At 43.4% G+C, this 67473-nt stretch overlaps 3 protein-coding genes across 7 annotated transcripts; 2 read left to right on the top strand and 1 right to left on the bottom strand.

Moving 5' to 3' along the window:
* Positions 1 to 5277: 5277 nt before the first annotated feature.
* On the top strand, positions 5278 to 29369 carry cnnm4 (cyclin and CBS domain divalent metal cation transport mediator 4). 2 transcript variants are annotated; one of them, NM_001097203.1, is given in 8 exon segments: positions 5423 to 6484; positions 9541 to 9904; positions 11341 to 11484; positions 14666 to 14803; positions 14900 to 15069; positions 22042 to 22141; positions 24729 to 24904; positions 26715 to 29369. In NM_001097203.1, coding segments are annotated over 8 exon segments (2310 nt in total). In that variant the 5' UTR covers positions 5423 to 5455; the 3' UTR covers positions 26904 to 29369.
* A 1175-nt stretch (positions 29370 to 30544) lies between these two features.
* On the top strand, positions 30545 to 42668 carry cnnm3 (cyclin and CBS domain divalent metal cation transport mediator 3). Of its 4 annotated transcripts, XM_004912577.3 has the most exons (9): positions 30545 to 32646; positions 33017 to 33160; positions 33368 to 33520; positions 33915 to 34084; positions 34167 to 34263; positions 34398 to 34495; positions 35808 to 35943; positions 39637 to 39711; positions 41578 to 41665. In XM_004912577.3, the coding sequence occupies exons 1-8, from the start codon at positions 31140 to 31142 to the stop codon at positions 39684 to 39686; spliced, it is 2355 nt and encodes a 784-aa protein (XP_004912634.1). In that variant the 5' UTR covers positions 30545 to 31139; the 3' UTR covers positions 39687 to 39711; positions 41578 to 41665. The 4 variants fall into 4 exon arrangements, with proteins under 4 accessions (XP_004912634.1, XP_002932583.2, XP_012814897.1 ...); XM_002932537.5 differs by lacking the exon at positions 39637 to 39711 and having other exon boundaries at positions 41578 to 42668; XM_012959443.3 differs by lacking the exons at positions 39637 to 39711; positions 41578 to 41665 and adding an exon at positions 35378 to 35423 and having other exon boundaries at positions 35808 to 35902.
* ankrd39 (ankyrin repeat domain 39) lies at positions 41503 to 55142 on the bottom strand. Its single transcript, XM_004912578.4, has 5 exons — positions 54935 to 55142; positions 53202 to 53305; positions 52835 to 53038; positions 43241 to 43385; positions 41503 to 41969 (listed from the first exon to the last, which is right to left on the bottom strand). Exons 1-4 carry the CDS (start codon positions 55041 to 55043, stop codon positions 43248 to 43250), a joined length of 555 nt encoding a protein of 184 aa, XP_004912635.1. The 5' UTR covers positions 55044 to 55142; the 3' UTR covers positions 41503 to 41969; positions 43241 to 43247.
* Positions 55143 to 67473: the final 12331 nt, after the last annotated feature.

Below are 67473 nucleotides of genomic sequence, written 5' to 3' on the forward strand. Positions count from 1 at the left end.
CAGCTGTCTCTTCGTGACTAATCTGAAAGGCTCTCATGTAAACACATCCCTAGGCCAGCAGGCATTTTATCTGACCTTGTAAAAATACATCTCTAGGGAATACTCAGGTCTTCTGTAGTTTATATAAGTCTCAAAGCCCCTTATGGCCTTCAATGGAAATAAATGAAAGAACATTAATGGCCTTTGTTAAAATACCATTTTATGTATTTGTTTTAAATATGTTTTAACATTATCTTTATGATTTCAGTATATTCAACTGCAACACTACAGCACACTGAAATATGTCTTGAAATTAATTAACATTAACATTTTTTTGCTCATAACAATGAAATTCAATGTTTCAGGTTATTCTTAGGGGCAGATTTATCAATACACGAACGCTGGGAGCGTTCATCCGAACGCTCCGAGCGCATCTTCGCCGATTTTTTCGGGCCCGCGCGACTTTTCCGAATGACCCGCACGACATTTTCGGACTCCCTCACGATGCTTTCACGAAGGATTCGGAGAGGCTCTGCCGCTGTTTGCAGTTGTTCGGTGCGAAAGTTTCGGCACTTTCGGATCGCCAATGCGATATTGTCGTGACTGGTACGATTTTTTCGTGGGCATTTTCGTGATGTTTGCGATCTTTAGAGGTTTTCGTTTCCGGTCCGAGTTTTTCCCATTCGGGATTCGAACTCGTGTATTGATAAATCTGCCCCTTAGTGTTTTGGATGCAATTATTTATATATATTTTAGCCCTAAGCAGCCTTCTGCAGGCACCTGCAACACAAGTAGGTTTGTTATACAGTTATGCAAGACAGTCTTGAGTGTAAATTAAAGTTCTTTGTCATTTGCGGAATGATATTCCCTAATGTTTCTAGAATATATGGTCAGTGCCTGGTGCCAGTGGAACCTTTCTGAGCAATAATAAACTGCAATAATAAACTACTGTAATAATACTAACAAAATGTTTTTTCCTTTAATAGATGCCGGTGCCACAAAATCTAAATTCTGTGATCCCAGTGGGACCTATTTGGAAAAAGTAAATTCATATCTGTGTCAGTACAAGGCAAAGATTTTAGTAGAATATGTGTGAGTAACCTAAACTGACAACAAATGAATATATGAGTATATACAGTGGGGCAGTTTATTTGAACCATTGCCAAAACATGGCTAGTGATTACCATTATAACACCATTGTCATTGCTCAACCCAGAACAGAAGTGCACAATTACCTCTCTCTTTCCATAGTTTAATATATTTTGTTCTAAATTTTAACAGTTTTAAATTTAGCGGTGAGCTCAATGTTCCCTTTTTGCTACAGTTTATACAAGAGCAGTGGAAAGCTGGTGATTCCAGTGGTGGCCAACAAAAGGGCAACCATTTGGGGGTTAGATAATAATTCTAAAAACATAGCAAAATTTAAAAATTTAGACCAAATGAAAAGTTGTTCTCAACAGGTTCATTTTTAACATGCAAAAAAAAAACTAAGATAAGTTGCTGCCACCTCATGGAGTGTTCATTAATTGCCTGACACACTTACAGAAGCAATCACTTCTAGACCAGATATTTCATAATTGATATTATGAAAAATATGTTAATAAATTCTTATTTTGGTTAAGAACTCCTGGTGCCCAGTAATCCTGTTGTGAGCTCAGAGGTACAGATCTGCAACACCTCTCCCTTCGTCCACACATGTAAGTGAGGGTCCAGCTGAGACTAGGGGGCTGATTTACTAAGACACGATTTCGAATCCGAATTGGAAAAATTCCGATTGGAAACGAACATTTTGCAACTTTTTCATATTTTTTGTGATTTTTTCGGCGTCTTTACGATTTTTGCGTAAAAACGCGAGTTTTTCGGCGTCTTTACGATTTTTGCGTAAAAACGCGAGTTTTTCGGCGTCTTTACGAAAGTTGCGCAAAGTCGCGATTTTTTCGTAGCGTTAACACTTGCGCGCAAAGTCGCGCCTTTTTCGTAGCGTTAAAACTTAAAAGGCGTGACGTTTTGCGCAAGTTTTAACGCTACGAAAAAATCGCGACTTTGCGCAACTTTCGTAAAGACGGCGAAAAACTCGTGTTTTTACGCAAAAATCGTAAAGACGGCGAAAAACTCGCGTTTTTACGCAAAAATCGTAAAGACGCCGAAAAAAATCGCAAAATTACCGATCATTATGAAAAAAACGCAATCGGACGCATTCGGCCCGTTCGTGGGTTAGTAAATGTGCCCCTAAGGGTCTGTTGTAACCGGTGCTCTACACTATTTGACTGGAAGCTATTCCTGGGTGGAAAATAAGGGTTACTGTTCCTCTACTCTTCGTGAATGGTTGGGTGGAGAGCAGTCACTGAGCACAAGACTGCTTGAAGATGAATTTTCAGCATTTGACATATATATATATAATTTATGAAAAGGGTTGTGCGTCTAAATTTAAGGAAAATAAACCCAATCTATAAATAGGGTTTGTTATTTGTAAATAAAATTGACACATATGTTTACAGGGACAGAATGACATACCTTCTATAGACTGCAATGAAATAATGCCTCCAGCATTATTATTTTATATTATATTACTTCTCTCAGACATGGAACTAAACTTTTTCAATCAGACATTCATATCCTATATATATTGCTTTAAAACAAAAGTTTGTTTTCTGTTAAGCCAGTTGGGCTCCCTTGCGGGCCGGCCCAGGAGTTCTGTAGCATATGGACTCCTGTTAGACACATCTGTTGTTATATTATTTTTCTCCCTTGAAGGAACATAGGTTCATTAGGCAGAATAACTGCATGACTCAGGAGAATATTCACACTTCACCCTTCCCCATGCAATACAGTCATGTGATTCCCACATCACCCTCTCACTCCTCCCTTCCCACACATATTTTGCAATGAATTGTTCATCTCTGCCTTACAGCCATGGAGTTTGTTTGTTTTTATTTACAGGCTGATTGCATCACAAGCAATGCAAAATCACACAGGAGGAGTTATCTAAATATATGATTATGCGGTTTGGAAAAAGGTTGCAAAATTATTATTTTGTTTTAGTGGAATGTTTACAAAAGTTAAAAACCATAACTTTTATACCTATGTCATTCTTACCCTGCTCCCAAAAGCATCCTACCAGCTAAAGGGCTCAAGCCCTAATGAACTGCTAGGGGCACAACCAAACTTTAGATTATATATATATTTTATTACAATTTCCACCTAGCCTAAAGTGCATTTGTGTGTTGAGGTGGGCAACACAGGTGTGTTTTTCTCTGGAATGCTTCTAGCTTACAGGGGGACACAAAGCAATGGGCAGCCCTGTACATAACAATGGCTTATGGCAGACATTAAATAAAAGACGCCTTTGCACCAATGTCGTCTGTGCTCTCTAAATTATGCCATATATTTGTACATTCTCTGTATTTTTACATTTTGACAAGAACCAAGGATCACCATAACATTACTTAGTTCAATGTACTGATGATCCACATCATTTACTAGTGACAATAAGCACAATCAACTTGGGCACTGGGAAATTACTATAGGGCAAGCAAGATTATAATAAGGAAAATCTTACACCTGACATGTAGGTGCTATATATCTTATTTTAGGAAACTGCAACAAATTGATCACACAGAACAAAATTCTGTGAGTCATTTAACAAGAGCAGTAATATGTAGCAAATTGTGTGCTGGATGTAGAAACCCAGAGCAGTTTGCACCTGCCAATGTAACATGGCCAAATTTACACCTTAGCACTCTGGCCCTTGTGTCTGTAACATTCATACATGAGTCAATTCTATCTCCGATCACCCAGCAGGAATGTCAAAATCTGCTTGATTATATGTGTGAGTCTTTTGGACATCAAAGAAACCCCTTAAGTTTAATTAAAAGGCCTGTTACGTCCAGATCCTTTACTCTTTATAGAATCAGTATATATATTTTCTCTCAATTTATATCAAAATTTTACCCCAGTGCTTTTCACAACTCTCTAAGTGCAATACTAGTACTTGGTGGTGCCTTATCCTCTTTCACCCACCACACCCGTCCCAAGCAGATAACACATGATCTTGATTACTGGTAGGAATAAACTGATCAAAGATTAAGATGTTGTAAATAAATGACTACTCTTCTGCCCTGTACCACAGGATGCCATATCTACAGTATAAAAAAAGAAAGAACCATTGTTCATTAAATAATTGTAACCTTCCCCACCCTTCAGCTTTTCCAAAGCAACTATACGGTTATAGTTTGTGCAGGGTAACACTACATTACATTTCATTGTATGCAAAACCCTTTTTCTTAGGGCTCTGGCACACACGTGACAAATCTCCCTGTTCGCGGGTGACTAATCTCCCCGTGTTGCCATCCCACCGGCGAAAATGTAAGTCGCCGGTGGAAGGGCACATGCGGCAGCACGATTTCGGCAAATTACCGAAAATGCCTCGTGATATAACTTCGGCGATTTGCCGAAATCGCCTGTGCAGCGTGTACCATCCCACCGTTCGCCGGTGGGATGGTAGTTCGGGGAAATTAGTCGCCCGTGATAAGGGAGATTTGTTGCGGCCGACTAATCTCCCTGTGTGCCAGAGCCCTTAGTGTTACTTGGAACAGTTCACCTCTCACTGACCAATAAAAATGGTGCTTGATAACAATTTTATCAATATGGAAAAAGGCCCAACCCTACCTCACACAGCCTAACATTCATAATAGTGAACATATCCACTGGGCCTAGGGTTGCCACCTGCCTGGTATTTTACTGGCCTGGTCGGTGAAAATAATCCCAGATGCTAATGTTATTAATAGGGAAAACGTTACAAAAAATGGAAAGCCAGTATTATTCTCCAGAAAAGGTGGCAAGCCTTACTGGGCCTCAGGGTTCCCACTTATGGAAGTAGTTTCAATTATTTCCTAATTTACTTTCAGCTTATCCCTTAGCTAATAGGGGCGTGTTCTATTTAAAGTGGGTGTGTCACTTACAAAAATGACAGGAAATAGTTTTCAGGTTATAAATTGAAGTAAATTCTCTTTATTCAATTGAACCTAGGCCAGTATATAGCAACATTAATAGTATAAGGCGGGAACTGACTGACAGAGGGGCATGTTCTATCCAAAGTGGGTGGGTCACTTACAAAAATGACAGGAAATAGTTTTCAGGTTATAAATTGAAGTAAATTCTCTTTATTCAATTGAACCTAGGCCAGTATATAGCAACATTAATAGTATAAGGCGGGAACTGACTGCCAGAGAGGCGTGTTCTATCCAAAGTGGGTGTGTCACTTACAAAAATACAGGAAAAGCCCCACGTGTTAAAAAGAGAAGCAAGAGGGCGTGGCTATGCAAGTACAACTGTGCCGATAGAGGGAACAAAATAGCGGTAAAAGGGCGGGAGCTGGTCTGACAGGATGAAAAATGGACGCGATTGTAAGAGCTGAGGGGGCGTGGCCCCGGCTTCGCAGACCCGGCCGTGGCCTGGGAGAGCCCCATAGTGTAGTATGGCTGCGTCTGCTGGATGTTACTACGGTGTGCTGGGCTGCGCGCTGTCTCTCCTGCTGCTGCCGCCCCTGTCCCGCTGCGCTGCCCGCACTGACTCTCCGCTCCCCGAGGAACTCCCGCTCATCCTGGGCTTCCGCTTGGAGAGAAGTGACCGACACGCCGCGCTGTCCCCGGACGGAGAGCTTGAGGTAGTGGAAGGCAGTCGGCTGGAGCTGCGAGTTTATGGCCTGCACCTGCGGGAGGATAGCGGGCATATCCTGGCATTCACCGAGTACTCCCCGGGCTCGCAGGATAACCGCAGCTGCCTGGAGGACAGTAGGGACCTGGTTCTGACCCGGCTCAACGTGAGCGACGACGGTTTCGGCGCGGCGGGGGCGGCCATAGTGCGCCTGGATGTGCTGCCCTTGCGGAAGAGCCAGAGCTCCCGGGTGTATGTGCTGTGTACCAGCCGAGGCCCCGGCCTGCCGTGGAAGTTACACACCGGGCCGGATGGGAGGCTGCGGGTACTGGAGGAGGAGAAGCCGCTGCTGCCGATCTGGCTACAGGCGTGTATCATTGCGGTGTTGCTTACACTCTCCGGGATCTTCAGCGGCTTGAACCTGGGGCTGATGGCGCTGGACCCCATGGAGCTCCGGGTGGTGCAGCGCTGCGGGACGGAGAAGGAGAAGCGATACGCGTCTAAGATCGAGCCGGTGCGGCGGAAGGGGAACTACCTGCTCTGCTCCTTGCTCCTGGGCAACGTGTTGGTCAACACCACCCTCACAGCGCTGCTGGACGAGCTCATCGGCTCCGGGCTGGCCGCCGTCTTGGCTTCCACTACGGGCATCGTGGTACTGGGGGAGATTGTGCCCCAGGCTCTGTGTTCCCGGCACGGCCTGGCTGTGGGGGCCAACACTCTCTGGCTCACCCGGATCTTCATGCTCCTCACCTTCCCTGTGGCTTATCCCGTCAGCCGCCTGCTGGACTGTGCCCTGGGCCAGGAGATCGGCACTGTCTATAACCGGGAGAAGCTGCTCGAAATGCTCAAGGTGAGCCTCGGGGGGCATCGGCTGATTAGAAAAAGGGGCCACTGCTAGGCTTTACCCAGAGTAGCACCTACATACCGATCCTGAACGGACTATGGAGTCTCAGCAACTTGAAAGGAAGCCACAGCAATAAAAATCTGATCTAGAGTTAGGGGTTTCATAATAACACTGGGATAATAGCCTCTGGGAAGGGACTGTGGCTGTGGGATAGCAGGTATAGTAGGGAGAGATGGTGCCTATAGTAGCAGTGGGGGGGATAATAGCCTCTGGGAAGGGACTGTGGCTGTGGGATAGCAGGTATAGTAGGGAGAGATGGTGCCTATAGTAGCAGTGGGATAATAGCCTCTGGGAAGGGACTGTGGCTGTGGGATAGCAGGTATAGTAGGGAGAGATGGTGCCTATAATAGCAGTGGGGGGATAATAGCCTCTGGGAAGGGACTGTGGCTGTGGGATAGCAGGTATAGTAGGGAGAGATGGTGCCTATAGTAGCAGTGGGATAATAGCCTCTGGGAAGGGACTGTGGCTGTGGGATAGCAGGTATAGTAGGGAGAGATGGTGCCTATAGTAGCAGTGGGGGGATAATAGCCTCTGGGAAGGGACTGGGGCTGTGGGATAGCAGGTATAGTAGGGAGAGATGGTGCCTATAGTAGCAGTGGGGATAATAGCCTCTGGTAAGGGACTGTGGCTGTGGGATAGCAGGTATAGTAGGGAGAGATGGTGCCTATAGTAGCAGTGGGGGGGATAATAGCCTCTGGGAAGGGACTGTGGCTGTGGGATAGCAGGTATAGTAGGGAGAGATGGTGCCTATAGTAGCAGTGGGATAATAGCCTCTGGGAAGGGACTGTGGCTGTGGGATAGCAGGTATAGTAGGGAGAGATGGTGCCTATAATAGCAGTGGGGGGATAATAGCCTCTGGGAAGGGACTGTGGCTGTGGGATAGCAGGTATAGTAGGGAGAGATGGTGCCTATAGTAGCAGTGGGGGGATAATAGCCTCTGGGAAGGGACTGTGGCTGTGGGATAGCAGGTATAGTAGGGAGAGATGGTGCCTATAGTAGCAGTGGGGGGGATAATAGCCTCTGGGAAGGGACTGTGGCTGTGGGATAGCAGGTATAGTAGGGAGAGATGGTGCCTATAGTAGCAGTGGGATAATAGCCTCTGGGAAGGGACTGTGGCTGTGGGATAGCAGGTATAGTAGGGAGAGATGGTGCCTATAATAGCAGTGGGGGGATAATAGCCTCTGGGAAGGGACTGTGGCTGTGGGATAGCAGGTAAAGTAGGGAGAGATGGTGCCTATAGTAGCAGTGGGGGGGATAATGGCCTCTGAGAAGGGACTGTGGCTGTGGGATAGCAGGTATAGTAGGGAGAGATGGTGCCTATAGTAGCAGTGGGGGGATAATAGCCTCTGGGAAGGGACTGGGGCTGTTGGATAGTAGGTATAGTAGGGAGAGATGGTGCCTATAGTAGCAGTGGGATAATAGCCTCTGGGAAGGGACTGTGGCTGTGGGATAGCAGGTATAGTAGGGAGAGATGGTGCCTATAGTAGCAGTGGGGGATAATGGCCTCTGGGAAGGGACTGTGGCTGTGGGATAGCAGGTATAGTAGGGAGAGATGGTGCCTATAATAGCAGTGGGGGGATAATAGCCTCTGGGAAGGGACTGTGGCTGTGGGATAGCAGGTAAAGTAGGGAGAGATGGTGCCTATAGTAGCAGTGGGGGGATAATGGCCTCTGAGAAGGGACTGTGGCTGTGGGATAGCAGGTATAGTAGGAGAGATGGTGCCTATAGTAGCAGTGGGATAATAGCCTCTGGGAAGGGACTGTGGCTGTGGGATAGCAGGTATAGTAGGAGAGATGGTGCCTATAGTAGCAGTGGGGGGATAATAGCCTCTGGGAAGGGACTGGGGCTGTGGGATAGCAGGTATAGTAGGGAGAGATGGTGCCTATAGTAGCAGTGGGATAATAGCCTCTGGGAAGGGACTGTGGCTGTGGGATAGCAGGTATAGTAGGGAGAGATGGTGCCTATAGTAGCAGTGGGAAAGCAGTTTGTTTGGGAGAGATGGTGACTTAATTATACCAGATTAGGTGGTCATTATCAGAAGGAAGCCATTGTAATAAACAGATGAAGAAGACATACCGACTATTTCATGGACACAACTTTAATCCGTTCTCTAGTTTGCTGATACCAGGCCAAAATGCTAACCCATGGCAATGTTGCTTCTATGGGAGTCTCAAACCATTTTGTTGGGAGACTGACTGGCATCATCAGAGTTTTGGCTAATCATTTTTTATTCATGCAGGGTATTTTATGTACAGATCAAGTCTTTAGTATCGTTCTTTGCCAGGGGAGACTTTGTTTTTGGAACATTCATAACTGAATTCCAGTGACAGGTGCTTAGTGGGATAGTTTTCCTCTCTGTCTAAGGCAAAGTCCTTAGAGTCCTTCACTGAGTGTGCTGGCTGCCAATGCCAGGCATGTAACAATACAGCACGCAGCATGGCGACTGTGGCTGCCGATCAACAATAAGAATGAAGAATGCTACTAGGAGTGGGGATAGTATTCAGTTTGCTGAAGGTCATAATCCATAAGCATAAGTAACGTGCTACTGTTTTGCATTAGTAATAACAGGCTTGAGGAAGGCCAGCATTATTTTCAGTAACAGGGCAAGGCCAGTTTAGGCGACAGACTGGCCATTATCCTTCTATATATTGATATTTTGGAATTTTGATTTTCATCAGCTATTTGGTTGCTCCAGCAACCAGGAGAGACTGGAAGAAGAATAGGAGAGGACCTGAATATAAAGATAAATAAAAAGTAACAACTTCAGCCTCACAGAGCAATAGTTTTTTTGGCTGTCTGGTCAGAAGACGGCAAATTATTAAAATAAAAGTAAAAATAAAGACCAATGAAAAAGAATTGCCCATTCGATAACATAATAAAAGTTAAGTTGAACTATCCCTTTAAGGCCGACCCTGTAGCAGAGCTTAGGCTATTGTATTCCTGGAAGCCAGTGTACTGCAATTTAACCCTTGAGCACAAACATTCTCTTCCTTCTGTTGCAGGTGACGGAGCCATACAGTGGCATTGTGCGCGAGGAGATGAACATCATACAGGGGGCTCTGGAGCTGCGCACCAAGACTGTGGAGGATGTCATGACCAAAGTGGAGGACTGCTTCATGCTGCCCAGCGATGCTGTGCTTGATTTTAACACCATGTCCAGCATCATGGAGAGTGGCTATACCCGCATCCCTGTGTATGAGAACGAGCGCTCCAACATTGTGGATATCCTCTATGTAAAGGATCTTGCCTTTGTGGACCCCGATGACTGTACCCCTCTGAGCACCATCACTCGCTTCTACAGCCACCCTCTCCATTTTGTGTTCAGTGACACAAAGCTGGACGCTGTGCTGGAGGAGTTTAAGAAAGGTGAGATGTGGCTTCCCCCTTGATGTGTCACTTGGGATGGCACATAGCTTGTTAAGGGCAGCGGGATTGTATTGCATGCTTTGTATTTTATGTTGTTGTTGTTGCTTCATTCGCAGCCAGATGTTATTCTCTTGTCAGCAGTGACACATGCTTGGGTATTTTTACAGTTCTGTGCTATCCAGGAGCACACAATACCTACTGTATGTTTTATGGCACTAATGGGGAATAAACATTCGGCTAAACAAGTGACCTTGCATAAACTATTGATTAAGCTTTCCAACTGATCTTTTCCTCTGACTCCAAAAGTCAGATTTTTTTTTTTTCCTTTAATTCCTCTGAAATTTTCAGGGAAGGAGGGTGAAGGAGAGCCTGTAAATTCCTGACATTGTGTAATTACCTGCCTGGCACAGATGCCACACTTTATATCCTGTATGCACACTGCACGCATTGTGCTCATTTCTCCTCTTTCATTGTTGCATAACTGTTTTTTTTAATAGCTTATTTATTTCCAAATCTTCCATAACAGTTATTGGCAGTGGCTGACAGGCAGGGAGGTCTTAGAGCAGTACTGTCCAAATTGGGCCAGTCAGTGGGAGGGGTGTGCAGACTAGGGTAAAATTTGAGTGTTAATAATAATTTTTTTTTCATCTTGGATATCACCTGAACTATACAGATAAAGGGGTGGGCCAGAACCACAAAAATGTTAAAAACCCCTTCTCTCAAAGTTTTACATGGTTTTTATGACTGGCTTCAATGGGGACTTTGTTACAGTGTTTGTATTTTTGCTTGAATATGGTATGTACACTGTATAGCCAAATGTATGTGGGTACCTGCCTGTCCAATGTCTTTTTTCAAAGACAAGGGGATTAATATTCATTTGTTCCTCCCTTTGCTGCTATAACAGTCTCTACTCTACTGGGAAGCCTTTGCTCTAAATGGTGGATCTTTTTTGGTGGAATTTTCTGTATGAACACGGGCACTGGTATTTGGGTTCAGGCCTGGTTCGCAGTTGGCATTCCGGGAATTCAGTTCGGTTGAGTTCAGGGCTCAGTGCAGACCAGTCAGGTTCTTCCTCTTCAATCTCTGCAAAACCCATTCTGTATGGACTTTGTTTAGTGGGGGCATTATTGTGCTGAAACAGATAGTTTGTCAAGAAGTACCCAACTGTCAGTTGCATAATGGAAGCTGAAAAAGCAAAGGTTGTTGGACACCAATAAGGCATTGCCAAAAAGTATGAAGTATGAGAAGAATTTAACTATATTACTAAAATATTTTATGGGTGCAGTATTTAATTATTATATTTATAGAGCCTTTAAGAATTATTTTTAGGTGTCTTTGTTACATGGATAATTTTTTGGAGGTGTTCTGGTTCAGAGCAGGCTCCTTTTTGCTTTAGTTTCCCTGAGCATTGCTTACTGAATATGCCTCCCCCGCAGGCAAGTCCCACCTGGCTATTGTACAGAAAGTGAACAGTGAAGGAGAAGGGGATCCATTCTACGAGGTGATGGGACTGGTGACGCTGGAAGATGTCATTGAGGAAATTATAAAATCAGAGATCCTGGATGAATCTGACTTGTATAGTAAGTTACTTTTGTTATTGTAATTTTCCACGGTCATGTTCAGAAGTTGCCAGATAGGGAGCTTCTCAGGGGAAACTACAGGGGAAACTACTGCCAGAAGTAACCAAATCCCATAAAAGCATAAGGGAATCGTACTGCCTATGGAAAAGAGAAGATATTATGCAAGGAGAATGGGGTACAGGAATTTTCTCCTAATTGCCTCTAGTATCATAGGCCAAGCAATTCCCATGTGCTTTAAGGCTACTGTCACTCCTTTTCTCACCATAGAAGAAAACACTTAATACTGCCCAGTTCCATCCCTTGTACTTGCCTGTCACTGTACACACTGGTAGGTTGTCCCTTCCCCCACCCTGTGCACAGTATAGATCCTCGAAAATATTTTACAGTTACGATTTCACAAAAAAATTCAATCAAATTAAATGGGTATGTAAAACCATCTGGGTTTCTGCTTTCCTGCATAATTGTACAAGTGGTTGCTGGAGGAGGCGATAATAACCTGCCCGCTCTCCCCTTTGGGGAAGGCTAAAGTGTCTGCACCCATCTTCACGCAAACATTGTACTGTGAGAGACAATAGGTACCATACACATTTTATACATATTGTGCTTGTCTTATTCTCCACATCCCAGAATCTCTTATTCTGCCAGTTTAGCAGCCTCTTTTCATCAATCCACTCCACTCAATCCCATGTTCTCCATTTATTTGCTCTCTTTATATCTATACTTCAGTTTCCTCTCACATTCTCCATTACTTTCTCTGATCCCTTTTTTTCATTTTTCTTATCTACTCTATTCTACCATGTCTGGTCTCTTCTGTCCTGTTAATGCTCTATTTCTCACCCCAGAAAAAAACCCTGCTACCTTACTGACCAGTGCAAAGGCTGTTTGAAGGTGGTGGAATGGTGCTGTTGGCAGTCAGGTTGCTGCAGTCACAGGTGTCGGAACCATTGCGGGGGCTGAACAGTTACTGGGTGTCTAGCTACTTTAAACATCTCTGACCACAGGTCAAGTATTTTCTTTTATGTCTGCTACATCTTCCGTAATTCTGATTTTGATACCCAGAAATAGGAGAGAAAATTGTAGTGGCTGAAGGGTGAACTTTAAGCATCCCTTTCAGCCATTCTGATTCCCCCCAGCTGTGCCTGGACTTTACGGGCAAAAGAAGCAGCACTGAAGCTCTAGCAGATGTGAGAGAAGATACTTGACTTGTCATCAAGTTGAAAGTAAGCAAGCACACAGTAACACTGCAATCACACCCAATCAGCAGGCCCCTGCCAGCAACCCCTTCCCCAAATGAAGACTTCACACCAGCAGTTAGTAAGGAAGCAGATGATTTTTTTTTTTTTTTAATGTGTAAGCCTTCCAAAGCCTTAATGAAAAACCACCTATGCCAGGTTAAACATTGAAACCTTTGAACATTGTCACTGTCATTGGGGATGGTGGTGCAGAAATGGTTCAGGTACAAGAAAAAGAAGTTTACACAATTGTCTTGGAAACCGTGCCAGATGGCTGTTCTCAGTACTCGACTGGCTGGTTCTGCAGCTTTAGTGTGCTGGCTTCTAGCCTGCAGGCACATTTAAACTTAACAAGCACCCTAGAGCTCAATGGAATAAGGCCAAAGTTCAGCTGTTATCAGTCACTGCATCTGGGTGCTGTGATATTTTAAGGACCCTAATACTTAAAACCACCTGCATGGAGTCCCTTTAACTGATGTGTGTTTGGCACCCAGCTACCTGTAGAAGTTCTGCAATGGCTTCCAGTAGTCACAGTTGCGGCCCTCTAGCTGATGTCTTCTGCTGGAAGCTAAGTTTATTTGCATCTGTAGAAATGAAAGTAGCACCCATAGTGGTCCACAGCAGCTGTAAATGCAGACGGATCAAAAGGCTAAACTATTACTATATTGTTGGGCAATCAAATTTCTCTCAATCCCATTGGCTCACGTTTTTTTTAAAATTGAAGTCAGTTCTTCAATCATTTCAGCCTTTCATCTTTCAATCTTTCATTGTACACATTTATTTGTGTGGGCATCCACCTATTTAACAAGAGAAAAAAAAGATGTACATCCAATATACAGAGTTCAGAAAACTGCCAGAAAAGGCTACCCAATGATCAGCAAGTTTCACTTCCACATAAGCGCAGGCTGATGCTTTTTACCCACTTACCAAAGAATTTTATTGCTTGATAAGCAGTATTTGTGCTTTGTATGTATATCTTTATATAGTGGTACATATGTACACAGCGCTGTACAGCAGAACAGTAAATTAATACTATAAATGGGGGGGGGGGGGTCATTACAATAATAGAAAAATAAATACAGAGTACAATAATAAATACAAATAACTACAAAGTACAGACAAGGGTGGAGGTCCCTGCCCTATAGAGCAGCGGTTCTCAACCTGTGGGTCACGACCCCTTTGGGGGTCGAACAACCCTTTCACGGGGTCACCACAACATGAGGAACTGTATTAAAGGGTCGTGGCATTAGGAAGGTTGAGAACCACTGCTGTAGAGCTTTCAATCAAAATGGGTTGGTAACTTACAGATACAAATAGGAGGGTATTAGTGCTGCAGGTTACAGTGGGTGACACTGCAATATAAGTGCCAGTTCCCAGTTCAGGTGCTGTGTGAATGCCCAAAGAGGTAGTCTTTCAGTTAAGTTCTGAATAGGGAGGATTCTCTCTGCAGAAAATCAGGGATGCTATTCCAAATGTAAGGAGCAGCAAGGCAGAAGGGTTTAAGGTGGGAAATGGCAGTAGTAGTGGGAGGCGCAACCAAGCTGTTTTTCCGAGAGGAACTGAGGAGTCTGCCAGGAACGTATAGAGACACAAGAGAAGACATGTAGTGAGGGGCAAGGGAATGGAGGGCTTTGAAGGTTATGAGAAGGAATTTGTAAGTTATTCTTTGTTTAATGGGAAGCCATGGTGAGGACTTTAGCAGGGGAAGGGCCTATACACTTTGGATGAGAGGAGGGAAGAGATGGGAGTTAGGGATGCCAGTTAGTAAGTTACAGTAGTCTTGTTGGGATAGGGTGAGAGCATGCATGAGCGTCTTTTTGGGGAAGATATACTTTTTTTTTTTATTGCCCCCACCCTTTTTTTTATTTTATAATGTATTCTACCCATGGATGAAATGTTCCTTCCTTACCGCTCATAATAATTTTTTTCCCTTCTAACCTATTCTGCAGCTGATAACCGCAGTAAGAAACGCGTCAAGCGTCGCCAGGATAGAAAAGATTTTTCAGTATTCAAGGATGCAGACAATGAATTGAGAGTTAAAATCTCCCCACAGCTGCTCCTTGCTGCCCATCGCTTTTTGTCCACAGGTGAGATTTGTTTTCCCCCAGACAGTGTGCCTCCCTTGCACAACTCCCCTTTGCCTCACTATGTCATGGGTTATGTACCTTATGTTCTCTTTTCAGAGGTTCCCCTGTTTGCACCTGCGCTAGTCTCTGAGAAGACCCTCCTGCGCTTGCTCAAGTACCCCGATGTGGTGCAGGAGCTGCATTTTAATGAGGACGATAAAAAGGCATCAGAGAATTTCCTGTACCAACGCAGCAAGATAGCTGATTACTTCATACTCATTCTGCAGGTACTGGGGCAGATAGAGGGAAATAATGACTTTGGTTTTAAGACATTAAGGATTAAACCACGAATGAGCTAAAAGTTTCTTCAGAATAAGCCCTATTCTTTAAACCAAGAAATAACACTTAAAAGTAGACACATCTCTTACATAACTTTTGTAATATCCTATGAGCAAGACCTGTCCAGTATATTTTTTTTTAACTAATTGTTCATGATACTATCGGTGTAATCTGTTCCTAAAAAAAAGCTGAGCTCTGTAAAGAAAATTCCCATAATGCCTCACTCCTGCACCAAGACCCCTGTACATGCACAGTTTGTAAGACTATGAGGAAGCTTCTTGCTGATTGGCTCAGACCACACATTCCTATGGGGGGGGGGGGAGCAGGAGAGGGGAGAGAGCTGGGCAGACTCTGGCATGGGAATTACAGAGACAAGAAAGGAGACAAGAAATCCTGTTTCTTTTGATAGAGCAGTGTTTCTGTGAGTGCTTATGGCTGTATTTACGTAGACCTTTCTGATAAAGCTTACTTAGTTTTTACCTTTCCTTCTCCTTTAAATGCAAATTCTAACAACTTCTCCACAACTTACAAACAGCTTGCATGAACTAAATAGCCCACAATGCATTGCACTGTAAAGTTACAGCATATGAAGCAATATAGCTGCCTTCTATTCCAGCACACACATTGCACCTCTCTCTAACTATAACTCTTTGGACAGAAAACCATCTCTATTTTAATCACCCAATTCACAGTTTGGGTTTCTGTCGATTTGCAGTTGGTTGGGAGACAGCCTGGTGTGCAACTGGCCTTGGTACAATGTATTAGAGATCAGCTGATTAAACCAGATGCAGAGCATTGTGGGAATTAGCATCTTTGCTGGGGGGAAGCTGGCTTTTTGTAACATTTTGTTTCAAGACTGGGAATCTGCTGGATTTTCAAATTACCCACAGTTTCATGCCTAGATGAGCATTATGGAGATATGGAGCGATGTATAGGTATGGGATCCCTTAGCTGGAAACCCATTATCCAGAAATCTCAGAATTACGGAAAGTCTGTCTCCCATAGACTCCATTATAAGCAAATAATTCAGAATTTTAAAACGGATTTCCTTTTTCTCTTTAATAAAACTGTACCTTGTACTTGAACTCAACTAAGATATAATTAATCCTTATTGGGGGCAGAACAGCCCTATTGGGTTTAATTAATGTTTTATTGATTTTTTAGTAGACTTAAGGTATGGAGATCCAAATTACGGAAAGACCCCTTATCCGGAATACCCTTGGTCCCAAGCATTCTGGATAACTGGTCCTATACCTGTACCTAGGATCTTGCAGTGTGCATGTCGCCCTTTCGCCTTATTGAGAAGACAGGAAAGTACAGTTTTATAACTGTGTTTTTGATAAAGCATTGAATATAATAAGCTTTCTGCAGGGTAGAGCTGTTACTGAAGCAGGGTAGAATGGATTTTCTAATTAAATTTTTTTTAATGTTACAGTTTCTTTAAGAGCAATTGTGAGGAGGATGAGAAGCCAGTTTAATTGCTCTCTTCTTCTACAGTATTATATTGAACTTCATTATATTGGCCCTTTGAGCGCAGTGACGCTTTGATCTTGCTGCATTTTGCCAGGAAAAAAAACTGCATGACAGATCAAAAGAAAAATTGGAAACACAGACTAGGGTTCTTTTATTCCGATACTATATTATACACTGTATATTATACAATCTGCTGCACTTAAAGAGTTAAAAGGTATTTGTCATGTGACAACTATGTAAACTTTTTTTGTTTAACTCCATCGGTGATGGTCTAATTTAAAAGTAGCTTAATTTTGCATCAGTGTGTATTTTATTCATGGTTATTAGCTAACGGCACCTCTGTGACATATGAAAATACCTGAGTGGTTCCCAAGTCATGGGTAACTGATAGCCGCCGCGGGGTTATGTCACTGCTTCTGCTCAGTTAACCTGCCTGCTTTTGGTCTTGTACGGGTACCTTTAAATGTAATGCTCTCTCTATTCAGGTAGCCTTCCCATGTTATAGCATAGCATTGTAAAAACATATGCAATAAATCAAAATAAATTCACACTGATCCTAAATTGAGAATTTATATTTAAAATACATAAATAGGAAAGGAACCCTGGGAGTCAGAGGCAGATGATCATGGTGTTCTGTGGAATCGGTTATATCTGTGTTAAAAATTCTTTATTTATTTTAGGCAGGTCAGATAATGCCCAACGAAATCAGTCCATTTCAGAAGGGGGGGTTCCCTGCAAGGAAAACTAAAATGCAGCTACAGTGAGAAGAAACATTCAGATTCCCTACAATCCTTCCTAAGGGAAGCAATAGGGCAGCTGTACCATGTTATGTGTATACAGTGGTGGGAGTCATATGAAAGTCATAAAAAGGAAACTTTTCTCACATGATTTAAAACTGTGTTTAAAGAAAAAAACTTTTTTTGTTTTTGCTCAGTTGACAGACTTGTCTTTGTTATTGCGTAGTCTTCCTGAATTGCCCATCAAACTGCCTCTTGCTGCCCTAAGGAGAGCAACATAATTCATGGGACTAAAGTCACACAGGCAAAGTAAAACAGTCACCATGTGACCTAACTGCTATTTTTTTTTTTTTTTTTAAGGGCAGGCTGGGGGTTGGGGAAGAATGTAGTAAGACTCTACTAGTCTACCCCCCCCAGTTCTAAGATGGTTTCTATGTGCTAATCTAGGAATTGTGGATGATATGGAGCAAAAAAAAAAAAAAAAACAACCCACTTGAAATGGTAGTGTCCCATATAGGGGTCACTGTAATGTAACGGTGGCTTCTACAGGATCCAAAGCCTTTGTAACAAAACCCTATGGCACGTGAAATCCCAGTTCTAAAGAAGGGCAGGACTTTCCGAGAGATGCAGTGGGCACAGCCATATAAGTGATCTGAAATACTCTTCCCATTAAAGGGGTTGTTCACCTTAAATTAACTTTTAGTATGATAAAGATACTGCAATTCTAAACAATCTGCAATTTGTCTTCATTTTTAATTTGCGTTTTTTTTTGTTCACTTTGGAATTTGAGCACGGTCCAATTTAACAGGGCTGTGGAGTCGGTAGATTAATACTCTGACTCCTCAGTTTCTGATACTTCCGACTCCACGACTCCGACTCCTCTGTTTTTAATATGCTAATTTATTTTATACATCCAGGAAGGGGAAGGGGCACTTAAAATACTGAACTGATAATAAACTGATAGACAATTGTATCTATACTCCTACTCCTAATGATTTCCCTAGAATCCCATAGTCATGTTTAAAGTTTAAGCTAACATTACAGCTGAATTACAGCAGTTTTTCAAATGTTTTAAAGCTTCAGTCTTAAAGGAACAGTAACACCAAAAAATAAAAGAGCTTTAAAGTAATAAAAATATAATGCACTGTTGCTGCTGTGTAACCACAGGGGCAGCCATTCAAGCTGGAGAAAAGGCACAGGTTACATAGCAGATAACAGAAAAGTTCTGTAGAATACAATGGTGTTTTATCTGTTATCTGCCATGTGCCTGTGCCTTTTCTCCTTCGGTTGGCTGCCTCCATGGGTACATTGCAGCTTATTTATATAAATTATAGTAGGGTTTCTGTAGCAAACACCCCAGCTGTACCAGTGCAGGAATGGCTGCCCCCGGGGCTACACAGCGGGGTATTTATATAAACTATAGTAGGGTTTCTGTAGCAAACACCCCAGCTGTACCAGTGCAGGAACGGCTGCCCCCGGGGCTACACAGCGGGGTATTTATATAAACTATAGTAGGGTTTCTGTAGCAAACACCCCAGCTGTACCAGTGCAGGAACGGCTGCCCCCATATTACACGGCAGCTTATTTATATAAATCAGGGGTGTCGAACTCAATCAGAGAAGGGGCCAAAATCTAAAATCCAGCCTAAATCGCGGGCCGAATGGTTTACTGAACAGTGCCCCCAAAAATAAGTACCCCCAATTGCCTCATCATACACAGTACCCCCCCATAGACAGTAGCCCCCACACACAGTGCCCCCAATTGCCTCATACACAGTACCCCTCCATAGACAGTAGCCCCCACACACAGTGCCCCCAATTGCCCCCATAGAAAGTACCCCCAATTGCCCCCATAGAAAGTACCCCCAATTGCCCCCATAGAAAGTACCCCCAATTGCCCCCATAAACAGTGCCCCCAATTGCCCCCATAAACAGTACCCTCCATAGACAGTAGCCCCCACACACACTGCCCCCAATTGCCTCATACACAGTACCCCCCATAGACAGTAGCCCCCACACACAGTGCCCCCATAGAAAGTACCCCCAATTGCCCCCATAAACAGTGCCCCCAATTGCCTCATACACAGTACCCCCCATAGACAGTAGCCCCCACACACACTGCCCCCAATTGCCTCATACACAGTACCCCCCATAGACAGTAGCCCCCACACACAGTGCCCCCATACAAAGTACCCCCATACAAAGTACCCCCAATTGCCCCCATAAACAGTGCCCCCAAAAATAAGTACCCCCAATTGCCTCATCATACACAGTACCCCCCATAGACAGTAGCCAGCCCGCACACACAGAGCCCCCACAGAAAGTACCCCCAACAGACCAGTGATGTTGGCGGCTCCTTCTCTCTTATGCCGCGGCAACAGGCACTACTATAAGGTTGCGCCTCGTCACTGATGTGTGACGTCATACGCACGGGCGCAACCTTATAAAAGGGCCTGTTGCCGCGGCATAAGAGAGAAGGAGCCGCTGGCGCTGACGAAGAAGGTATGTTTTTGCGCGTGCGTGCAGTGATGACAGCGCAGTGCGGGCCACATTGCAAGGCCTGGCGGGCCGGATTTGGCCCGCGGGCCTTGTGTTTGACATGTATGATATAAATTATAGGAGATTTTCTGAAGTAAACACACAGTGCAGGGCAGCAGCACATTATATTTGTTACTTTTATACACTTTCATTTTTTGGTTACTGTTCCTTTAAACTATTGACTATCCATTCCCTTCACGTATACAAGTATTTCTAGTCCTGCAAATTTTTTTTACTTAATTAGTTATCGGTGAGAGTTAGCATACCTCCCAACATTTGAAAAGCAGAAAGAGGGACAAAAATATATTTTAGGCCATGCCCACTTTATGGCCACGCCCCCCAACAGGACCATTTTACAAAACCACACGCGAAAAGTATAAAATACACAAAAGCGCACCAGAAGACAGACACAGTAGCCCCAATCATTTTATGACATATTGTGGACCCAAGGATTTCATTATGCACTGTGGCACCTGTATATTATGACTCATGAAAGACATAGCTAGCCAGGGCCCCCTAAAACATTGGTCGTCAGGGCCCCCCTAAAACATTGCTAGCCAGGTTTTATGTTTTGCATTGGTGCCAGAGCATGGGCCCCCTAAAACATTGCTAGCCAAGCCAGCCCAGAGCCTCCTAAAACATTGCTGGTCCTCCCCCAGTATCCCCATACTATGGGCCACTTCCCACTGGAGCATCCTCCCCAACTTCCTACAGTTCCCCCCCCATCATCCGCCAGCTCCCCCCATCATCCTCCCAACATCCTCCAGCTCCCCCCAACATCCTCCAGCTCCACCAGCATCCTCCCAACATCCTCTAAACTCCCCAGCATCCTCCAGCTCCATCCAGCATCCACCCAACATCCTCCAGCTCCCCCCAGTGTCCTCCCCAACATCCTTGAGCTCCCCCCAGCATCCTCCCAACATCCTCCAGCTCCCCCCAGCATCCACCCAAAATCCTCCAGCTCCCCCCAGCAGCATCCCCCCAACATCCTCTAAACTCCCCAGCATCCTCCAGCTCCCCCCAGCATCCACGCAACATCCTCCAGCTCCCCCCAGTGTTCTCCCCAACATCCTCCAGCTCCCCCCAGCATCCACCCAAAATCCTCCCCATCGTCCCCCAGCTGCCCCTTACCTTAGTTTCTCCAGCTGCCTCCCAGCGTCCTCCAGCTGCCCCTTACCTTCCTCCAGCTGCCTCCCAGTGTCCTCCAGCTGCCCCTTACCTTCCCTCCCACTGCTCCTACCACCCCCCGCCCGCTTGCCCCGGCTCTTCTTCTCCTCCCCGTGACGTCACACGCATCTTTCGTTAGCCCCGCAGCTTCTGCACAGTGAATCCCTAAATGTTAGAACTGACCAGTGCGGCGCAGAAGCTGCAGCGCTAACGAACGACGTGTGTGACGTCACGGGAGAATTTTAAAATCGGGACAATTCGGTGGCTGTCCGGGACAGCGGGACAGAGAGGCAAAATTGGGACTGTCCCGTGTAAAGCGGGACAGTTGGGAGGTATGGAGTTAGGCTAGGTTCCCAGTGGGCATTGTGTTCCCTGTAACAGAGGAACACGACGCAGTGGAGCTGCCGCACCGTAACTGTGCGTTACGCCCCATTTAGTGAAGCATACAGCCAATGAAAAGCTTCATGGTCACGTGTTCGTTTATGCACTGCATGCATTGGGCTTTATTCTTATAGCAGAGAAGTAATTAATTATGACTGTTTGTGAATTGGGACATTTAAACTTGCTTTTTATTTATTTATTTTTTTTATTCCCATTTAAATTTAGTAGGAGTCGGAGTCGGTTCATTTTTTTCCGACTCCAGGTACCCAAAATTGACTCCGACTCCACAGCCCTGCAATTTAACCTAGCAACCAGGCAGTGGGTTGAAGAAGAGAAAGGAATATAAACAGGAGAGGGCCTAAATATAAAGATGTGTATTAAAAAGTAATACTACAGTAATAATAGTAATAATACAGAGCAATAGTTTTTTTGGCTGCCAGGGTCAGTGACTCATGTTTGAAAGCTTGCAAATAATTCAATAACTACATTTATATATACATTTTATATTTAATACTAATATTAATTGCCTGTTTCCCCTGGTACTTACCTGCCTCACTAAACACTTTGTATTGCTTTTCAGCACTGATGCAGATTTTAAATGTATCCATTACTTTTTTTTTTTTAGGGGAAAGTTGAAGTAGAAGCTGGCAAAGAGAACATGAAGTTTGAATCGGGAGCCTTCTCCTACTATGGTGTCATGGCCATAAACACTCCATCAGCTGCTGGTAAGACCTTGCCCCAGTTTTATGTTCCAAACATTGGTGCCACAGCACACATGTCTGTTCCAGAGCGAAGTCACCCACCCCAATTTATTTTCTTCCATTCTATTCAGCTCCTGCCCATCCCTGTACCGTCCTTAAAAGGGGTTCTCTCTTTTCCAGGTTAGCAGGTAAATGAGAAGCCTGCATGTGTGTGTATTGGGTGTGCATGATATTCACACACACAAGTGGCCTAAGACATAGGTGGGGTGGGCGGTTGCTTAATACAAGTTTTGACAGTTAATAGTTTCAGACCCTTTATGATAAAGCATGGTTTGTGCTCATATCTATTAACTAGTAAATTAGCTAACCCACTGCCATGCACCCACTAACCCCCTTGCTGTTTACTGGGCCAGAATTATACAAAATATGCTGCTTCTACTTTTTTTCTGTCTCCCACCCCCCTGCATCTAGATTGTATTTATGCATGGACTGGAGAAAAATAGGCCCTCCTAGAACTTTGTGTAGCATCACAAGACTAATCTCTCTCTGAATGGTCAGAACTGTATGTCCCTAAACTGCTGCTAGATCTGTTTGAGTGATCTGCCCTGTCTGTGACTGTATTCACTTCTAGGCTTTATCTGCTGTTATCTAAGGTGAGCACCAAGTTTCCATATCTCCTTTTAGGGCTCTGGCACACGGGGAGATTAGTCGCCCGCGACACATCTCCCTTGTCACGGGCGACTAATCTCCCCGAGTTGCCATGACCCGCCATCCCACCGGCGAACATGTAAGTCGCCGGCGGGATGGCACATGCGGCGGCGCGATTTCGGGAAATCGCGCCGCCGCGTGTGCATTTTCCAATGTAGGGGTTGTCATCTGTGTTAAAAGTGCTAGGTTAAATATACAATATCTGAGGACAGGAAGTCAAAATAAGCCCTGACATTTCAAGTACACAGAGGCCCAAACAGCACCCCACTAAATAGCCCAATAAATAGTAGCTGTCTGTGGCATCTTACAGCAGCCCCTCTGGCATTTGCCAGAATCCCTAGATTGCCAGTCTGGATCTAGTTGAGAAGACACACACCTGTCACATTCAGCATATACACTGCAGTGTGATAATATTAAAATGAATAATGTAAGCTCTATCAACTGAGTTTGCGTTAAACAATTGTATTCTTGTGCCAGAGTGGAACAAATGAGCCGGGGACTGTTGGAATTGAATGAAACTTGGAGGCACCAAGTGGTTCTGACTGTCTGAGGGTCTGGGGAATGGACTGCTTGAGTCTGCGGTATATTTAATGAGCCCTAAGTTAATAGAACGTATATAAAATTAGGGTGTATATTTTGTGAGAGATGTGAGAGACACAGATGGTGGTCATCATGGGAAAACAAATGGGTCTTATTTGGTATTACCCTCAGCCCCAATGCTTGCAGAGCCACTAGGAGGAATGACTCCTATTAAGTAAATAATTATCTTAAGCTACAATTATATAGATATTTACTTGTATATTGGCTTACATCTCTTAAGTGCAGCAAAAATATAGGAAATAAAGTTATTAACAAGACTTAATACATTATCCACTGTATCCTCCCCAAGGCAGGCTGAGAGCGCAGTACTGAAAACAGCAATTTGCGGACCACTCCAGCTGCATTCTGACAGTTAAGGCAGTAGCATATGGTGCAATTATGGGCATTTTATTGTCTGCAGTGATAAACAGCTCAAGAAACGGAGAGATATATACACTTAACTCTAAGGCAAACATGGTTGCAGTTACTTGTCAGTCCTTTGTCACGTGGGAATGTGAAGTTCCACATTTCTTGAAATTTTCCTATGTGGCAAAACTGTAAAGTGGAAGGACTCAGTGACATCTAGGCAACCTACCACATACTTTAGCATCATACCTGATCCCCAGCAGGGGGAGTGAATATAGTCTCTGATAAGGCCAACTAGTCCCGTTTGTGTAGTTAAACTATGCACCAGTCTGCTTGGTGTTCATCATAAAGTGCTTAATATAACATGTATCTTCTGGAAGTGGTGGAAGGCAAACCACAACCACATATTCCTATGCAGAGCTTGGAAGTGCAACATTTCTTTTGCCAGCAGTTACAGCATACGAAGCAATATAGTTGCCTTCTGTTCCAGCACAACTCCACCATAGCTCTTTGGAAAGGAAACCATCTCTCTTTTAACCACCAAGTTTGGGTTCCCATTGATTGCAATCGGCTGGGAGACAGCCTGGTGGGCCACTGGCCTTGGTACAATGTATCTGAGATCACCTGCTTATCACAGATGCAGAGCATTGTGGGAATTGTCTACTTGGCTGGGGGAAAGCTTGTTTCTGCTAAAATTTTGTTTCAAGAGTAGCATTCTGCTGCTTTCAGTTGGTTACATTTACAAATGACCTTTGCCTTACAGTTTCATGCCTGAATGAGCATTATGGCCTTTTATCCATATCAAAAAACTTGGATAAACCTTGTTAAAAGAGCAACATCCAACCCTATTTCTTCCATGTCTTATATTAGGGCTTGCTGCAAGCTCTCTGTCACTATTATTCCATGGTGAATACCTCTCCACCAATTGCTCATCTCTCTCTCTTTCTCTCTGTTACAGAACTCCGCTCCCCATCCCACATGAGCAGCCTCAATCGCTCTATCTCCCTGAGTTGTCATGAGAGATCCGACTCCATTTCCTCCACAATCAGTGGCAGTAACACTCAGCTCAGTGCTCAGGCACAGTACATGGCAGACTTCAGTGTGCGAGCCCTCGGTGATTTGCAGTTTGTCAAGGTAAGGACTCTGCAAACTCTCTTCCAATTTCCATTTCTTTAATGTCTTTTGCCTTTTTGTTTCTCATCACTCATCCTCTCCCAGGAATTACATTACATTACATTAACATTTATTTATAAAGCGCCAACATATTCTGCAGCGCTGTACAATAAGTGGGTTACATACATTGGACATACAGAGTAACATATAAAGCAATCAATAACCGATACAAGAGGTGAAGAGGGCCCTGCCCAAAAGAGCTTACAATCTACAAGATAGGCAATAGCCTTAATATTTGGAAGGTCAGCAGACGTTAGACCCTAAGACATCCTAGCGACAGATAATTCCTTGTCGTGTGTGTGTGTGTATAGATAGTGATATTTATCTGTATCGATCACACATAAATAGACCTTCAGCTGCATCTCATGACCATTAGACAGTTCTCTGGAAGTCTGAAGCAAAGGGTAAGAGAAGCTGTGACAAGTTCCAACGCCAGCTACACAAGAGGGCCCTTCTCTAAAGCGCACTCTGCCATCAAACCTCAATTATTACACAATCACTTCAGTTGTTTTTAGTTACTTTTTTGTTCATATTTATTTGAATACGTAGAGTTGCTATTTTTATATATGCCAGGAGAGGGCACCCTTTATTTTGCTATTGGCCATATGTATACATGGCATGCAGTTATATTGCCAGGTAATTCATCACCAGAAATTGTAGCAGTTCCCCTATACACACATCCTGCTGAGGAATATACAGAAAGCCCAGACTGGCATTTGCCAGAATCCTTCTATTGTCAGAGGGGCTTGCAGTGGAAAAAGTCCTGCGTGTTCCTGAGTTTACATAAATAAGCTACTGGGTAGCCAGTTATGGTTAAATTGGGTGCCTGGATCTTCATAGAAAGTAACAGATAAGCACTAAAACTATTGCTTTTTGTAATGAAGATAAACAGGAGTTAAAATTTAGTGGCCAACCAGATGCTTGGGTTGGATCCAGTCGATTGCCTTTCAAATTAACAGAGAGTGTGTATAATGCAGCCGACTGGAAACCCTGCATGTCAAGTCAGCTGAAGCATTTCTGATTGCTCTCAGCTACCACCTTTTTTGCTGTTAAAGGAGAAGGAAAGGTAAGCTTTATCAGAAAGGTCTATGTAAATACAGCCATAAACACTCAGTGAAAAACACACCACATTTCTTTCCATTGATTCTATGTACATAATGTTCTGCATTAGTATTCCTGCTCTCAGAAAAATTCTTCAGGGCACAGCATGAGTCCGCGCAGCTTCCTCCTCTATCCCCCTCCCTTCTGCTCTTTCCCCCTCCCCTCTCTGCTGTGTGAGTGGAGCTTAGAGCTGTTCCCTGTCTGCATGCTGCTGTGAGTGAGCTTCTAGGGCTGTTTATTCAGGTATGGTAAAGCATTCTGCAGAATAAATATAGTATTCTAGCTTGCACTATTGTGACTAATGTATTGGCAATACAATGCCAAAATGCCTTTCCTTTTTTAAAATCATTGATGCCCTTGCTAAGGGACTCACTAGCAAGTGAGCATCCCTTTTTTAAACTGGCATACTATATAAAATATAGAAAAAAAATGGGGTCTCAGTTTCAGGATATGCTCTCATGGTGGCACCTACATAATGATAGGCCGCCTCTTGAATAGCCAAGGACTACATATAAGGATCCTTAAATTCATACATTTTACATGGCATTTTTGTTATTTTAAGTGCCAGTGTGTTTCCTGATATACTCATGAATATATGAATATATAGAAGCAGTGTTTTGGTGCCTCTTGGGTTATTTTGCCAGTTTATTCACTGCTTTTTCTCACTTAGATCACACGTGAACAGTATCAAGGAGCGCTCATGTCCTCTCGCTTAGACAGCAGCCCCCAGTCCCCGGAGGGAGGAACTCGCAAGCCAGACAGCACCTTATCAGAGCGCAGCGAAGTTCTGGAGGATGAGACCACCAGCCTTTTGAACCAGAGAAACTCTCAGCACAGTCTGCAACACAATGCAGTCTGACCCCACCATCTGCGTCTGCTTGGTATTGCTCCTCCACAGGGTTGCAGTAAACTAAGCACTCTGAATCTTCATTTGCACCTAAGGCTTATTCCGTAATATGTGACAGGTTAGCGGAGCAACTTGCAGCATGCAGAGCTTTATTCCTGGAACAACACTTGGCCTTCATTAGGACAGAGGGTACCACTGTGCTTGCCTGCGAGAAGAGAGCTCTGCAAGCCGGTTCATTTGTGTTTACTGAAAGCTGTGGAATGCTTGGAAGATCCCTGCGATGGAAACTTTAATAATTGGGAGCAATATTTGGCGACGCAGGAGCATAGAGACTTGTCGTGGGGGGGGGCAGGGTGTGAATCAAGCAGACAATGTCTCTGCACCACTCTGGTTTGGATACCATGCTCTATATATCAGTAACTCAGGGAGGGTTTTACGGTTCTAAATGTGCACTGGAGATACCCCTTCCCTATTAAGGTTTGGGGGGAGCCTATTTTTAAGTCTTCCTTGGGTTTGGGAAATTTTTAGTCTTCCTGTTGGTGTTTGCAGCTTCTTCTGCACTCACCTGTCTGTGGAGTGTTGTGGTAGCGAGCGGTCAGGGCTGCTATACAGTGCAGTCATGTCCACATTGGCCGCTGACCGTCTATGCACTTAGTATTTTCTGGCAGTCCTTCCTAATGATGGACTCCCATGAGATGCATATAATCCCAGTAAGCAAGCAGTATGGCGGTAACTGGAGCAGTGCTTTCAATGAGCTTCCAGCAGTATTTCTCTCATTCTGTTCAGGCTTCAGTTGTTATGGCTCTCTATTTAACCCTTATCCAGCAATAAACAAGAGCCCGTTGTGTCAACATGGATGTTGCAGAAACCAACTCCTGTTATATATAATACTTCTAATGCTTGAAGACTGTAGATCGAGTGTGCTCATAGTGGATAAAATGCATGCTGCTCCTGCCTCACGTTTGCAGTGCACTCTGGGTAGGGACCCCAGAGTGTGTTTTACAGGCTGCTGATTAGGTCTAGTGTGTGCTTGTTCAGGCTTGGCTTTTATGTTCACTTAACTGTTTACAAGGTTTCATCCAAATGCAAATGAAAAAATCTAAAACCAAATGCAAAATCCCACCTTTCCTTGCTGCCCAATGTGACCTCTTTCTGACTAGTCCACCTAGGGTTCATTTGAGGTTCTTACACTGACACATACAGTAAGAGAAAACCTTTTAAATGAAGTTTAGGCTAATGCCACACACCGTGGTGGCTGTTTGGAGTTGAAGAAACTGCCCCATGTGACATTAGACCAAGTTCCCAATTTTAAGTAAAATACAAGATGTTTGTCTTTGCAAGGTGAGCGGAGAAGTTAGTGACTAGTCTGTAACTATGTTGGGCTGTTTTACACCACAACTCGAGCTCCAGCTCTATGCACTTGTACAGACGCACCACCTGCAGTGTTAGAATTCTCTGTTCAGATAGTCACAATTTTGTTGCTGATTACTGCAGTCACAATTGGGGCGCCTACTAAATGGAGCATAACCTGGCACTATAGTTTGTTGGTCAGGGCGAATCTCAGTTTCTTAGTTTTGAGCAGTATGTCACATTCTGGGAATTTCACTCAGCATGTAAAGAGCAAGGGATGCTATAATGCTTTAATTTCTGTATAACAGTTTCCCTTCCATCTTTCCTCAGCTTGTACAACAGAAGCACGTGGCTTTCCATTTAATTCTGCCATCTTATGTATGTTACAGAATCCCTTTGCATGTAGAAACGGCATGTCATTTTGTGCACAACATCCTCACTTACTTACAATTCCTGCTCCCAGCTGCTGATTGGTTAGACTCGCTCTCCCAGCCCCACTCTGTTGTGGTGTACTTTGTCATGTGCTTGCCCTTTAATCCCACAAAATATGTGGGCTGTTGCCTTCTCGCAGGTTAATCGGTACATCTTAGGCATTTGCTTTTTATATAGGCATAGGCAGCATTACTTTGGGTACAACGCTATCAATGAATGGGTACTAATCACTGAAATAATTATCTCTATTAAGCTAATGGGCACTACAACAAGGAATTCTGTAAATATGTTTAAAAATTCTCTCTCTATGACTTTCTCAATAGCCTGTCTTGGAACATTGCCTGCTGGGCTGCAGGTCGTAGCAGGTTTCTGCGGGGGGGATGCATGTTATTCATTGTATTCATTGGTTGCTTGTTAGATTACTTTTGGCAAATTGTAATCACCTTGTTCCTGTCTCCAGATTGAGGGGTTTCGTGTTCAAGGGGTAGCTTACCTTTAAATTAACTTTTAGTGTGACAGTGTAGACAGTGGTTATCTGAGGTCATTTGCAATTGGTCATCTTTTTGTTCAGCAACAGTTTAGCATTTCAGCTATCTGGTTGCTAGGGCCGATTTACCTTGACAATTGGAAAATGAATAGAAAAGGGGAAAAAAATAGAAAGAACAATACTCTAAATCAATTAAAAAAAAAAAAAAATATGGGACATTGTGAATTGTCCAACCTACTGAAAGTTAAAGGTGAACTGTCCTGTTTAAGATTTAGGGGGCTGTGCGCTACCTGTAACAGTGTAACTGAATGCGCATGAGAGAAGGCAAGCACTAGGCCTAACTGTTTGAGAGCAAGGTGAACATGATTGGCCAACAAGCAATCAGTGAATATTGTCATTTATTTTACAATAAATTTCCTGTCCTGCAGAAGAAGGGCTCCTGAAAGAGGCATAAGGGGAACTAAGACTTACATACTACTATGAATTTTTCATTAAATTTACAAATGTTCCTTGTTTTAGTAAGCTGTAGTTTATTACATATAACTATTGAGAGAGTTCCCCTTTAATGTACTAAGATTTCACAATTTTTTTTTTTTGTATGGATACCCATGTTCCCTTTGTACTTGTATCCTCTCAACCATAGGCGTATTGGCCTTATCTAATGACCTGCTGTTGCTTGAAGGAAAAAAGTGAACAAAGAACTTCTAGTATTGCACAAGTATTCAGTCTCGGTTCCTGGGAATTCCTGTCGTAAACACACATCCCCTCTGATTGCCGTGCAGGTTCCAACAAGTTAAACTTGCATTTTTTGGATGAAACTGACCTCCTTTTTACCTGCTCTATCTTTTTTTTGGTTTCCATAAAAGACCTTTTGCCTGCTAAATAAGTGCTGAATACAGTATCTGCACAAGCCATAGATGTGTTTTGCTTTAGGGTCAGCAGCAGCTGCTGTGTGTAGGGTGGCAGGCTGGGCCCTCCTAATCAGGGATTGGGAAATAACACTCTGTACTATTGGGGGGGGGGGGGGGGGGGGCTTTCTGCACAAATAAGGGAATTGTTTGCAAATATTTATTTATTTTTGGTTTTTCCCTTTTTTTTTTTTGCCTTTTACAGATGGAAAGAATGGTACGATTTTTGGATGGCTGTATATTCTAAATTGTTTAATTATTAAAGAGTTTATTATTTAATGGGTTTGTGTGCTTTTTGACATTTACATTGGAGAAGCCCTCTATTGCCCCCCCCCCCTTAATTTCCCAACAACAGCAAAGAAACTCCCTGGGGCAGCCCTGCTCCCCCACTGTGGCCGTGTGATTGGGCGCTCGACTTCTGCTCTCTGTCACCCATTGCTGACAAACAAAACGTTCCTTGCTTGGAATGCCCATGCACCCAGTTATGGCAGCTGAGCAGGGCTGTCCTGGGGGAATTATGGTGCTTATGGGGTTTGTTGTTAGGCTACTAAATGGGGCCCCTGGTTAAAGTATGAGATTCAGCCATTGCTTTATATAGAACAGTGTAGGAAATGGTTTATCAGTGCATGTGAAAGGTATGTTATATTAAGATTTTGTATTGATCTTTATATAGACTTCAACCTTATGCAGGCTCATATGCTCCTTATAGGATTAGCTTCTGGAGGTGAGAGAGGCAGTGAAATCTGAGATTTAGGGTGTATTCGTGAGCAGACATGAGAAACTACAACACCCATAATGCTAAAGGTTTAGTAGGAGTACGGTGGGAGGGGCTGACGTTCACTGTAAGCTATCGTATTACTGTGCCTAAGAGGGACAGGTCACAGTGCCCGAGGGGCCCAGTTCCTGAGGAGAAGTGGAGCCGTTGAACGCCGCAGAACTAACAAAAGATTTAAATCTTCCACAGCTTTTTGTCCTTGTTTACAGTTGCTTACAGTGTAGCTCCGCCCTCTGCCGCACCTCCTCCATTTTATAGGCTCGACTTATTCACCGAGCTTCTCACTGGCTGAGCGAATGCGGCGGCGTTCACCTGATTGGTTGAGCTGTCAAAGGCACAGAAGAGGCTGTTCTGCCTCTTCCAACATGGCGGTAGCCGTGGTTGGGTTGCTGCTTCTGGCCGGGTTCGGTGACACCGGGGTGGCTTTTGCGCTTGAAGATGGCAGCGTTGAAGCCCAGGTGTTAGGGCTACGGCTGGAGGAGGGAGCTGGCGTGTCAATGAGCGGCGGGCTGATCAGAGCTCGCCCTGGTTCGTCCTTCCGCCTCCGTCTTTATGGATCGGGGCTGCGAAATGACACCTGGCCCTGGGTCTCCATTGGCAGCCCCGGAAGCAAGACATGTTCTCCAGAGCCAGACTCGCCCCTCCAACTGCTGGAAGAGTTCCGAGTGTGCAGCGAGCACTCTGGCCTGGTCACTGTCCGGGCTCTCAATGAGAGTAAGGGCAGAGGCCTCCTGTACCCCCTCTGTACCCGCCAAGGAAACAGCTGGGCTCCATTCCCCGGCGGAGACACACTCATTACCGTGCTGGGGGGCGATGAGGAGGAAGAGAAGCCCCCCTGGCCAGGAGATGAACAACAGTGTACTTTGGGCTCCCTCAGTTCCCGCCTGCTTAGTTTTAGGGATGAAACTCCCTCTGTAGCACCCCCTGAGACTAATGCAAGGCAGTATTTGGCTTCCTGGCTCCTGGCTCTTCTTATTGTCCTGTGTATCCTTTTCTCTGGCTTGCTCAGGGGGCTGCAGCTCAGCACTCTGGCCCTAGAACCCTCAGAGCTTGGCCTGTTGCGGGATTGGGGAACCCCCAGTGAAAGACATGGGGCCACTCGGTTGGACCCCCTGCGGACGCGCTGGGGTGGGTACACACTGATCTCCATGTTGGCCCTTTGCTGCCTTACTAACTCAGCTGTGGCTGTTCTTCTTTACCATGCTATAGGTTCAATCCCTGCAGCTATTTTCTCAGCAGCTGGACTGCTTTTATTGGCTGGTGAGGCGCTACCAGCTGCAGTAAGTTCTCGCTGGGGGCTCATTCTAGCACCCAAGTGCCTGTGGCTTACCCATTTTTTCATGTTCCTCGCTGGGCTCCTCTCATTCCCTCTGTCATGGCTTCTGGAGGCAGCATTTGGGCAGGATCCTAGCTGCTGCCGACAAAGAGTCCGTATATTGGAAATGGCCCGATGTGGGGACCCTTACAGTGAATTAGTAAGAGATGAATTCAGCAAGGGGGCCCTGAGGAATCGGACAGTAGAGGACATACTGACCCCTGTGGTTGAATGCTTTATGCTTCCCAGTGATGCCTTGTTAGACTTCAACACCATGTCCAGCATCATGGAGAGTGGCTATACCCGCATCCCAGTATATGAAAACGAGCGCTCCAACATCGTGGATATCCTCTATGCCAAGGACCTGGCTTTTGTGGACCCACAAGACTGCACTCCACTGAACTACATCACTCGCTTTTACAGCCACCCTGTCCACTTTGTGTTTAGCGACACCAAACTGGACGCTGTGCTGGAGGAGTTCAAGAAGGGTGAGGGGTTGTGGTATGCAAGAGTCGTATGAGAATGTGAGCAAGCCTGTGTGTCCTCTCTAGGTTCTTCACTCATAACAAGGGTACAGATATATTAATAAACTGTAAAAATTAGGATAGCTAGGATATCAAGTAAGTGTTTAGCCTAAATGTCACCCTGAGTGGCCTTTACACTGGCCACTCCTTTGAGGGACATCTTAAATATGACAATAGCATCCCATATATTGTATTCAGCGAATTTAATGCAAGTATAATTGTATAACGTTTGCCTATGTAGCTTGGGCAAAATATATATATATTGTCTGTATTTTTTTGTCACTGTGTTTTAAATGCCACCTGGTAATTCTGCCTCTGTGACTTGGTTTCATAGGCAAGTCCCACATGGCCATTGTACAGAAAGTGAATAACGAGGGAGAAGGAGATCCGTTCTATGAAGTTATGGGGCTGGTAACCCTCGAAGATGTCATAGAAGAGATCATAAAATCAGAAATTTTGGACGAGTCTGAAGACTGCAGTAAGGAGATTCCTATTTATCTGATTAGACATTTATACCGATATTAAATATAGGAATTGTTTATAGCTGCGCTTGAGAACAGAGCTCGGTACTTTTTTAAACTGGGAGTTGATTGTAGGTCAGACATGCTGTTATAATGTAGATCATATTAGATGTCATCATGACCCACCTATGCTGATATTTGTTGCACCTTTAATTCTTCCACAGAGCGCAAAGTCAAGAAGAAGCGTCAGCCAGTGCAGCCAATACTAATACCCCGTGGTGGGGAAGAGCTGTCCTTCTTCAGAACTGCAGAGGCCGAACAGAAGGTTAAGATTTCCCCCCAGCTTCTGCTGGCAACACAGCGCTTCCTGACTCAGGGTTAGTTTCATCTGTGGCCACCTCTTATATTTGATGAGTGAATGCTGAAAATCACTTGAATATGCCATAATATAGACTAAAGTAGCAATTGCTCTGACCCTGACCCCTAGTGCTCCCATTTATATAGATATTTGGGCATGCTCACTTTTTATGTGTGTATGTTTCATTCATCTGTTTCGGCCAACAGCTAATGGCTTTTAGCTCTATTGAGTATGGCTCTCCTTATCTCTTGTATCTTGTGATCTATATGTTCTAAATGTACTCCCTTATAAAGTATGGGGCTGCAAAATATGTTGGTGCTTTATAAATACCTGTTGTTGTTAAAAATAATAGCTCTCCCCTCTCAATTCTGCTTGCCCTCTCTGACACTTAAACCTCTACTTGCCTTTGGAAGAGGTGGATCTTTTTGGTGCCTCCAGGGTTTCAGAGAAGGCCCTCTTGAATCTACTAAAGCTCCCAGGAGTCACTCAGGAGGTGAAGTTTGATGACAGCGATCGCCTGTGCCCTGAGCATTTTCTGTACCTACGCAGCCAGCCTGTAGATTACTTCATTCTCATACTGCAGGTGAGCTAGAGGGGGAGGTCTTATAATAATACTGGTCAGCCTATCCGGTCTTGGGCTTTTACAAATTCTCTTTTGGTATTAGGGAAAAGTGCAAGTGGAGATTGGAAAGGAAGGGCTGAAGTTTGAGAATGGAGCATTCACATACTATGGTGTAGCTGCACTGAGCCCTTGTCTGTTAGGTAAAAGCCATATTGGTTTTATATTTTACTGTATTGCTACCTGGTTGTAAATAACTGAGGTTTATAAAACAAATGTATAATTTCAGATACTGAGAATCACTTTCCCTTTGTCACTTATGTGCCACTTTCCTCAGGTCATCATTCCCCTGGGATTCAGAACAGTCCTTCAGATTCCAGCTTCTACTATCCAGACTACACTGTGAGAGCCCTCAGTGACTTGCAGATAGTCAAGGTATATAGCAACTACTTATAATGTTATAATGTTCAGGGGTTTAACTGTAAGAGAGACAGACCCAGTTGCTACTTGGGGGAGGATGCCAAAGCATCACAGTTTATGTTTGTAAATCAGATCGTCTTTCTAAATGTAAAAATGTTGCTTTAACGCCGCCCTGTAAATTTAAAATACTGGTTGTTCTTGGTTAGTCCAGTGTGCTCATTTTATAGCCTGGCCCGAGCGTTGAGGTGTGCTTGATGGCAGATCTTCAGCGAATGGACTTCAGACAAAGGAACTGGCAATTTCATTACTGTTTGTGTTAGACTTAAATTTAGTTTGGGGAATGCTGGGAACAGTTAACAACTGGAGAAGCTTAGGATGAATATCATCCTGCCATTTGATTACAAATAGTTGGAAGGGGGTTAGCGTTAGGGGTTAGGGTTCTTACAGAGACTACAGAGTATGCTGAAGTTATAGTATATAGGAATAGTCAAGAATTAAATGTACCTGGTTATCCAATCTAGGTAAAACCATAGTGCTTATAGGTGGACATTATATAGATAAATATTGGGAAATAAGCTTATGTACAGTGTATGCAAGCTGCTATGAAAGCAGCTCCAAGGCCAGCTTGCTTTGACCAGGCTAGCTGTACCGGTAGCACTCAGAGGGAGGGTTTCTTGCCTGGGGCTGAGAAGATTAGCCCTGCTGGAATGTACTGGCTGGATTGCTGGAAAGCAGGAATTTGCAACATGCTGGAAGACTTGCTTGTGTAAAAGTACCCATCGCTCTCTGCGAGTTTCCATACCTACCTTTTGCCTTGATATGCAGGAGCTGTCTAAAACCTATTGAATATAAATCATATAAGTCATTTTATTCTCCTCTGCATCTGCATTATCTCAGCAGAATTATACTTCATGGTTCCGGCTAATCTGGATCATTAGTACAGGTCTGTTTCTTTTTGTTTTACTTTTGTGTATGCTGTATTCATTCTGTACAGGGCTGTAGCATAGTACAGCAATACTCTTAATACTTTCAGAGAGTGGTATATGTAATGCCATGGGTGGCTTTGCAGGTTGGTGAGTGATATTCTCCATGCACACTGGACAGCAGGTCTGTAGCAGGGGATATGCAGTGGGTAGACACATGAAAAGTGTTGTAATGAGGGAGAAATTCAGAGGCTAACAAATGTTTTGCTATTTCTCTGAAGGTTCACTTTACACACCTGAAATAGTGTACACACCTGAAAAAAAAAACCCAACAACTTTGATTTCTCTCTCAGCTTCTAACTTAGTTCCTTTTCTGAAGTGCTTCATATAATGATTAAATGCAGGTCAATAGGGTGCAGTATCTGAATGCAGTGCGGACCTCCCATTCGCACACCAGTACCCAGTCTCCAGACAGCATGGAGCTGAAGATCCTGCCCAACAGCCAAACACAGCTGCTGAATAACCGCAACATGGAATCAGGTACGGAACAGCCCATTGCCGAGCCTCACACATAATATTCTCTTGCATCATCGTTATGGAGTAAAATATCTAAACATACAGTGTTTTTTTTTAACTCTACTAATAACGTTTAGAATGCAGAGTGTTTCAGCAGCCTGAAACCAATCAATGGCAACCGCTGCAGGATATATTTCCTAAGTGACCTGGGTGCCATAGGAACACTGAATCCCCATTGGCTTTTGGTTAGTGATGGACAATAACCACAGAAATTACAGCAGTCTTTGTTTGTCTGCACTTACTAGATACTCTACGGCCTGACACTAGTTCAGAGAAGGCCAACACTGTCACTGTCAGCTGCAATATTATCTGAAACAGCCCTTGCTGTTGGCTGTTAAATTATAACTCAAATAGTGTTACCCAACGCAATCTTATTAGATATCCCATACATGAATATTTTCAGGGCCCCAGGAAACGTGCTGCATTAATGGTACAGTAGCTGCACTTATCTGTATAGCCATTAACATTTTGACTGAAACATAAAGTACTGCCTCAGCAATGTGCCATTAGCAGCTCCCAGCCACGTGAGAGCAGCTCTCTGACTACATGCACACTAGAGTTCTCTCTTTCTTTGCACAAAATAATTTCTATATATAATATTTGTATAAATTAGTGTGCAGACATCTCTTTTTTTAGTATATTGGCATTGATCCTCAAGCAGGAATGGCCTTTCTAAAAGGAAATCACTTCCCACAATTGATTCACCACCATTTGCAGTGGTTACTAAATTGTTGGGCTGCCCCTTTAAGGGGAGCCTGGGGCAGTGGCAATGGTGGGTGGTAGGCTGAAGGCCAGTAGGAGTGAAATTTGGGGAGAAAACCTATATGCTCACCTAACTTACTAGAAGCATAGCTGGAAGGTTTGGATCTTAACTTTACACTTGTTTGCTGTCATAACTCTTCTTGGCATTATGAAGTTTGGAAATCAATGTAGTCTGTTACTTTTGTGTGTGCCTGACTGAAATCCATTTGGGGGGGGGATCACACTTCTTTTGGGTGGAAAATGTGAGTGCCAGTGATTGCATTAGTGCGTGGTCACGAACAAATCAGTATACTGGTATGGGGTTATTTGGCCAACAGTTATGCTGCGAGATCTGTGCAGTTCAGAAGCCAATGTGGCCCTATAATAATCAGGAAATTAGGCGAAATATCCTGGTGTTAGAGTGGGTTGCAGTTATGCTTCGCTGAAACGTGTGTTCTGTCAGTATTTCTGGAGTGACATTTGGAAAGTTTAAAGGAGCCTGAGTGAAAAAGCAATCAGGGGGGTGCACAGAGGTGAACAAACCCTTTAAAGGCAACGGTGATTAAAGTGAAAAGTTAAAGTGAATTGTGCCGACAGCACTGTAGAGCCGCAGATTTATAGTGCCGTCACCCCAAACATTACTGCACCAATTGAAAAGGACTTAGAAATCTGCAGGTTACTATCCATAGTTTTCCCCATGAAACCCAGCAGGACGCAGGCTGTGCCATATAAATCATTCTTTCCCATCACTGTGCCAGTCTGTGAGCTGAAGATGAACCTACAGTCTCACCATGCGTTCTTACAATATAGAGAGATTTTTTTCCCTTAACATGTGACTGAGGGCAAGCAGTGCATCAGTGCAACACAACGATTGCTTCATCTTGATGATTCATCAGGAATGGGACTGGCTTCTCTACAGCCCACATATTCCCAGTGCAGCAGTGATGGCAATATATCTGTGCATTAAAAACAAAACAATATAGCAGCTATCTAGACATTTAGAAAAAGAAAACTAATGTTAAGGTATAGAGCTGTTTTACATTGTCATTTACAGCAGTGTTATCATTTCTTTTCTATAGTTTCCTGATTAACCATTGCTCTGCCCCTGCAATATCTGCAGACCGCCATCAAAGTGACTGTGGTGTCTGCATGTAGCTGTTATTGGTATCGGCTTGGAGGCAGTAAGGGGCGAGAGTAAATATTTAGGATGTTTTAAAATTAAAGAGGCTCATTTGCAAACAACGAGCACAACTTAGCAGAAACCCATAGCAACCAATCAGTGGTTTGTTTTTTTTAACCAACTGCATATAGAAGAATAAAAGCAAAAATGTGATTAGTTGCTATGGGGTTGTGCCCAGGTTGCCCAGTGCTGATAAATGAGCCCCTCTGTGTCAAGCTGGATTTTTTTTTTTTTGTGGAGCAACTCTCTGCACATTACTCTGCAAATATTCAAATTTATCATTCTGGGCTCTTTTGGTCTAACTGCTAGAACTACTGCACTCAGTGCCCCCCCTTGGGGACAGTAATAACTTATACCTCCCAGTGGGGATTGTGGGAGACACTGCCAATCCCGGCTGTACCTGCCTTATTACAGCTCCATAGATTCGCGGGAAAAGGAGGTTATACTTCCCCTTTACAGAGCGCTGGTAAGGCTCCATCTAGAATATGCAATGCGGTTTTGGTCTCCAGTGCTCAAACGGGACATTGAGTTAGAGAGGGTCCAGAGAAGGGCAACTAAGCTGGTAAAGGGTATACTTCCCCTTTACACTGAAGTAGAGGCACTTAAGGGGTGATATGTTAACTATGTATAGTTAAGGGGATCATATAATAATCTCTCTAATGCTTTATTTACCAGTAGGTCCCTCCAGCAGCCATGAGGGCACCCACTCCGTTTAGAAGAAGGGAGATTCCGTTTAAATATTCAGAAAGGATTTTTTACAGTGAGAGCTGTGAAGTTGTGGAATTCTCTCCCTGAGTCAGTCGTACTGGCAGATACATTAGATAGCTTCAAGAAGGGGTTGGCTTTTTAGCAAGTGAGGGAATACAGTGTTAAAAGGCGATAGCTCTTAGTATAAATTCATGCAGGGACTGGTCCGATTGCCATCTTGGAGTCAGTAAGGAATTTTTTCCTCCTCTGTGGCAAATTAGGTTTCAGATAGGTTTTTCGCCTTCCTCTGGTTCAACTAGCAGTTAGGTAGGTTATATATAGGCATTAAGGTTGAACTTGATGGGTGTATGTGTTTTTTTCAACCTAACTTACTATGTTACTATCTGTTGAGCCCATTGGCTGGAGAAAGATAAAGGTGCAGTTTGGTAAGTGCCCTCTTGTGTCATTAGAAATGCGAGTGAAAGCTGTTCCCTTCAAGTTGTAAAAATAGGGATGCACTGAATCTATAATTTTTGGATTCCTCCAAATACCAAATTCTGCTCAAAAACATTTGGGCAAATACCAGACTAAATCCAAACCCTGATTTGTATGGATTCACATTTGAGGAGAATAGAATATACTGCAATTATTTTGAACAAAAAATTGTCATGTTCAGTTGCCCAGAGCTCTGAAGTCACATGACTTTAAGGTAAGGGCTGGGATTTGGCTGAATTTGAATTTGCCAGGAACTCAACCTGAAAGCTGGATTTGGTGCATTCCTGGGAATCATATAATTGTGCCCTGGCAAGACATGCATGTTACAATATGCGCTTAGGTGAGGGGACTGCTGGCACTCTGACTGTGGGAGACCTACACACTGGCGGCTGCCACAAACAGAAGGCCTGAGTTTGCCCAAACCTGAGCTAATGTGTAATTGGCTGAATTATAATCCCCACTGATCATTTATCTGGAACAATGCCTTTTGTTTCCTCCTAACTTTTCTCTCAGTTTTCACTATCTCTACCTCTTTATATTACCTGTACTTCCAGCACTTCTAATCAACACTTCAGTTACTGGCACAATTGAGAGTTTCAGCTAATAGCGGCTCATACCATTGTACAGAGGTAAATATAATACGGCACATTGCTGTTGCTGCTTAGCAATCAATCAGTGCAAATCGGCGAGCAACACTGCCTCCCCCTCTGCTCACAGCAAGATCCAGATCCCAAACCTGAGTCCCTAGCCTATGCTTTCATCCTTCCCTCTACTGCTTCTCTCCTCATTCATCACAAAAGCCCAGATTTACTAAAGTCCTTTCTGAAAAACCTTCTGCTTTGGTACCCTGAGGTTTAGATGGAGGCTGGGCATATGAGAGACCTAAAAACACTTAGATAAGGACATCTAAAACTGGCCTGGGTTTCTCTTTTAAATACATATGGCCCTTCCTAGTTCAGGCTTGTACTCCAGTTAAGCACAGCCCACCCTTTGAGTGCAGTGCCCAATAACATTGGACTATGAAACATTCTTGTTCAGATACAGACACTCAAGCAGTGGTCTAACTGGATGACAAGGGGAATAGATTCTTATCAGTTAAAATGATACCAGGGTGCAGTTCTGAAGCACGGGATAAGTACGGTTCCCTAGTGCAGTATTCTTCTTAAAAAAAGGGACAAAGCTCAGAGCAGATTGGATTTTATTACATTTGGGCCAAAGTTATTAATTTGATTCAAATCTGAATAAATCAAAAGTAAAGCTTTAATTTCAGCAGCGCTTCTCAGTACTGATATGTTGGATCATCAAAGCTTCAGCACCAGCTGGCACCCATTTCCTTTCCTGCACTTGTCACGCTTCATTGATATAGAGACGCCAACTAACTCTAGTTTATTAGTGCAATGCTGAGTATCCTGGCATATGTAAGGCTTTATATTTTATTGATGTTTGATGTGGTAAGCAAGCTCCCTGCATGTGTATATAAGTTCTCATTAGTCCGCTACCCCCTATTCGGGTTCAAGTACATTAGGAAGATTAATCATTAAGCAGATAGTTTAGATGGTAGACTCATTGTTCTAGTTTACAGTGAAGCCAAGATTAAAAAGGCACAGTGCCAAGCAATTTCTACCCCCAGTAAAGTAAAATATTTAGCCACAGAGAAGAAAAATGTCTTCCTGTCTGAAGATAACATGCTCAGATTTTGTCTGGTAGTTTTGTCCAATTTATATCACACTGCCCAACCATTGGGGTAATTTCAACAGTTAATTCTGCAATCCTGATGGATAGAGGATTATCTGGCCTGCCAGGAAATTTCCATTGGTCAGGTAGGATGTGGGGCTAAAGTTTCTTTTCACTACCTTTTCTTCTGACGGTTTGGGCAATGAGCCCAAATGGAATGGAAAAGTGGCCATACACATATCTAGCCACTTTTACAGTATACATCTGTTCAGGAGGGAGTGCTTGCCAGAACAAGAAAGGGGTACATTGAAACATGCAATGGCTAAAGTTGTAGGTCTAGCAAAACCAGCAGCTGAGCCTGCATCAATGTTTAAACACTAACCAGCAGGTATTAGATATGCCCTTGTATCACTATACTGTATAGATCAGCCTATGTATGGCCACCTTTAGGGCTCTGGCACACGGGGAGATTAGTCGCCCGCGACAAATCTCCCTGTTCGCAGGCGACTAATCTCCCCGAAATGCCATCCCACCTTGAGAGGAAACTTCCGCAATTTCCCTGAAATCGCGGCACCGCGTTTGCCATCCCACCAGCGATTTACATTTTCGCCGGTGAGATGGCATTTCGGGGAGATAAGTCACCCATGAACAGAGAGATTTGTCACGGGCGACTAATCTCCCCGTGTGCCGGAGCCCTTACAGGGCAAGCATATTTCTACCTGGATCAGTAACCTTGGACACATTCATTAGTTGAACACGATTTAGTAATAACTTTAATGACCTTATTATACAAATAGTAACTTATTCTATCTTGTTTGCAGAAAGCAGAAAAGAAATAACAACAGATACTTGGCCACAGAATGCTGGAGAGAAAGTGATGAAGGAGGAAATCATCTCTAATCCCCCATACCTTGAAAGCAAACCTGGTGCCCAGTCTCTCCCCCAACAGGGACCTGTTACTATAATGGAGAGCATTGTTATGTCCTAATAACAGCAGATTTCCGCCCAATGCCATACCTCCGTGCCATTATTATTATTTTTTTTTTTAAAGATAAAGTGCCCAAGCATTTTCTGGTCCTCGCTTGCTGGCCAGAGGGCTCCTCACTTTGCCGAGCTGCCAACAAGTTCAAGCAGGAAGAACAGTGACCAATTATTTCTCTCCCAGGAAGCAGCCTTGCAGGCACACAAGGGGCTAAGAAGACGTGCCACTGAGCTGTAAAGAAGAAACCGCAAGGTGTGAAGGTGTAGGGTTAATATTTTATAGAAGTTATAGACAATTGTTCTATGTTTATTTTGTATTAAGCAAATCAAGGACTTGGGATTGAGGTAATTGTAAGTATATACACATTATCCCAGTCATTGCACTAATCTTTGTAGTCTGTGTGCACCGACTGTGCCATGATTTCTAGTCAGGCCAGTTGCTGAAGTGACTGACCTGTATAAAACCTCCGTTTATTACAGCATTTATAAGAATGTAGCAAGCATAGTCAGCGTAAGCATTCCTTAACCTACACTGAGCATGATCACTTCATTTTGGATGTTTGTTCTATGCCAAGCTTGTAAATGGCTGCACTGCTGGGTACACAGACTATCGTATTTGGTGCCATACTTCCAGGGCTCAATGCAGGCAGTCTGTCCTCTCTTCTACTGTGAATACACCGAAGCTGGTCCATGTCTTTTTATACAAAGGATAGCACTGCTACTTTTTCCGGCTGTCTCCATAGCCCTTCCAGTACCATGGAGCAGACTAAGCATGTTCTTATGATACACAGCATTCTTGTCAAGGGTACGACATAGCGCTCCTCATTTTTAATACTAATCCATTTTACATCAACCAGGGGAAATCGCTCACCTCCTCCAACTAAACAGCTATGTTTGGATTTATTGAAAAATACAATGTTATATACACACACGTGCAGCCTTGCTGGTTTTCTTCACATTTTAACATTGGGAAATGCAACTGTTACAGACCTAAAACTAACAGCATGTCCTTAGTGAGATGATTATCCGGATCTGGAATAATGGGATAAAACCTTGGCCTCTATGCATTAGCCTCAGTATTAGCTGGAGCCATTCCTCCAGGTAAGTATATCAGAGCTGCTTCCAAGCACTTATATACAGGGGTTCCTTCTACAAACTGCTCTCCCTTCACTGTTCTGGAGAGGGCAGGTGGCGAAAACAGCGACTGTATAGCTGGTTTCCTGAGATACCTGCTGTCAGACAAGTACCTAAGGCCAGAAACTCATGGGAATGCCCAGTGAGACTTACTCTGACAACAGGCTATTTGAGAAGATTTATAGAATTTTTAGGCAATTTTTAAATAAAGGTTTAATTCTTCTTGTAATATATAATACTTAGGATGAGCAAATGACTTGTAGAAAGGAAAAAAAATGACATGCTTTCTTAGTATCTTTGTATTAAAGTCCAAGCCATCTCAAAACATCAGACAATACTTCAGAGCAGAGCAATTTAGGATGAACTTACTGGAAATTTAGGAGGATAAGAGCCGATTCACACCAGTAGCAGTCAGGTCGGCAGCAGTCAGGCCCCTACAGTCCTGCAGTTCCAAGAGTTTGCTGCTGTGATTCAGAAGTAGGTGACATATCTTCTGGTGGCCACCCTCCGCTGCCTAGACAAGAGCAACTGTGTCACTACAAAATGCATGTCCTAAGTATGTCATCAGTCAAGAGCAGACAGGACTCTGTCCCTTTCATGAATGATAAATGATGTTCAGCATAACTTCCTTCTGTGCATTGTTTCCATTAAGAAACAGGAGATATAGGGGGGAATTCACAGAAGTGGTGATATTGAAACAAAATAAAAGGTGGAGATAGATTTGTCGGATTTTCCACCTAATTCACAAATCTTTATCTCCACTTTTGTGAATTTGTCTTTTAAACAGACAGTTTACAGCTACATGTGCCTTGGGGTAAGGATTTTACCAGCAGGATTTTGCATTTCATTTGCCATTTGTCAGTTCACTTTGGGGGCATTTCCTGAGGGGTAATTTTAATTTGTTTCGGACAAGCTGGGCTTTCAAATGGTTTCTATATTTCTGTGTAATTCCACTCCTGTAACAAGATTTAATGGTCTAAATACTGTCTTCTCTAGCCCCTACTCATTACTGGGCAGCAGCAATCCGGCCCACACACCAACATGCCCGGTGAATAGAGGCCCAATAGGACTAGGGCCCATTGGGTTTTTATCCAGTGCCCTGTTTGGCCAGTCCAACCCTGTACCCCAATATCCCAGTTTGGGTACCAGTGTGTATGTGCGTTTGCGGATCCCCAAGATGGCTGCTGGGAACAAAAGGGGCAGAGCTAAAGGTGGGGGGGGGGGCAATGCTGTCAGGCAGCTCTGTAGTTCAGGACATGCTATGGGGGCACAAATAAGTTGGGGCAAATGTCAGTGAAGTTATGAAAGAGGGGGCACTGCTGCTAAAACTAAAAATTTGCCTGGGAGACTTTACTTTTTCTTTAAATAAAATGTATACAATATATTCACACAAAATGTTATTGCCTCAATGATTAAGCCAAAACCAGCATAATCATGTAAATGTGAGGTAAAAACTTTTTATATAAGATATAAATTAAACTTTTTTTTAATCAGTGTTTTACTTGTTTATAAAATGTCAATGAGGCTTTTTGCACATATTGTTCTAGGGTTAGACAGGAACTTGTCCCCTAACAATAGTCTGCTAATCCCCATTTATATGTTACTGATCCCCCAATGGGGCCCCTACCAGAGGTGTAAAATGGAGACCGGGGGAAACCAAACAGGGCCCACCGGGTTTTTATCCAATGCCCTGTTGGGGCCAGTCCAACCCTGTACCCCAATATCCCAGTGAGCCATATAATAGTGCCCAGCTGGTATGTAATACAGGAGATATCCTGTGAGCGCTCTCTGTTATCCCCTGCTGGTATATGGTACAGGATTGCATTGTTCCGCAAATAAAATCTTTTTTTAAAAGGAATTTTTTCCTCTAGCCCTGAGTGCTATTTGCTTTTTGCTGTTCTACTGGATTTGGGAGGGTGCCGATCCCTCTGACAGTGTGCACCGGGCGTTCTGGTTTGGAGAGCTAGGGTGTGCGGAATAAGCCTCTGTTGTACATACGGTACAGGAGATTCACCCTACTTCTGTGCATTATCAGTAACTCTTCAGCCAGTATATAGTTCAGCAGGGGGTACGCTAGCCATATAGCTGTTTTGTCTAGACAACGGCCCCCAGTATTCAGTATGTTGCAGACTACACTGATTCCCAATGCTACTTACTATAGCAATTACATTTCCAAATAACTTTTAAAGCACTAATAATTTTTAATAAATTCACATTGGAAAGTTGCTTGGAATTAGGCAAAAACTTTTTTTTTAAGGCAAAAACTTTATTTCGGGGTTGACGCGTCCTTTAAAAAGGAAGTCTTCTAATATATTTGCAGAGTGCCGCCTTGGGTTACTTAGCATGGCCATATCTTCCCTCCCCCAGTTATACTATACTACACTAGCTCATACTGTGCTAAATAAACATAATGCTTTATTCTTTTTGCATGATGGCACGTGGGAAACTGAGCAGCATTTTCACCCAGAGATCTCAATATGACCCTTAAGCTAACTGCATTATTCAGCATCTTTTGTAACCTTAAGGTTAAAGACATTGAGGCTCACTTATCAGCTTTCTCAGGGAATGTTGATAAATGGAGGATCCATCCCCCTAGTTATATAGGTGTTGGTGCAAGGGACAGGCTTTAACCCTGAATGTTTCATTCAGTCGGTTAGGATAGGCCAACCGCCAATATGACGCTGACAAGAGGACGAAAGAAACATCCTACAAGCGGGAGGAGCAAGCGTGGCTGAGTGGTCAAGACACCCGCCTTAAGCCAGCCAGCCAGTAGTTCTAATCCCCCCATAGCTAGAAATATGTCTCACCACAGGTTACGCCCTTGTGACCCCTGGACAGAAGTCACTTAACCTCCCTATGTCCCGGTGACCGCTTGGCCCAGAAATGGGCTGCTGCGGTTGTCGTTATGACCTTTTCAATGGCTACATTTCCATTTCCCCACAAATCCACTTTTTTGCACTTTCAAGCTCACAATTTATGATACAGGTATCCTGAATGTTATCCAGAATGCTTGGGACCTGGAGTTTTCAAGATAAGGGGTCTTTCTGTAATTTGGATCGCCATACCTTAAGTCAACTAAAAATAATTGAAACATTAAAGAAACCCAACAGGATTATTTTGCCTCCAATAAGGGGTAATTATTTCTTAGTTGGGATAAAGTACAGGTACTGTTTTATTATTACAGAGAAAAGGGAATCATTTAACCATTAAATAAACCCACTAGGGCTGTTCTGCCCCAATAAGGGGTAATTATATCTTAGTTGGATCAAGTACAGGTACTGTTTTATTATTACAGAGAAAAGGGAATCATTTAACCATTAAATAAACCCAATAGGGCTGTTCTGCCCCCAATAAGGGGTAATTATATCTTAGTTGGGATCAAGTACAGGTACTGTTTTATTATTACAGAGAAAAGGGAATCATTTAACCATTAAATAAACCCAATAGGATTGTTTTGCCCCCAATAAGGGGTAATTAGTTGGGATCAAGTACAAACTCACTGTTTTATTGATACAGAGAAAAAGGAAATTAATTTTAAAAATTAGAATTATTTGCTTATAATGGAGTCTATGGGACATAATGTTCCCGTAATTTGGAACTTTCTGGATAATGGGTTTCCGGATAATGGATCCCATACCTGTACCAGCTATTAAATTGCCCTGCTTGCCCCTGTCACGGTGAGTGGAATCATGCTGTCTATGGCAGCTGAAAGCAACTGTCTTGGGAAAAAAATACGTTTCTTGGTATATGGTACAGGAGATTCAGCCTACTTCTGCGAATTGCCTTTGCGTCTTTATTCAAAAGGAATAATAAAGTGGTCAAGTTCCATTTGCCAAAAGTTCCAGCCAAATAAGGATTTTGCCAGCAGGATTTTGCATTTCATTTTGTTATTTCACATTAGGGGCATTTCCTGAAGGGTCATTTTAGTTTGCCCAGGGAAACTATACATCACTTTTTTTTAGGACAAGCCGGGCTTTCTAATGTTTTCTAAATTTCTGCAACGAGATGTAAGGGTCTAAATACCTTCTTCGTGGGGAAAAGTGAATCAAGGGCCCACCCCCTGCAGTACTCTGCCCCCGCACTACTTCTCTAGCCCCTACTGATTACTGGTCAACAGCAATGCGGCCTACATGCCCGGTGAAAAGGGGTCCAGCAGGTCTTTATCCAATGCCCTGTTGGGCCAGTTCAACCTTGAACCCCAGTATCCCAGTTTGGGTACCAGTGTGTATGTGCTGTTTGCTGATCACCAATATGGCTACTGGAAACAGAAGGGGCACAGTTAAAGGTGGGGGGCAATGCTGTCAAGCAGCTCTGTAGTTCTGGACATGCTATGGGGGCACAGATAAGTTGGGGCAAATGTCAGTGTAGTGATTAAAAAGGGGGCACTGCTGCTAAAACTAAGAATTTGCCAGGGAGGCTTTACTTTTCCTTGAAATAAAATGTATACAATATATTCGCTCAAAATGTTATTGCCTCATTCATTAAACTAAAACTAGCATAATCATGCAAATGTGAGGTAAAAATGTTTAACATATAGGATATAGATTAAACTTTTTTTAAATCAGTTTTTTACTTGTTTATAAAGTGTTAATGAGGGTTTTTGCACCTATTGTTCTCGGGTTAGACAGGAACTTGTCCCCTAACAATAGTCTGCTAATCCCCATTAATATGTTACTGATCTCCCAATGGGGCCCCTACCAGAGGTGTGAATAGGAGATTGGGTGAAACACAACAAAACAGAAGAGCTTAGAATTGGTCAGCTCACGATTATTGGACAGAGAATTACACTGAGCTTTACTCCATTTTAAAAACGTCGCTAAAAAAATGTCGTATAAATGTCATTTAAAAGACAAATTCACAAGTGTCTGTAAACTGTCTTTCTTTCACCAAAAACGGAAAAGTGGCAGTTGAGTCGGAATTTAGGATTTCTGTTTGTGAATCTGGAGAAAGCGTTTTCCACCAGTTTTTCCACCACTTTTATTTCAAAAAAGGGCTCTCTCCACTTTTGTGAATTCCCCCTATAGAGTCTCTATCCAAGTTGATCACAAGGACTTTGCTGTTCACTGATTAAAACAGACATGATATCTGGGACAAGTCAAGTCCCCCTGTGGCTTCCTTTGTAATGGTGAATATCCCTCCCTACCTCCACCTCCCTCTCATCATGCCCCTATCTGCCAGAGGTTTGAGGCTAACAAAGCCATTACTTGTGAGTCAGATGAACAAGATGCCTGGGGCTCCAGTATTTGGGCTGGCTGACATGCAACCCCAAGAGACACACCATTAGGGTGAAGGCACACCACGCTACTAGTAGCAGCTACTTTTTCAAAGCTAGTAAGCTCCAGAAAATACCCTGCCATACACAATACTGAGAATTGCCTCTGTTTTAGTAGCCATGACAAGTAAGTGCTACTAGTAGCTCAGTGTGTCTTCACCCTTAGATATCATTCGCTGCTTCTGTCTCTCTGCACAGCAAGTGGAAGGCAATAGTCAGTTTTTGCCACCTATGAGGTAGCACAGTGACCTGGCTTCTTCCCCAACACCAGTACACCCTTTACAACTTATGGAATTGTTCCACCACCTTACCTTCCTAATCCCCCTAATATATTATGAGCTAAAGGAAGGAACAGCAGGATTATTTTATTTTATTCTCATAATGTATATCTTTTGGCAACTCGTCAGATAAAAAAAAAAAACAACTGACAGAGAGCATGCTATAAAACAGTGCTGTCTAACTGGCGGCCCGCGGACCCCCTCTGTGTGGCCCCCCACCTATCTGGCTGTTGTGACTGCTTACCTTTGTGTAAACTTTAAATGGTATCAGTACTGAGATTAACTGGCCTGCTGCATTGTCTACACCTCAGATTCAGGCTTTAAGCCCCTCTATTATTCAAACATGTAATCCCCTGTACTGTTCACACCTTTTAATCCCTGCATTGTTCACCCACACTGCCTTGTTCACACCTCAGGCTCAGACTGTAAGACTCCACATTGTTAACCTGTTCATACCTCAGACAGACTGCAGGAGCAGTGCCAGCATTGTATCACTGCCTGCCCTATGCTGCCTATGTGTATGGCATACACAGGCAGGGTAGGGCAGGCAGAGTATGGCACACACAGGCAGGGTAGGGCAGGCAGAGTATGGCACACAGGCAGGGTAGGGCAGGCAGATTGAGGCACACACAGGCAGTACTCTGCTTGCCCTATGCTGCCTGTGGGAGGTGAACCTGGCAGGGGTTTGTTCTGGGTTTTGTTCACAGAAGTTGGACAGCACTACTGTAAAGGAATCTTTTGTAGAAGCTGCTTTAAAGCAGAGTGGATATGGCTTTCATGCAAGAGGTAGAAAGGCTGTCTCAGTCTTTGAACAAGCTATAGGGCAGTGATCCCCAACATGTTGCTCCCAGTGGCTTCAATGTAGGTGCCTATTTTTACATTTCTGGTTTAAAGACAAGTTTTGGAAGCACAGAGAAACAGAATTACTCCAAGCAGAGCCTCCTGCAAGCCAGCAGGCCCCACAGGACTACCAAATAGCCAATCACCTTCCTTGTGTGGTTCACCGACATTTTTTTCATTTGAGTGTGGCTCATGAGTAAAAAAGGTTGGGAATCCATGCTTTAGAGTATACCTATATGGCAACACTGGCAGAAACAGTTTTGCCCAGCAAGGCAGAACCTAGGCAACTTGTGGGCAGCGAGACTTAGAGCTACATCATGGTACTCTCAGATAACACCTCAAAACTCACTGTGGAAAGAATGCTACACTGCCAGGAGACATGGCCTCCTCATACAACTGATGTTCTGTATGTTTGATTTTTATAGGCTCATGTACAGCAAGTGGTTTTCCTAGAAGTAAAATCAAGCTTAGGGAGGAGGCAAGTAAGTTATGTTTTCTGTACTGTACCTCACAGGCCTACCAGTACTTACAGCCCCCCACTCCACAAGACAACTCATTCTTAGGGATGGCATCAGGGACACAGATAAGTACAACAGTATCAAAGATCAACATTGCATTTTGGATTAAAAAAAAAAAATCAATCCAAGTCGCTACAGCTCTGCCCTGAACCTTGATCATTTTATGGCCATGGCATAATGTGGCACCCACTGAATAGCTTGTGTAGGGAGGCCCTATGTGTAACCACCTCTAAAGGTTCTTAGCCAGTGATCCCCAACCAGTGGCTCAGGGCAACATGTTGCTCCCCAACCCCTTGGATGTTGCTCTCAGTGCCCCCAAACCAGGTAGTTATTTTTGAATTCCTGGCTTGGTGGCAAGTTTTGGTTGAATAAAAACAAGATTTAAAGCCTCCTGTAAGCTGATAGTGTGCATAGAGGTGCCTAATAGACAATCTTAGCACTTATTTGGCACCTCCATGAACTTTTATAATGCTTGGGGCTTTGGTTCCTCTTGCAATATTATATAGGCGGACGTGCTATGCTCTGGCTCTGGTACATCGATGGGTGCTACAAGTGTGCATGTCTGAGCATCTGTTTGGGATGGACCTATGTATATAAATTAGGACATGTGATGCTGTGGGGTGCCTTAAAACTTTGGTGCAGTGGTTGCGTCATGCGATTGCTTATCCTACTGACGGTGGTCCAAGTTCCAAGTACGGAGTGGAACGTGCTCTGGCCCAGTGTGAATGCCCAGTGTGAATGGGTAAATATGGTGGACATGGAATTGCAGTCAGTGTATGTCGAATGCTGCAAGTATATGGATGTCACTGGGAGCGCAGTGATCATGCACACAGGATCCGGATATAGTGGCAGTGGCACAGAGAGGTGTGGCTCTTTTCCCTTTACCTCAATAGTGACTGCTAAGCTGCAGGAGAGGTGAGCTCTATTACACACTGGATGCTGCGATATAGCTACATTGCTTTATATTAAGGGGATGTGAGCCCTGCCAGCTTTTGCCAAATTAAAGTGTTTAATATAGGAACTATAAGGTGGACTGTTATAGAATGTAGAGTCGGACATATAGGATCACTTCTATATACTGATCTGGCCCAGGGACACTGTTGGCCACCATTTTAATACACCCATTGTCTTTCTATGCAGGTTGCAAATTATTTTGGGGATATATGTTTTTAGGGTTGCTTAATAAAATAAGTATTTTATTTATGTTACTTGTATTTGGGTATCTGTGAGAACAAACACACACTTGAAACGACATAGATATTTTTAGCCTTGTGGTTTAATGCAAATTGAAGTGCTGTGTTGGCCTTGCTTGTTTTTTGTATAATGTTGCAAATTGTCTCCTTCCAACTGTGCACTGTTAAAATGGAAGGGGGATAATGGTCTTTGCTACATCAGAGGTGCGGATCCCAAATATAATTTGTAGCTTTGGTTACATAGGGTTGAAAAAAAGACCAAAGTCCATCAAGTTCAACCCTTCCAAGTGAACGCAGCACCCACACAAACCTATACTGACCTATCTATCCACTCACATACAGACCCATACTGACCTATCTATCCACTCACATACAGACCCATACTGACCTATCTATCCACTCACATTCAGACCCACACTGACCTATCTATCCGCTCACATACAGACCCATACTGACCTATCTATCCGCTCACATACAGACCCACACTGACCTATCTATCCGCTCACATACGGACCCACACTGACCTATCTATCCGCTCACATACGGACCCACACTGACCTATCTATCCGCTCACATACGGACCCACACTGACCTATCTATCCGCTCACATACGGACCCACACTGACCTATCTATCCACTCACATACGGACCCACACTGACCTATCTATCCACTCACATACGGACCCACACTGACCTATCTATCCACTCACATACGGACCCACACTGACCTATCTATCCGCTCACATACGGACCCACACTGACCTATCTATTCACATACAGACCCATACTGACCTATCTATCTATACACTCACATACATAAACCATATACCAACATCAGTACTAACTATAGATATTAGTATCACAATAGCCTTGGATACTATGCTTGTTCGAGAACTTATCCAAACCCCTCCTATAGGCATTAACAAAATCTGCCATCACAACATCGCTAGGAAAGCATTCCTCAACCTCACTGCCCTCACCGTGAAAAACCCCCTTATGCTGCTTCAAATGAAAGTTCTGTTCCTCTAATCCAGACACCCCCAACCTTTATATCTCGTGAGCCACACTCAGATGAAAAAAATGTTGGTGAACCACACAAGCATGAAAAAAGTTCTTTGGGGGTGCCAAATAAGGACTGTGATTGGCTATTTGGTAGCCCTGTGTGGACTGCTGGCCTGCAGGAGGTTCTGCTTGGGGTACAACTGTCTCTGTGCTTCCAAAACTTTCCCCCAAGCCAGAAATTTAAAAATGGGCACCTACTTTGAGGCAACTGGGAGCAACATCAAAGGGAGCGGGGAGCAACATGTTGCCCCTGAGCCATTGGTTGGGGATCACTGCTGTAATCTAAAGGAAGGGGGGGCTCTGGTGCACTGATTGTTTTATGGGAAAAAAAGAATACCCCCTATCTGCCTATAATCCCCTCTAATGTACTTGTACAGAGTAATCATGTCCCCTCGCAAGCGCCTTTTTTTTGCCAGAGAAAACAACCCCAACCCTGACAGTCTAACCTCATAGTTTAACCCTTCCATCCCCTTTACCAGTTTAGCTGCAGTCTCTGCACTCTCTCCAGCTCATTAATATCCTTCTTAAGGACTGGAGCCCAAAACTGCACTGCATACTTAAGGTGAGGCCTTACCAGGGACCTATAAAGAGGCACAATTATGTTTTCATCCCTTGAGTCAATGCCATTTTTTATACAAGACAGCATTTTTTTTGCTTTAGTAGCCACAGAATACCACTGCCTGGAATTAGACAACTTGTTATCTACAAAAACCCCCAGATCCTTTGCAATTAAGGATACCCCTAACACACTACCATTTAGTGTATAACTTACAGTTATATTACTATACGGTTACTCTTACCTTGTGAAGTGCTGTTCTCCCATCTGAGTCAGTCTTTGCTGGGTCAGCTCCACGCTCCAGGAGCAGCTGCACCACCTCTAAGTGGCCACAGTAAGCTGCTCTGTGAAGAGCTGTGCAACCCCCATGTGTCTGTGCATTGCAGTCAGCGCCGTTGTCCAAAAGAAAGCGGCACACTGGCACACATCCTTGTCTGCTGCTGTAATGCTTAGAAAGAAGCAAAGAGAGAGGGGTCAGTTACACACAGCAGTACTTTGTATATCAGAATTGTGTGTTGTAAACTAAACCTCCGTAAATGACTGTACAGTGTTAGAAGTGTGCACCCAACACAGGCCTTATTAGTGATATAATGGCACATATGAGCTCTTACCAGTGCTGTGTACCCAAAATTATCAGGCAGGCTAGGATTTGTCCCCTTCTGAATGAAATGTCGAACTCTTTTGAGATCTCCATCAAGAGCTGCCGACCAGATACCTGTGGAAAACTGGCGTCAGTTTTCTTCATACGACAACAAAGAATCAGCATGGCTCCTCCCATTCTAAGATGGTTAAAGGATAAGTCATTAACATGAGTTGATGTAAAATTGATAAGAGTGCTATTCTAAGCACTTGCGATTTACATTCATGATTTTTTTTTTTTATTCTAAGATATTGAGGTTTAAAAGTACTGTTACCATGAATGCATTTTGTTACAGCAGCGCCACCTGCTGGTCACTTTCCAAATATGAAGTAGTATAAGAAGTTGTCAGGAGAAAGAAAGAGGGCTGATCTGATGTTCTTCTGGTTAGGAAAGGTGTGAGAAAGGTTATCTGAGGTTTCTAATGTTTTTCCCAAACAGAAGAACATCAGATCAGCCCTCTTTCTCCTGATAACTTCCTATACTACTTCATGTTCAGAAAGTGACCAGCAGGTGGCGCTGCTGTAACAAAATACATTCATATTAACAGTACTTTTAACCCTTAATATATTGGAATTAAAAACAAATAATGAATGCAAATTGCAAAAGTGCTTAGAATAGCACTCTCATCAATTTTGCATCATATCATTATAAAGATTTACTTGAAAGTGAACCACCCCTTTAGATGTGTTTCAGTTAGTTTTATAGAGAGAGAGGCAGTGGGCACTGACACCCCAGGCACATTATATACAGTGAGACGCAGTCTGTATTTACAAAACCAGCACATTATATGCAGTGAGAAGCAGTGGGTACAGATGGCAGATATTCAGGCCCTGGCACTATAACACTGGCACTGATACACAGCATTGGCTCCACTGTAACTAACTAGAAATGAACAAAACAATGACAAAATAGTAAAAAAAAACAACAACAAATATATAAAAGCACAATGAGCTTTTCAGGGGGAAAGAGTTAACTTACCCTCCATCTGTTAGAGTAGGGAATAGGGATATTATAGATGTCAGGTGACAAAAAACAATTTAATTTCAGCTAGTGGGTCAGCATTTAGAACTGTACAGCGCCAATGTATAGTACCTGTGTATAGCGCCCGGGTATAGCATCTGGGTATAGCCCCTGTGTATAGTGCCTGGGTATAGTTCCTGGGTATAGTTCCTGGGTATAGCGCCTGTGTATAGCCCCTGTGTATAGTGCCTGGGTATAGCATCTGGGTATAGCCCCTGTGTATAGCCCCTGTGTATAGCCCCTGTGTATAGCCCCTGTGTATAGTTCCTGGGTATAGCGCCTGGGTATAGCTGTGGGAGTGGGATGAAATCTGCAGCCAAAGTTGAGAGTTGGTTCTTAGGTAAAGTTACAGCTGCAGATTCTTCTTTACAGTCTTCATTTCTGCACTGCCTTCAGTTTGTAATATCTCCCCAAGCCCTGTCTGCATCTGTGCTTTGATTGGTCAATTTTACGGTCTGTCAAGAAAGCTGTGCTCTGATTGGAGAATCCACAAAAAGAAAGATCAGAGCACAGCTGATTACAGCAGAAAAGGAGCTTGCAGGGACAGATTTCCAGGACAGTGCAGAAACTGAATGAGGGTTTTTTTTAAAGTGACTTAGCCTTATTGAGGACACTTTCCGTAAGAGCTGCCAATCTGCTAGTGAATGTCCCTCTAACTCACTTGCACAGCGTGTAACACACTACCTCTCTGAAAGTCCATCTCCTCCACTGTCTCTCGCACACCAGCAGCTGCCCCCGTACAGCAGGAGCATGAGCCCCCAGCCGTGTGCACCTTCCGCTCCATGTGGATCATTCTAAGCGGAGACCACAGAGCGAACGTCAGCTCCCGGTTACCCACCGAGCCTCCATGACACGCACATCACTATTCCCAGCATGACTCGCACCGCCAATCAGAAAGGAACAGCCTGACAGCATTAGCCAATCAGGTAAGAGCACAGACTCCTTGCTTGACCAAGGCAATCTGGAGCACCAGGTGGCGCTATAACAACGTGGAATAGACCAAATGCAACATTGTGCGGGGTTCTAGTTTGTGAGGTGAAAAGATGGAGGAGGAGTATTTCTTGTATTATTGCAGCATTGCAAGATCTGGCACCATTTCTTGTCATCACAATTCTTGCTTTAGGAAAAAAACTGTCATGAGTTAAACACTTACATTTCTGGGGAAGTGTGGGGAAAAGGGTTACTGATATCATTTTTTGGAAGCAGTTGTCAGTCAATAGCTGGTGTTTTGAGGTTCAGGTCAGAATCTCCCTTGTGGTAAAAATGTATGTGTATATATTTATATAGCGCTACTTATGTACGCAGTGCTGCACAGCGGAACAATAAATTAATAAAAAAACAGGCAGGGTTGGACTGGGGGTGCAGGGCCCACCGGTGCTATTGCCCCTGCAGCCCCCTTCAAACTCCCCACAGGTGCCCAACACCAAGTCCAACCCTGCAAACGGGGTCATTACAATAATAGATAAATACAGAGTACAATAATAATTACAAATAAATAAAAAGTATAGTTGCATTAAAGGGATTGTTCACTTTTGAATTAACTTTTATTATGATGTAGAGAGTAGTATTCTGAGACAATTTGCAATCTGTCTTCTTTTTTTAATTAATTTTAGTTTTTTAATTATTTCACTTTTTGTTTAGCAGCTCTCCAGTTTGGAGTTTCAGCAGCTATCTAGTTGCTAGGGTCCACATTACCTTAGTAACCAGGGAGTGGTTTGAAAGAGTCAGGTGTATGAATAGGAGAGGACCTAAATAGAAAATAAAAATAGTTAAAAAAAAAAAGGTAACCACCCTTTTAAAGATTCCACAGAGCTAAGTGAGTTCCACAGAGCTAAGTTTCCCTAATAATCATCTCAGCTTTCTTAATTTAGGGCTGTGTGTTACCCAGTCAACCAAATGCTATAACTCACCCAAACTTTACCGTTCTCCCTTTTGCTCATGTTCAGTGCACAGATTGTATAGTCCAGTCGGTCTAGGCCCCCTGGTGCCATGATGCTTATGGCAAGATTCCCACCTGTGACCTGTCTCCCACAATGGCGGCCCTGCTTACACAACCCACATTGTGATATCGCTGCCACTTGGAACCTCGTTGCTAAGAGAGGGGCAGTCAGGTAAAGACAAATCCACAGGGTGCCTGTACATGCGGGAGACCACATAAGCTTTATTTTAAGTATTTGGATGGAGAGGTACCCATTTTATGAAATTGTTATTTTAAGTTACTTGGCAATAAAACAGCAGTCTAATGCAATAAACATATTTCTGGGAACTGTGCCCCCTTGTTACCCTAGTGTCAATCGTTAGGTTAAGAAACTCCTTCCTGTAACAATCGGTGCTTTTAAGTTATAATATTTATTATTGCCTGCTTCTCTCACTGCTTGTATTACAGGTGCTATGCTTTTGTAAAAAGACCCTACTTCTACAGCTTCTTGACAGCTCAGCTCACAGTCCTGGATTCTTATTGAGAAGTCCCTCATTTCCCTTTGATCATCTGCACTGTACGCTAAAAAGGTAAAATGTTTCTCAAACTAAAAGGTCCCCATACATTGGTCCCCTTGGACCAATTCAACAGCTAATCGGCCGTGTATGGGCACTCCCGACGGGCCTGCCCGATCGATATCTGGCCTGAAATCGGACCAACTTTTCCTATGCCCGTCGTTATAATTCGATCATTTGGCACCAGGTGGGGATATCGGGAGAAGATCCGCTAGCTATGGGGACCTTTACTTAAACAAGTAGCTTTTAGCAGAGCCCAGATTATTCACTTACTTAGATACAATTGTAAAGAAAAAGCTAAACAGGTCTCTTGGGGGAACTGAGACTTGCAGTTTAAGGGCCGGGGAGATTAGTCGTCACACAACAAATCTCCCTTGTTTCGGGCAACTAATCACAAAATGCCATCCCAGCTAGAATGTAAATCGCCGGTCGGATGGCATACGTGGCGCACGATATCCCAAAATCGCAGCTCCGCGTATGCCATCCCACTAGAGATTTACATTCTAGCAAGAGGAATGGCATTTTGGGGCGATTAGTTGCTAATCTCCCCATCTGTCACGGCCACCTTTTTTAGCAAAACTATAATAACACATAAAACAAACCCCCCGAAATGTGTTCAAACTTTAAATAACCTGCGAAATTTAGTAAAATAGGAGTGGTATTTAGGGGATGTGGTTACAAAAATGGGCGTGGTCAAAATATTTCGGAAGGAAGAGCTCTGCTTCTGAAACATAAAAACATCAAGCCAAGGTTCCCAACAGGCAAGTAGAGTGGACAAATCCAGGAAAAGGTAAAAAACTAGGAAAAATGGGTTAAGGGGAAAGGCTCAGCGCCACAGCAGGGGCATAGATCACACAGTCATGTGTGCCTGTCTCTGGCATCTCTTTAAAGAGAGAGCTAGCATGAAAACATTAGTGCACAAGTGAGCTTCTAGATTTACATGCCAGAGGGATACAAAACATACAGGAATGGGACACACTAACACACCCATCAGGATCCCAGGAAAACTCCCAGTGGGCTCAGGTAACAGTGGTTCCTTCTGCTCCTGACCATTTGGACTGTTTCATGGTGATTCCCTATTTCTATATGAGAACAAAGATGATAAATGGATGGAAGAATAGAATAAAGTATGTACAGAAAAGAGAGTTAAGAGGCCAAGGAGAGAAGGTTAAAATAGTTTGGAAAGTGGGCCTATGGTATAAGGTCTTCCGGTCGGCTCTGGCATCACTTCCAAGGACCTCTGAGCCGACCCAAAATCTCCTGACACCTTCTCACCAGTGCTTTCCTGCAGTGCAGTTATACACATATATGTGCAGGAGTGTTCTAAATCTCTCCAACCCCCAACAATAGGTCTTGTACTTTAGCAACTGACATGCCTTATTGCAGTCATGGGAATCTGGTGCATACCAATTAACTCTTTCAGTACTACTTGGGAGATCTTTTTATATCTTCCTTGTGCCAAAAGTTAATTTTAAGGTGAACTACCCCTATAACATTCTCATTGGTTACAGGACTAGTTAAACTAGTTGCTTGGACTATTGGATTTTGCTTGCAAAGCCAATATGAGTTTAAATCTCATTACACAGAATGTATTATTCTGTCCCAGTTTCTCTACAGAATGGTACCTCAAGACATATCCTTGATATTATAAATTATAATGTGTGAAATCCTTGTGCTGCTTATGACACATGAAATCCTTAAAATGTAATAATGAACAGAAAGTAGATTTCTTATATGGCATTTCAATAAAGGGATAATGTAGCTATCTCAGTGACCATGTGTAGTGTTCATTATGGGTCTGGGTTAATCTGGGTTAATTTGCATCTGGTCTGCAGGGGATTTGGATCGCCATTCTCATTTGGGTCCCCATACACGTGAAGATTCGCTCGCTTGGCAAGATTGCCAAGCGAGCGGATCTTCACCCAATATCCCCACCTAAAGTTGGGTGATATCAGGGAATGTGTAGGCAAATTATATTGGCGGCAATGGGGCAGTCAGTTCGGGGACCGCATCAACGAGCTGATGTGGCCCCCGATCCGACTAGATTTTTTAACCTGCCCGATCGATATCTGGCCGATTTCAGTTAATCTGATTTTGCTGATTATTACTTTATTTTTTAAACCCATAAAAGTGTAACAAGGATTCCCAAAGGCTGCCTCATGCAGTGTTTAAGCTAGATTCACCCCTGGGAATCCAGTGTTTTGAAGGTTCACCAGTCCCTAAAATTTCCAGCTGATATATAGTAAGTACAGAGCAATGCCTATGCGGTATATTGTTATGAAATCTAAAGGCTATGAGGCAAAATAAGGACCGAGGACTGCATCAAAGAGCTGATGCAGTCCCTGATCTGATGGAATATCAAACCTGCTTGTTCGAGTTCTGCCCAATTTTAGCCCAGATGTTGGTTGGGGAGGCCTGACGGGGGTGACTATACACAAGCAGATAAGCTGCAAAATCGGTCTGAAGGACCACCATCGGCAGCTGAAATCTGCCCATGTATGCCCACCTTTAGGCTAAAGCCACACATGGTGGTTTCTGCTGGCAGAGGAACACTTCCCCTCAGTCATTAAAGGGGTAGTCCACCTTCATGTTAAACTTAAGTATGTTATAGACTGGCCTATTCTTAGCAACTTTTCAATTGGTCTTCATTATTTATTTTTGAAAGTCTTGCCTTGTTCTTCTGATTCTTTCAAGCTTTTTAATAAGGGGTCTCTGACCACTACAGCCCAAATACTATTGGTCTGTGAGGCTACAATCTTATTGTAATCTAATAGTAATATTTAATCAATTGAATTGTAAGTTCAATAGGAAAGGCCTAGTGGATAACAATTCTTACAGTGCTTATTGTGGGACATAAATGCAACTTTCAGATTTGATTCACTTGCAGTTTATTTGCTAACAGTAATTAACACACAACAATTCCACGTCATCAAATGTTTCTGCTTTTGGATGACTTCCATAACAAGCAAGCCTGAACTAATTATTTTGTAGGGGTCGTTACTCCTGAGTACCTTCTCTTGCAATTGTTAGAACAACTAGTGCCTGTAGTTAGACAGGAATAGGAGTAGTGTTAAAGACCTCTAAAAGCTATAAAGGTTTAACTAAATACAACTACCATTAATTGAATAGAAACTATACTTTTAGAGCAAATAATTAACCACAAGGTAACTTATATCATAATAAGTGACCTATATAAGGCTGAGTTAACCCAGCATGTATGCGTTCCCTCATATAAGCCAGAGGCAGTTTTTCCATATGTTGTTATACAACAGAACATTCAACTAGTAAAGTATATTTTAGATTTAAAGGTGATATTAAATTCCCTCTTTTTTACCTCTGTCTACAGCACTCTACCACATTGATCCTTAACCAGTGGCTCGGGGGCAATATGTTGCTCACCAACCCATTGGATGCTGCTCCCAATGGCCTCAAAGCAGATGCTTATTTTTTGAATTGCTGGCATAAAGTTGAGATTTAATTGCACAAAAAACACGTGCACTGCCAAAAAGAGCCTCCTGTAAGCTGCCAGTCCACAAAGGGGTTACCAATAGCCAATCACAGTATCCCCAGGAACTTTTTGCATGCTTGTGTTGTTCTTTAAATGTGTTCACACTTGAATGTGACTTATGGGTAAAAAAGGTTGGTGACCCCTGCTCTAATCTAACAATCCACACAGAATAATAAGATACAACTGAAGAAGGCGTTTCAAGATGTGTTTGTTTGTCCGGGTAACCACACAAATTAATCTTTAACCAATTTATTCAGCCCCTATGGTGGACTGATACTAATGTTTGCATTGTGATTGCATGACCTGGGTCAGTCACAGGCATTGACCACATGCAGGGAACCTTTTCTTCCAAAAAGTAATCAATGCTTGCTGCAGGGCTGAAGGCAGGGGGTGACTCTGGAGGCTGGAGCCTTTTATAGCCAGATTTGTTCTTACATAGGCTGTCCTCAGTGCCTAATATTGGCTGCATTTTGTAAACAGAGGCAATGACTGTAGGATGCAGTACACAGAAACCAGAACCTCTGGTTCAGGTAAATTAAAGGATTGTATAAATAACATAGAGGCTTAGGTTTATGGGGCAGTCAGCCTTGCAAGCCTTCTGTTTGTGCTAGACTGGAAAGAAGCAGCATCCCCTCCCTAACACAGCTTGTCCACAGCCCACCTACATTAAGGCTTATGCCACACATGGCAGATTCTCGGCCTGTGGATAAATGCCAAGAATCTGCCCCTACACTTGAATCAATACTCTTGTTCCTGTTGTCCCAGGAGCAGACAGACAAAGCAGATTTTGGTGCTGAAACTTGTACATATTGGACCCATATCTGCTCCGCGTGTCTGCACCTGGGTCTATTTAGGAACACATCTGACTGTAGAAGGCTCCAGGCTCCCCCCTGCCTCAAACCCTGCAGTGATCATTGATTACTTTCAGAGGAGAAGAGGTTTCCTGCATGTGGTCGATGCCTGTGACAGACCCAGCTTATGAAATGACAATACAAAGGTCAATATCAGCCCACCATATGGGCTGAATAAATTGGTTATGGTCATATGTAGCATAAGGCTAAGGCCCGGTTGCCGGTATTGACCCAACACCGTCAATAAGATCCATCTTTCTGAGATTATCAGGTCCGTGTCAGGCTTCAATTATGTCAGACTGGAAATATGATCTGATTTCTCAAAGTCGTACAGAGCTATGCTAGGCTCACCCTTACAGTCCCTTACTACCACAAAGGGGCCTGCTGAGCTGCAGCCTGATGTTGAGTGCAGCAGTGTTCAAGTGGCTGCACTGCCGGAACAACAACATTTCTTTAAAAAAATACCTCGCCACAGGTTCAGGAGCCTTGGAACACATATTATGCAAAAACACATACTTTCACGTTTCCATGCCAAAATCTGCCCTGTCTGTGCATTGTCTGTGTCTGGGGCCAATTTCAGCCTGTTAATACACACTAAGGACTATGACACATTGAGCTACCTTTTGCCGCTACAAAAATAGACAATGCTGAAAATTTACTGATTATTGTCTCTACATGTGTTTTAGCAGTACTCAGTATTGTCTATGGCAGGGTATTTTCTGGCATTTTATAGCTGTGGCAAGTAGCTCCCTGTGTCTTAGCTCTAACCTCAGGGCAGAAGGAAGTAGATTGACGTTTTCTACCCCGATCTAGATACGCCAGCAGAGAAAATGCCTGGTGTGACATGGCCCTTAGAGTCTGGGGAAAGAAAGTGGGACACAACTGCACTGCAAAATGATAAGATAAGCAGTACAGTCCCAAGAGGCCAATAAAGAGAGATTTTACCAGCAGCTCCTTTACAGGAGGCAGGGTCATCCAAAAATGGAACGAAATACTTACTGTGTCCTCTCAGGAACTGATAACACTAATAATAGAAACAGTACAAGAGGGAGAGATCACATACAGAGGACTTCTCGTAATACAGCATTTATAATAAAATGTCCATCCATTGTGTAGCCAAGCCAAATGCAAACTCACAAGATTTAATCAAAACCAGCTTATCTGAGGAAAGCTCTCCCACGCTACTCTGAGTCCTCTAGTCCTCTGGGTGCTCTCAGCCTGTCATATACAAATTCACTGCTTACAGCCCTGGATCTTCCTAGATATTAATTAGGATTACCTGAAAGGGCTCATATACTAACACAAGTGCTTATATGGTTGTAAAATAAGTTTTGCATTGACACTGTTTATAAAGGTTCCCACTCAGAAATTCTGGGGAAAAAAACACTGCATTGTGAGGAAAAAAACATAGCAATTCCGAAATTTGCACTTTGCACAATAGCTTTGGATACTGTAATTGCTCAAGAACTCATCCAAGCACCTCTTAGGGCAGTGACACACGGGGAGATTAGTGACCTATATAAACAACAAAGCAACAAATCTTCATTGTCGCAGGCGACTAATCTCCCCGCAATGCCATCCCACTAGATAGAATGTAAATCACAGTGGAATGGCATACGTGGCGCCACGATTTGCAGAAGTTGCCATGAGAGGAAACTTCGGGCACCTTTGGCAAATCGCGGCCCTGCGTATGCCATCCCACCATCGATATACATTATGGCTGGAGGGATGGCATTGCGGGGGAATAAGTTGCCCACGACAACGAAGATTTGTTGCACGGCGACTAATCTCCCCGTGTGTCACTGCCCTTAAAGGCATTAAAGGAAAACTATACCCCCAAACAATGCATAAACAAGCTCATATGTAAAACCCTGCTTCATCTAAATAAAATATTTTCATACAAATATACTTTTTTAGTAATATGTGCTATTGGGTTTTTCTAAATTGAAAATTGCCATTTTAAGAATTAAGGGCCGCCCCCTGGGATCATAGGATTCACAGGGCACACAAACAAGCCAAGGCACACATAGTGTACATGCTAGGCCCCATCAGCCAATGAATGGGCAGAGTTCTGTCTTTTACTCCCACACTACTTCCTGTTACAGTTAGAGCTGCATTATTTCCTGTCAGCTGATCTCTGAGGGAGCACACAGCCCATCACTAAATGGTGGCTCAAGGGAAAGGATGTAAAAGGGCAATATTTACTGATATATGTATATTCCAGTTTGGCAAGATTCTTTAATAGGCCAACTAACATAATATAAACTATCTGTTGGTTAAGTATTCATTCTGGGGGTATAGATTTCCTTTAACAGAATCTGCGATCACAGTATAAAACACTATTACTGACACCATTTAACCTCTCGCCAATCCACACTCACCAGCACACCGTGGCCTTTCCTCTCTGTTCCGCCTGGTGCACAGTATTAGGAGAGACTTTAGCATTCTCTACCACGTTCTAAATAGCACAAAAATACCGGCACAACAGGAATTTAAGCGGGATAAACTCCCTTCAAAATGCCCCTGAAACGTTATATGGTTTGCTACTATTAAAAATCAGCAGGGTTTATCCCGCTTAAATAAGTCTGGTATTGTTGTGCTATTTGGACCATTTAACCTCTCCTCAACACCTCCGCCTAGGGGTTTGGCCTAACAGTGTCCTTGGTCAAAATTTTTGACATGTCTGCCTGCAGCATGGCAAAGGGGGCCCATCAATTGAATCTTAGGCCAGAGCCCACCTAGGCCTTAAAACCCTGAAGTTTTCTAAACCATGCATCACAAGCTCTAAGCAATACAGTACTAAATACTGTATTAAAAATACATGATTAAAGACTGTGCAAGAGCGCTAGGGCACAAAGAGTCCTTACATAAATAACAGCAACTTTCAATGAGAACCCTTTGTAACCAGTGTCAGAATAATGTGAACAAATAGTGTTGTGCAGAACAGGGAGAATTTTTGCTGGATATATATTTATATATATATGAAATTAGCCCATTTCCCCCCCTGCGCATTTTGTGTTTACTGGCAACGTACAGCATCAGGGTTACAGAAATACTGTCATCAGAATAAAGTGTTTATTTTTGTGTGACATTGTGGGAAGTGGTTTAGTGTCAGAGAACTCAAGTTTACTGGAACTTTTATTCTTACACTGGGGAAGCCATTTCTTGGTACACACGTCACTATTCATTTGGCAAACACCAGAAGCCCATTCTTGCTCTATTGCCAGGACGGCAGATACACTCCGAATCAGAAGCAATGTACCATGAGGTCCCATGATCAGATAGGATATCATCAAACTAGGAATTTTCTCCACCAAAGGCCAATTGCTGCCCGTGTCCTTAGTAAGAACAGCAATGGAATCTGCCTGTCACTGGGCATATGGGGCAGTTATTGGCCTGAATACGCTCAAGTGCATATTTTTGTGGCCAGAAGTATTAGGAATCATTGTGGAGTGCCCCTTTAAATCCTGGCCAGTAAGATATCTTTTTGGAAACGTTGCCATTTTATAAATAAAATCCTAATAAATATATTTGTCTAATACTGGATGATTGCTGTATTGTATTGCTGAGTATTGGCTGGGAGCTACACCCACAAGTGCGTTAATGCCCTTAAAGACTTGATAAATATTAATTTCCAGAAAATTGCATTAAAAGAAAGTGCTGGGTTTTTATGATGATTGTGAATTTGCCTTGGTGAATTAGTGCCTTGGTACTTAGTGCTCCCTTTGATATTTAATCATGGGCTCTATGATGAAAGGTCTGGGTGCATTTCATAAGGGACTGCTTAGTCATGTAATTGTATGACTTGGTGTGACTCAGTGGGTGCTTTGATTGTTTCCCTACAGGGCAGACCAACATTACCCTAGACGCCAATTTTAGATGTGGCAGCCCCGGGCAATAAAGTTCATGTTTATTGCTATTGTTAAAGCTTTTCACTCAGTTCTTTCTCTTTTGACTGCTCACGAGTTGTATCCGGACTCCTTAAAGAGAAAGTTCACCTTTCAGTTAACTTTAAAAGCATGTTATAGAATGGCCTAGTCTTAGCAATGTTTCAATTGGTCTTCATTTTTTATAGGTTCTAAATTATTTTCCTTCCTCTTTTGCCTCTTTCCAGCTCTGAAATGGGGGTCATTGACCCTGGCAGCCAAGAAACTATTGCTCAGTGAGGCTACAAGTTTATTGCTACTGCTACTTTCCATAACTTATCTTTCTATTGAGGCCTCCTACTCATTCAAGCCTCTATCTGGTTACTTGGGTAAATTGGACCCTAGCAACCAGACAGCTCCAGAAATTCCAAATGAGAGCTGCTGAGCAAAAACCTAAATGATTAAAATTCTGTAATAAAAAATGAAGACCAATTGCAAATTGTCTCAGAAAGGCATGTCTACATCATACTAAAAGTTGCCTTAAAGGTGAACTACCCCTTTAAACCTTGACGTGGCTCTTGCTTATGTAAAATATGGCTTATATAAACTCTATGCAGACTTTGTTGGGCCCCAGAGGTCCTTAAACTACAATAACCAACACACATTTCATGCATAGTTTACTCCCACTGTGCTCTGTACTTACAATTAAAGTGTCACTTCTTTCTCAGGCGCTCTTTGTAGCCTCTCAATGGTAGTCACGCACACTGCCTTTCTTTTAGACACATTGTGGGGGTACATAAACAGGCAGTTTACATATAATTTTCAAACATTTTTTTTCCCACTGGTTTTCTAAAATGTTGTTCCCAGTAGTAGCTCAGTAAGTTAACGTATCACTGGATTGGATTCTTGTAGCTTCAGCCCCTACTGTGCATGGTCTCTAAGCTTTATTGACGTGCATAATAGGGCAGTTGCTGGGATATATAGGGTGCTGCTGGGAAGTTCAACTCATTTATCAAATTTAAACAGTTTATATGTAAGGAACCTTTATATGTAAAGGAAACCTTTGTTAAGGAAAGGCAATTAAAGACAATAGTGACCAAGTTTAACATTTTAAAAAGTAATTATTCCTGTCATTCTATTAGAAAATTATTGGTTTTGAAAAAGTGAACTACCCCATTAAGCTCTACCCCCATCCACATAAGCATCTGGGGGGTTTCACCAGCATAATGAGCCTACTGCTGCTACTGATTGGAACCCTGTCTGCTGCACTACAACAGGTGTTTCTATTAAGTGCAGGGGAAGGTGTAAGGCTGATGCCACACGAGGCGTAGGGCTGATATTTTCGGCAAGCGGAAAAACGCTTGGCGAAAATTCAGCCCTACGCCTGCTACTTGTGCCTACACCCGAATGAATGGAATACGCTTGGGTGCAGGCACATGTAGCCGATATACGCATGAAAACGAGAGACTTTGCATTCTCTCGTGTTTTCATGCGTATATCGGCTACATGTGCCTGCACCCAAGCGTATTCCATTCATTCGGGTGCAGGCACAAGTAGCAGGCGTAGGGCTGAATTTTCGCCAAGCGTTTTTCCGCTTGCCGAAAATATCAGCCCTACGCCTCGTGTGGCATCAGCCTAAAGTGCAAAGAACTGCCTTAGTCTGCCGTGTTTTAGCACTTTGCGTCCTGCTTCTTAAAAAATTGCTGTAGGTCCCTGCATCTCCTTTGTGAATACATCATTGCCTAAATTTGGCAGCACTGTTTTCATGAGGGGAGGGCAGGGGAACATAGGCTTCTGCCCTTGTGGCCTCTATTATCCCTCTATCCCTTGCATGTCCTTCAGACTTGCAACCAGGTCAAGACTGACAATCAGTGGATTCTGGCAAATTCCAGAGAGGCTGCTGTAAAATTCCATAGAAAGTCACCATTTAGTGGGCTGGTGGGGGTCTGTGTGGACATCAACTTGAAATGCCTCAGTCTATTTTAAATTCCAGTCCAGGCCTGCATGCAATTTATGCAGCATTGTGGGTAAAAGCTGCAATGAAGCCTATACTTACCTCCTGTCCTACGGCAGCCTATAAGAACTGGACTGCCTTATGCCCATCGGCACTGTGCTCTGCACCTAGCTCTGCAGTTCCAATCTGGCTCAAGGGGCAGAATGCAGCCAGACACCAGTGGGAAGAGTTTTATGCCCTTTAGCACTCTTGCTCTTGTATTGTGTGCTTTTGCCCCTAACACATTCCAATCAGTGCGCATTAAGTACAGTTTAGAAACAATAAGCCTATGCATTTTGTACATGGAGAGTAGATGGAGGCATAGACAGCTGCTCCCTCTCACTAAGAAGGCCAGAGCCTGAATTAGTGGGGGCAAAGGGTAAATGAAGAATTCTGCTTTTCTCCTTTGGAAAGTGACATTTAAAATTAATTAAATGACTCCTGTGTGCCACTGAAAGACAAATATTTGGTTTTGCTGCACAAATGAACCCTCCTCAAACACTGCTATATAT

The sequence above is a fragment of the Xenopus tropicalis genome, chromosome 3 (assembly GCF_000004195.4).
Source record: "Xenopus tropicalis strain Nigerian chromosome 3, UCB_Xtro_10.0, whole genome shotgun sequence".
Classification (NCBI taxonomy): domain Eukaryota; kingdom Metazoa; phylum Chordata; class Amphibia; order Anura; family Pipidae; genus Xenopus; species Xenopus tropicalis.

What these genes read in the sequence shown, in the direction of transcription:
- cnnm3 (XM_002932537.5), top strand. Translation starts at nt 31,140, where the DNA reads ATGCGGCGGCGTTCACCTGATTGGTTGAGCTGTCAAAGGCACAGAAGA. An exon ending in GCTGGAGGAGTTCAAGAAGG is followed by an intron (nt 32,647 to 33,016) that starts GTGAGGGGTTGT and finishes TTGGTTTCATAG; the next exon opens with GCAAGTCCCACATGGCCATT. An exon ending in TAACCGCAACATGGAATCAG is followed by an intron (nt 35,944 to 41,577) that starts GTACGGAACAGC and finishes TCTTGTTTGCAG; the next exon opens with AAAGCAGAAAAGAAATAACA.
- ankrd39 (XM_004912578.4), bottom strand. Translation starts at nt 55,043, where the DNA reads ATGATCCACATGGAGCGGAAGGTGCACACGGCTGGGGGCTCATGCTCC. An exon ending in GGAGATGGACTTTCAGAGAG is followed by an intron (nt 53,306 to 54,934) that starts GTAGTGTGTTAC and finishes AGTTTTCCACAG; the next exon opens with GTATCTGGTCGGCAGCTCTT. An exon ending in ATTTTGGGTACACAGCACTG is followed by an intron (nt 53,039 to 53,201) that starts GTAAGAGCTCAT and finishes CTTCTTTCTAAG; the next exon opens with CATTACAGCAGCAGACAAGG.
- cnnm4 (XM_018091894.2), top strand. Translation starts at nt 5,456, where the DNA reads ATGGCTGCGTCTGCTGGATGTTACTACGGTGTGCTGGGCTGCGCGCTG. An exon ending in GGATGAATCTGACTTGTATA is followed by an intron (nt 11,485 to 14,665) that starts GTAAGTTACTTT and finishes CCTATTCTGCAG; the next exon opens with CTGATAACCGCAGTAAGAAA. An exon ending in ACTTCATACTCATTCTGCAG is followed by an intron (nt 15,070 to 22,041) that starts GTACTGGGGCAG and finishes TTTTTTTTTTAG; the next exon opens with GGGAAAGTTGAAGTAGAAGC.